At 48.0% G+C, this 69,742-nt stretch overlaps 7 protein-coding genes and 1 non-coding gene across 8 annotated transcripts in view; 3 read left to right on the forward strand and 5 right to left on the reverse strand.

Annotated features, from left to right (window-relative positions):
* Positions 1-4,960: 4,960 nt before the first annotated feature.
* Positions 4,961-9,027, forward strand: LOC135805855 (ciliary microtubule inner protein 2B-like). The gene is made up of 6 exons (XM_065319974.1): positions 4,961-5,179; positions 5,614-5,882; positions 6,737-6,921; positions 7,301-7,426; positions 7,711-7,906; positions 8,511-9,027. Exons 1-6 carry the CDS (start codon positions 5,130-5,132, stop codon positions 8,591-8,593), a joined length of 909 nt encoding a protein of 302 aa, XP_065176046.1. The 5' UTR covers positions 4,961-5,129; the 3' UTR covers positions 8,594-9,027.
* A 691-nt stretch (positions 9,028-9,718) lies between these two features.
* On the forward strand, positions 9,719-16,519 carry LOC135805856 (nucleolar GTP-binding protein 2-like). Its single transcript, XM_065319975.1, has 5 exons — positions 9,719-10,354; positions 11,163-11,586; positions 13,049-13,312; positions 14,225-14,296; positions 15,665-16,519. The coding sequence occupies exons 1-5, from the start codon at positions 10,137-10,139 to the stop codon at positions 16,223-16,225; spliced, it is 1,539 nt and encodes a 512-aa protein (XP_065176047.1). The 5' UTR covers positions 9,719-10,136; the 3' UTR covers positions 16,226-16,519.
* A 504-nt stretch (positions 16,520-17,023) lies between these two features.
* On the reverse strand, positions 17,024-17,665 carry LOC135808149 (MICOS complex subunit MIC27-like). Its single transcript, XM_065321296.1, has one exon. The coding sequence runs from the start codon at positions 17,663-17,665 to the stop codon at positions 17,024-17,026; it is 642 nt and encodes a 213-aa protein (XP_065177368.1).
* A 486-nt stretch (positions 17,666-18,151) lies between these two features.
* Positions 18,152-32,919, forward strand: LOC135805857 (sialidase-like). The gene is made up of 9 exons (XM_065319976.1): positions 18,152-18,431; positions 25,394-27,102; positions 27,355-27,483; positions 27,680-27,864; positions 28,305-28,443; positions 28,902-28,959; positions 29,398-29,489; positions 31,135-31,287; positions 32,302-32,919. Exons 1-9 carry the CDS (start codon positions 18,364-18,366, stop codon positions 32,487-32,489), a joined length of 2,721 nt encoding a protein of 906 aa, XP_065176048.1. The 5' UTR covers positions 18,152-18,363; the 3' UTR covers positions 32,490-32,919.
* Positions 32,920-36,152: 3,233 nt separating this feature from the next.
* On the reverse strand, positions 36,153-36,224 carry Trnag-ccc (transfer RNA glycine (anticodon CCC)). Its single transcript has one exon. It is a non-coding gene; the product is annotated as a tRNA-Gly (tRNA).
* A 346-nt stretch (positions 36,225-36,570) lies between these two features.
* LOC135805858 (uncharacterized) lies at positions 36,571-42,516 on the reverse strand. The gene is made up of 3 exons (XM_065319977.1): positions 41,813-42,516; positions 39,140-40,108; positions 36,571-37,311 (listed from the first exon to the last, which is right to left on the reverse strand). Exons 1-3 carry the CDS (start codon positions 42,191-42,193, stop codon positions 37,090-37,092), a joined length of 1,572 nt encoding a protein of 523 aa, XP_065176049.1. The 5' UTR covers positions 42,194-42,516; the 3' UTR covers positions 36,571-37,089.
* A 4,169-nt stretch (positions 42,517-46,685) lies between these two features.
* On the reverse strand, positions 46,686-48,521 carry LOC135808157 (uncharacterized). Its single transcript, XM_065321309.1, has 2 exons — positions 48,229-48,521; positions 46,686-48,141 (listed from the first exon to the last, which is right to left on the reverse strand). The coding sequence occupies exons 1-2, from the start codon at positions 48,519-48,521 to the stop codon at positions 46,686-46,688; spliced, it is 1,749 nt and encodes a 582-aa protein (XP_065177381.1).
* A 6,481-nt stretch (positions 48,522-55,002) lies between these two features.
* The window catches only part of LOC135807138 (tetraspanin-33-like), a 20,942-nt gene continuing 6,202 nt past the window's right edge, over positions 55,003-69,742 (reverse strand). The window contains exons 5-9 of the mRNA XM_065321174.1: positions 64,927-65,055; positions 63,176-63,259; positions 62,659-62,772; positions 59,379-59,468; positions 55,003-55,675 (exon numbers count right to left, since the gene is read on the reverse strand). Of these exons, the coding sequence (XP_065177246.1) occupies positions 59,400-59,468; positions 62,659-62,772; positions 63,176-63,259; positions 64,927-65,055 (396 nt within the window). The 3' untranslated portion in view covers positions 55,003-55,675; positions 59,379-59,399. The remainder of the gene's footprint in view (positions 55,676-59,378; positions 59,469-62,658; positions 62,773-63,175; positions 63,260-64,926; positions 65,056-69,742) is intronic.

The following is a 69,742-nucleotide window of genomic DNA, read 5'->3' on the forward strand; positions in this document are numbered from 1 at the left end:
TGAGAAGAGAGGCTACTCAATGTACAGTAACAGTGTCCGCAACAGCTGGGGCTCGGCTAATGTTCAAAAAGTCATCCGATTCCAAGACTGTCCAACCATCAGGCTAAGAAACTGGCCGCCAGTTTTAAAAACTCCATTACAGCCATTTGCACACAACTCCATTACAGCCATTTGCACACAACTCCATTACAGCCATTTGCACACAACTCCATTACAGCCATTTGCACACAACTCCATTACAGCCATTTGCACACAACTCCATTACAGCCATTTGCACACAACTCCATTACAGCCATTTGCACACAACTCCATAACAGCCATTTGCACACAACTTCATTTCATCCCGTGATTACAAGGATTCCCAAACTCCATTGCAGCCATTTGCAAGGATTCGCAACTGTTCATTCCAGCCATCTGCATCTGCAAGGATTCCCAAAACTCCATTCCAACCATTTACAAGGATTCACAAACTCCTTTGCAGCCATTGTGAATTAGTGATTATAGTTTAGTCCAATACATGTAATGTTACGGTAACAGTTACAGAGGGTTAAAAAGCAACGGTGGTGCAGTACGATGATGACATTACAACAGGCATGCATGAGTGTATTCTGAAGAGAACTGATATACCTCAATTCTTCGTATTCCCGGCAATTGGGATTGGGAGTGTTCCGTTTAGCTAAGAGCCCAGTGCATGTTGCAGAAGTAAAGTCTCTTCCACAGGTTGAGATTTCTCTTCTACAGCCCGTGCATTGCGCAAATCGTAACAAACCACGTATGGAAGCATACATGTAAGTGCACCAACATGTAATTCAAGTGCTTGTAAATCAAGTGGCAACACAAAAAGAAAACATTCATGTAGAAGAGGCAACAGAAATATAGCGTGGTATTGGCAACGCATGGCAGCTGGTCACAAACCTCCGATTCCGGCGTTTGTAGGATGCTGGTGACTCTCTGCACCAGTGAAGCAAAATACAGTAATATAAAGGAGGATGCTTCACAGCTGACCAGTAACTACGAAGTATGGCTTTAAAAACATTTCCCGATATTAAATCATGGATTTTCAATATAGCTCTTCTGAGACGAAAAAATGCAGAATATATATTGCGTATTACAAGTAGCATTTAGCAGTTCAAAGTATACAGTCATGTATGTTTAATGGTGTAGCATATGATCACAGGTGCTCTACAGCTCAAGCTCAAACTCTGGGAAATGTTTATCCTCCCACAAACCATGCAAACATGGTGTCGGCAAGTAGAATAAAGGAAATTATAGGTAATCTGTGGTAGAGGCTAGACTGAGAATTGTATGTTTATCACGAACTCCAATAGGCTGTTGCGATAGCTAGATTTTCTTCTGACACCATGACCTGATGACAGCCGATATGGTACTGCAGTAGCTAGCTAGCTCTACATGTAGTCAGATGCCGGTCATACCATACCAGGTACGGGTCCGTCCTTGTCAGCGTCGGGGTCATTTGGATCAAAGGTCACGACTGTGGTACTCGAGGGCTCTGTGGCATCCACAACATCTCCCCCTCCTGCTCCACCTCCACCACCACCACCACCACCACCAGAATCTGGTTCGTTGCCGCCATTGGTCATTGTTGTGGGTGCTGGAGGGACCATAGCTGTTACGATGTTAGGAGGACCAGAATCGCTCTCCGAGTCTGAATCCTGGGATTCGTCCTCGTCGGAGCTACTGCTGCTTGATGACAGACTTTCCTCGCTGCTATCCGACGTTGAATCGTCGTCTTCACTACTTCTGGCCAGGCGTGATCCAACAGCGCTTGGGTCTTTCTCAAAGACTTGCGACTCATGGCGAAGAGGTTCGATACTGCGGGATGATACTCGGATGGTCAGTGCGCAAACAACTCCCAAAAGCACTGCAAGCACTGTAACACGAGAATTCGCCATCGCTGAAAACAATCTGAATAAAATCAGTGGTGTTGTTCAAACAAGGTGTGAACCAGAGGAGCAATAATTCCTCGTGCTGCTCGTAACGCAAGCAGGGTTAGCAATGGGCGAGCACGAAATCAACCAACACCTTTTTGTATGGCAAGTGTTCGAACATTAGGTCGTGTTCCTCTTCCATTCTTATGTCAACGAGCTGTGTTTAGATGCCAACCCCAAACCCGAATCAATCATCACCGCCTAGCAGTAGCCGCCCATGACCTTTTCAAGACTGTACAATGCAGGACTGTAGTCGTAGAATTGCATCCGCGCTAAGCTCTACTGGGTAGCAGTTAGTTAGTTGGAATGCTAGTAAAGCCTCTTGTATGGGCAAAATGGGTAGTAGTACTAGTAGTACAATGTACACGTAGTAGGTTTGCAGTGCTATTCAAGAAGGCGCAATGCGGTAGTGAAGTGAACACCTGGCCAGTAAAACTGAAAGCAAATTGCGAAAGACGTGTTGACAGGCGCGAGCAAAACAAACAGTTGTTTACACATCGGAGCGCGCACAAGTCCTGCATGGCAGCCTAGCCTAGCCTTTAGTGGAGCTCCTGTAAGTCCTCAAAGTCAAAGCAAATCTACACAATCACACATCACTTATTCATCACCAGGTCTACGCAGCGATTCGCACCCTGATCGAGGCCTGAATAGCCTGCGTCCAAACTGACGGCCGCCTCTTGACGTAATTAACAGGTTTCCGCGGCAGAGTGGCAGTGAAGCATGGCCAACCCAGCCACGACGGACATTGTCCTGTCATGATGAAAGAACGACGTTGCTTCAACCGATAATCGATGCTACCGGGCCAGTCCAATGGTGGACTTCCGGTTCCTGCCTCGACAACAAGGAATGGGTTCTGACTCGTTCAGATCATGGCATCCCTGTGATCGTGTTCGACAGTAGCATATGGTCCCCAAGGCAATGGCTAGACTAGAGGCTGAGTTGTGAGAGTCTATGCCGCTCCCCAAACTTACTTACCATTGCCTGCCGTACTTGTTTAAAGTGTGGGGTGTGCTAGGAGATATACCACTCGAGTATGTCAACAGCAGAGATTCGTGAAAAGCCGGTATCATCTTTACAACTCCCTCGTCAACAACATGGTCTCGTCCAGGGAGCCCTACACATACGGTATGTGTGGAGCTCCCTGGTCTCGTCTTCACCGAGGTCGCATGAATTGTCTCAGGGGGCGATCCTACCGCAGACGGCTTCGAAGATCTCGCTCGGGCACAACCACTACACACAGTCATATAGAATCCACGCCACCCACTTGCAAGTGGCCATCAGGGTATTTATAGTACCAAATCTTTATAAACACTTTCCAAATGCAAGAAGACCTTATTAGGGCACGACTCATCGACTGACCTAAAGAAACACAGTGAATATGCAGCAACAACTATAACTGAGACACGCATACGCAGTGGAATGCGCATCGCCATCTGGTCATGGTATCCACAATTCACATGTGGGCAGTGGTTTCGACGTATTGCGATCACACATCACACACTAGGAAGTTTTGGTGATGAGGCAAAGGTGACATGTACTGTGTCTGTGGGTCTTAGCTGACAAGGAGACGCATGTACAGAAGACAGGTTTTATTCAGAAACATCACAGTTTCATGTACTTTGTTTATGCATTGCGGTTCATGTCATGATGCCTATGAAGTCGTTGACTACGATAGTGTGGTGTGCATCATTGGCGGTATTGCATGTGGAAGCAGAGATTTAGACAATTATTGAGAGCCTAGCTCAGGCAACGCTGAGGGAAGGGTAGATCAAACAAGAGGAGCTAGGTCCATGACTGTCTGTATGCATTGCATGCATGTACATGTACATGTACTTGCAATCTGTGATCGTTTGTGTACATGACAGCGTAATGATTGTGTCAGAAGTCTCCTTCTGAAGTTCTGTACTTACCACATAGTGATTAGTATTGCTATCATGTAGTATGGCTAACCTGTTGCTAGCCTGTACGACTGTTGGCAGTAGTGAATATTGCAAGCTACATGTAGTGGAGCTGACTACTAGTACTAGTACTAGTACCGCCATGTTCACACGCCAGTGCTCAAATAAGCCTCTTAGTCTCACTGTCTTAGCCAGTCAAAGAACATACATGCCTGTGGAAATTATATGACTCTCGCCTGCCCGCCGTATCCATCTCGGGCGCCAGTCCCTCTGTTTCTCGTGCAGACTGACATTGGAGCTGCCAGTAATCACCTGATCACTGCCCCTACTGCCTGTACTGGCCTTGTACGTATATTGTTAGATTGACAGCATGAAACAAGGTGGAGGACACTGTGTTCGGAAACAGTGACCTTACTACAACCTTCCGCGGTTGGCAGAGCCCCGGTCCCTGCGGACCATTTGAACCATATGGGTGCCGCACCCGGTTCTGACCCTCATTATGCTAGGGCGGTAGGAGACTACTACTGACGTCCGTCGTGTATTCTTTGATCGCTCCTGGATGTCGTCCTGGTAGTCATGTAGCTACTTCAACCTCAACTTCTTTTCTTCCAGCTACTAGTAAGTAACTTCTGCCCATGGCGTCCTTCTCTCAGCTCGTCAGCTAGCTGTCAGCAGGTACTGCCACCACCATGACACTGTCGCGAGCCTTACTACTAGGAGATTCTACTTGTCTTTGTAGCTAGGTTAGCCTTGTCGCTGTATCAGCTGTACCAACTGCTTCAAGTGCTTGGTACGTAGATCTACCGCATACCGGTCCATGCCCATGCCCATGGACATGATCACACTCGGGACTTCCCTTCGCCTTCGGCCAGCGCATGTCGCTAGGTGGGGTTGCCATGGACGTGACGTGACGCTGCGCGACGCGACACATGAACGCGATATGAGTGGAAACAGCCCCTTTCTGCTGCTCACGCGCTATCTCGGTGTATGGTGCACCGGTACCGGTGGAGTACTCTCCATACAAAAATGTGCAAGGAGGATGTAGATTTACACTTGACACGAAGTCAGTACACAACCCAAACATTCTGCTATAAAAATGCAATCACTCTGAAAGATAAACACCGCCTATCACTAGTATCAGTATTTGCAGCGAGACATTCACTGGCTTGCGTTCCCATTAGATCTGGCAGTAGGGAGATAGTGCAAAGCCTGTGGTGGATAGTTGGTCCCCAGTACTTTCTCCGCAGCACCTAAATCTACCTCGAAGTATCGTGCAAGAAGGATGAGCATCAAAAACCAACTAACGACCGATGAGCCCCACCATATCCCGGGGTAAGTACACACCAAGCCGGTCCACCAGTAATAGTTCTGCCCAATAGAACGGCCTACCTGTAAGGCTGTATGGCACGGTACTCTTGTGACTTCGGAGCTGTGCTTACGACTGTAGCCTCCCGTCGTACTTCAACGTACAACAGCACTTCTTCTGGCAGTGGTGTGGGTGCAATGGGAATATAATGGGATGATTGCTATCCCCTTGGTGGCCAGCAATAAATATTAATATCCCTAAAGTGCTACAGCAGTGGCACTAGTCGCTGAGTGTTCCTACAATGCTCCTCAGAACAAACATGCACGGTTTGAATCCAGGCGGATCCCGCAAGCACCTAAATCTTTTGCCAGAATAGCACAATACACAAACAATTTCCAAACTTCCTCTAACAGCTAACTTACATGATACATACATGTATGTGCGTTCAATGCCGGTTTAGATATAATGGGTATTGCCCTCAACGGAAGTACCGGTATTCCGATACGTACGGCACCACAACTCACAAACTGCTAGCCAATCCCGACGAGAGCACGGCCCACTCGGAACAGCCCATTTTGCGTGACATCTTTCCACCTAGCCAGCTGACCGAACAGGGAATACCTGATCTGGAAGCGTTCGAAGAAGCCGAGGCCAGTGCAACGATCGAGCGCCGATGGCAATCACATGGAGATCAGAAACTGCTAGACCCAGTCGTACCTGGATACCAAGGTATGAACGTATGTGTACTTGAAAAGAAGTATGAAATTGGTGAAGTTTGAGAGGTGAGAATATGTGCTCTTGCAGACTATGTCGAGTTAATTGGCATACTGTTTAACAATACACACTACAAACGAAGTTCACGACTTAACATGGCGTCATACACGACTACTTGAGATACTATCTGTTATAGAGTTACACATAGGTTTGGACTTCTAATCTGCTCACTTGTAGGTGGCACACACCGCATTTTGGGTTGGTTGGTTCTAACTTAATATTTCAGTTCATTGCCACAACAGTACAAATATCAAGAGGGACGAACGAAAAGAGAAAGTTGTTGGTGAAGAGAGGACCGAAATCGTCATTATGCATGAGAAAATTCAGACTTATCATAATTATGTCAACATGTTACATCTAAGTACATGAAGTAGATACATGTACCGTATTTTTCCGGTTGTAAGTCGACCTTTTGCGACTTAAAATAGAAGGAGAAAGGGTGGGGGTCGACTTACAACCGGGATTCGACTTATAACCAGGAACTATCAGTATCTTACAAAAAATGACCAGCACTGCATGCACGAGTGCACCATGTTTATACATTTTTGCCAGTTTATTGGCCTTTTTCAAGGATTGGGACGTTATATCCTCCAATAAGGAATGTTTACATGATTTGTTGATGTGTTCGTAGCAGGAGGTGGTTAGTAGTGCTTCTTTGGGTGAAAACTTTGAAACGCAGAATTGACACCTCCAGATAGGGGGTCGACTTATAACCGGGGTGGACTTACAACCGGTAAAATACGGTACTAGTATCATTCTTATCTTCGTTGGTCACGTATGGGTTCTATATTCCTTCTCTCTCCTGATAGGCTTCATACCCAAACGTCAAAACCATCATTTTGGACGAACCAATGCCAAGGTGTGCCGTGCATCGATTGCACACTTTCAGAACAGACAGAACGAGACACTGGGCTACCAGAGCAGCCTCTTGAACGACACATTGAAGCAGCCCCGTCACCGCCGCCATCACACCGCTCCACCGTTTATCTCCAAGGTATGGATCAAGGTCACATACAAATCAATGTGAAATGCTCTCTTTGTAAAATTACATGGGGCTTTCACTGCGAATGTGAGCTCTGTAGAGTGGGACGACACTTCAAAAATGATGGTTCTAGAGCATCCAGTCATTGAAAAGAATTTGTATTCGACGCCTGTTCAAACTGATTGTTCACATCACAAAACTATTAAAATTCAGTTTCTATTATAAGATCATTGGACAACATGTTGTCTGATGGACGTTGATGGATGCACACATCTTGAAACTCAGTGTCCAGAGTTGTACACTATCTCTCAACTACAGCTGTATCATCCTGGTGGCAATCAAATCTACCAACTGTTACCGGGTTCATAACTATTTTATCATTGTTGTCCAGGATGCTCCTCTGCCCACGATGACCACCTTCACAATGCCAAAAGGTGCGGACCTAAGGTATTTCAAGGCGGGGTATGATGGCTTTGTTCCTCGCTGGAGAAATCATCAATATGCGAACACTTTCCAGGTGGGTGTGTTGGGATGGTGAGATAATCATATTGTTGGTATCTTCTGTGCCAATTGCATGCCGAAGCAAAACCAGAATAGGTTGCAATACTTACCCCCGACGTGTAGGACATGATTATGCACGTCTTCCAAAACCATGTTGTCCAGAACGCTGCATGCCAGTCACCACACACGCACAAAATGGCTTTGCAGAAGTGTCCTTTTAGTTATTGCTGGACCGATTCTACGGTGTTGCTATGCGACTGAAAGAGTCAATGTCTTCATTTCCCTGGATATTCGTCACAGGTTGGATCAAGAACAGCCATCGATGAGTTTGAACACGAAAACAACATGCGTGACACACGCCGTGACATGCCCGTACGTCCCATGAGCGTCAAGGAACCAACACCAAGGATGCCGGTTGTTCCTCGAACCGACTACAGTGCGCCACTGTACGCCCGGGACAACGGGATCGTGCCAAAATACACCGGACATGTTCCTGGTGAGTGTGCTTTTTGCGGGGGGGGGGGGGGGGGGGGGGTCTGTATGATGATGCTCCCTTCTTTTCCTGACTAGCTGCTTTTAAGTTAACAAACAGTGGAAGCTTTCAGTGTCGACATCTCACTGAATTGTTTATTGTAGTCAATGCTTATTAGCAAAGAAAGTGTCGCGCTTCCTGCCCATGTCGCAACATCTTAGCTCCTGATGATTGTTAGCTTTTAGCAAACGAAGCTTCATAGTTTGACTGACAAAAAGAAGTGCCTTTATGGTCAAATTGAATCTGAGACTCTGAGGGTTGCAGGTGAAAAATGGTGCCACTCTGTTCAGTCTGTTGTGACTGAGGCCTTGGATGGTGTGAATTGGCTGTTTCTCCTTGTGTCTACCTCTCGTGAGCACCTTTTCAAGTTTCTGGATTATAGTGTTCAAAACTTGCTCTTAAATCTGACTCTAGTGACCACACCACTGTGAATATGAATCCTAGGTCTTAAAGATAACAAAATACGAATCATGTGAGCAAGCGTGCCACTGTGCAGTGGCTGGTGCTTGAAATCTAATACCGCTCCTACTTCTGGTCGTTGGCGCTTGTTTGTTTTTTTAATCCATAGGCTACCGATACAAGTACGGGCGAACATACGGTGCAACCACATCCACGACACTACCACCAATCGAAACTGATGTCTCTGTGTAAATGCGGTCTGCCTGAAAGAAACCTCGCATTGTGCCCATCACAGCTATATGGCTCCCGTGGCTTTAGTGAGGCTCATTGTCACTGTCTTCCCAATGTCGCATGATGTCTGCATCAATTCAAGGAGACCAGTCTAGTGCTCAAACAATAGTCAATTCGTCTAATATCAAGGTTTTGAATCCATACCGCGTGCTCTGAACTTGTGACAGAAGTCATTCCCAAGTCATTTTCGAACTGATAATCCCCTTCACGATTATTTGGTCTGCACTATTGCCAAGCCGTACTTCAGGTCTTGACTAGAACTGTGGCATGTAGTGCCAGACTTTTGTTTGCATTTGAGCATATCTTATATGCAGCGTTGTGTCCAGATGATCACGGTTTCTTGTGTGTGGCTATAGCCCAGACTGATTTACCATGTGAATCTCGACTAAGATCTATTCGTCAGCATAGCATGCCCCCGGGTCGCATGATTCAGTGCAAAGTCATTGATTGCCATGCCGCGCCAGTAGACTACGTTATTGTCACAATATTGTGTCTTGATCATGACCGCTTCAAATTCTGTAGCTTTCCATCAGAACGCATGAGACTGGTGTAGTCCTCAGTCTGGAATATCAGCCCTAGTAATCGGCGCATGTGCAATTTACATGTACAAGACCTGTACATTGTAACTTGGTAAGTCTAAGATGCTTTGTTCTACGACACGGCAGTGACTCAGAGTGAGACTGTAGTTCTCACCAAAATTGTCTTGGCTTCCGCTGTTCTGTGGCACACTCGGATGCTGGATCATGAGCAGGGAGCCCTACACATACCGGTATGTGTGGGGCTTCCTGATCATGGTACATCATGGTACTAGACTGTTTGCCATGACTGTCCAGGGGCGTCGGAAGGTATTTTAGTGTGGTACGGTCAGCCATCTGAAGTACAATTGACTCGTGGGGGAGTGGTGGCTGAGCCGAAAATTTTGGAATTTTAGATCCCAGATCAGTGTATTTTGTTGTCTCACGGGTATCTGGGGCAAAAAGTGGTACGGTCAATACCGTAATGACCGTACCGTGTGCGACGCCCCTGCTGTCAATGCTCGAGCTCCCCGTTGCCGGCCGGTAGCTGCATCTGACATTCCAGGGTTATGTCCCAATGGACAACCATTCTATAGTGCAACTTTTCCCAGGGAGTCATAGGTTAACCCTGTTTGGGCTCTTCTTGCCTCCCCACACCCAAACAACAAGACATGGCTGGCATGAATCCGGTCGGCTTTAGTTTAGAGCAGGGAGTAGTATTGTACTACTTTACTCCCTGGTCTAGAGAAATAGGGTGCGCTACTTGATTGTCGACGAAATTCGCTCGGCGAACTGTTATCAGAATAGTGACGTCATTCAATCACAAGAAAAACGTGGCGGTGCATGAGTTGCACGCATTTTTTCATGCGGAATCGATCTTCTCCTCGAATGAAGTCTGTTTTGTTTCTTTGACCGTGTGTTCCTTCCATTCTTCGTCAGAGTTCTCCCCGCTTTTACTTGTTTACGGCCGTGAGGCCTTGGCTACTGCGATGGGGAAGTCTACTAGAAACAGTAAGCCTGGTGTGATAAAGAAAAGAGATGGCGAGGCGCAGCCATTTGGTCGTAGCAAAGCAACGTCGAGGCGATTGCGTATGTACAGAGATGCTGGTAAACCTGTGAGAAATCGCAAGGGAAAGGTGGTGGAGGGAGCTGAATATCAGAAATGGACCGCTCCAGGAACTGTTGCCCGAGTGGAACCGAATCGAAGGTATGATTTTGAAGACTAGATCTGACAATCTTTTGGTAGAAAAACGAGACCCTGAAATAATTGATGGCTGATGTATGTCTCTGAACTCCGCTGAGCCTTGGAAACAAAGGAAACTTCTTCCCTTCTGACCTACTGAAGATGCAGACTTTCTAGCAATTCAGTGGCGTAGCTGGTCCACGTTTTAGGGAGTGCACGGTCGAAATATTCTTGAAGCAGTTCGAGCACACTGTAGTAGGCTTGTGAACTGAAGTGTGCAGATATACAGCTATACAGCTATACAGCTATACAGCTATACAGCTACTGCAAATTCAAACACACTGTCACTCGATTTTGGCATCACAGCAGGCACTGTGCTGCGATATCTAGGCCATTTGGCCCATACATGCTTGGTGAAGGTCGAAAGATTTTAGGGGATGCACATGCCCCCTGCGCCCTGCACGGGCTACGCGCCTGAGCATCATGCATGGAAAGGTCTATTTGCTGGTGTAGGTATGGAAAAGCCATAGGATGCCCCCGCTGCAATGGGTTAGCTCTCTTACCGGCAGTTAGCTTAGGCTGGTACATGTATACACAAGGGAAAGAAGGGTACGTCATTGAAACCAGTACAGTGTTGTAGTGGCTGTATCCCTGCCTGTGTGACCTGCCAGCTTCATGCAGTTGCACGCTCTGGTTTGCTGTTCAAACTCTTGTGCTGCTGTTGCTGCTGCTGCTGCGTATTCCCTGAAGCCGGTGTGTGTTAGGGCACCGATGCAGTAATGTTAAACTGCTTAGTGATTGAATGTGGCAATCTGATCTGCTTGATGTTTAGGTGGTTTGGCAATACACGCGTTGTCACTCAGCAGGCCCTGCAAACGTTTCAAGATGAGATGGGCAAAGTCAAGGCCGATCCGTACCGAGTTGTCATGAAGCGCAGCAAACTGCCAGTGTCTCTGCTGCAGGAGAAGGCGAAGCATGTCCGATCACATCTACTGGAGACTGAAAAATTTGATCACACATTCGGCAAGAACTCTCGTCGGAAACGACCCACTTTGAAAGTCGGTGACATGGAGGAGCTTGCAGCAAATGTTGCAGATCGTGAGGAGAAGTATGCTAGTGATGACGACCGGGACTTGGACAAAGGTGTTGCATCTGAAAGACCTGAAGCACAGGAGTTGATCTTCACCAAGGGCCAATCCAAGCGTATTTGGGGAGAGTTGTACAAGGTTGTGGATGCGTCCGATGTCGTTATACAGGTATGTAGTCGACATTGCTCCCAGTGTTGAAAACGATTCCTAGTGCTGTTGATGGGTTGTCGCTAGGGTGGAAATGTTGTTACATGTACTAGCATGTATGGTGCTCTTGGGGGGATTTGTGGTAATAGTGTTCTGATTCGATTTTTGTAAGCTATGTTCATGACGGGCGCATGTACGCGTTGCGTTTGCGGTTGGCACGTGCCTACATTCAGGCATTCGCAGAAAGCAGCGTATATTTAGGTCATGCAGCGCCTTCGAGTACTAGTTGTGACCCGCCAGTCAAAGCAACTGGTATGTACACCAGTGCGCAGCTGATGCATGCTGAAAAACGCTTGTTGGAATTTTCATTTCCGTTCGTTTCCACACCCATGTTGCCCCAAAAAAAGCCAGGAAAAGGACGCACAAACGCATGGTTTCATGTGTACACCCACCAGTTATGCACACAGCTTATAGGTATGCTCTGCTTTGCACTTACTTTGGAATGGGTGTATTGCAAGATTGTCTCTAGACAGGCATTCACGTTTCGGTTGCATGTGACAGTTATTGATGTTGCTTGATTATCCCTCAGCGTGAAACCCCGCGTTGCAACAAATTGTTCTGACTTTCGGTGTCAGAGAGCTCTACCCCTGGGTACTACCGTACTGGCAATATATGTTGCCGCGTAACGCGTAACGCAGGGGGGTGCGGCGTAACGCGCGACCAGGCTAGTGCGACAAATTTTCGTTGAGTTCGTAACGCGCGTCCGGCGGGGTGCGGCGATCTTTTCATTGCAGTTTGCACTGCAAAAAAGGCTGAAAACTGTGAAAGCACGTGTACCGCGTGGTGAAAAGTTCAAAACTGGACGCAGCAGGAAGTCCTGACACTCGAAGGCGCCTCATTCAGTGGATGGCGATCTCAATGGTTTCTTCTTTCCCGAGGTCGTTTTGCGAAGAAGAGCGTTAACTGTGTGAGTGACAGTAGTTTTTGGAGGAAGCGTTCTTCCCCTATGTCACTTTCCTTTTGATGATCTTTTTGTGAACAGATCACTCTGATAGTTAAAATATACAGTCTTCTATTGATATCGTTGTCGCCCTTTGCCGTCGGGTTTGTAACAGTTGGATAGCAACTGAATTTCTGTGCCTTCAATGTGGATGAAAAGAAAAAATGATGCGGCAAAAGCAAAAAAAGTGATGCGGCAATAGCAAAAAAGTGATGCGGCAATAGCAAAAAAGGACTGCGGCAATATAGAAACCTGTGTAACGGCTCCTGTGCGACTTTGCATGTAACGCCCTGCGTGCGGCAAACATGTGCCAATGTAACGCTTCACGGCCTCACTGCGGCAACATATATTGCCAGTACGGTAGTATTGACTATTGAGCACTGTTTAGGGCTGTGGCAGTCGCCTGCTGTGTATGTGTACGTGCATATACATTACTACGTCCTGTGCCTGTGTGTGTGTGTCCGCACTTGATGTACCTTGCAGGTGCTGGATGCGCGAGACCCGATGGGCACACGCTCAAAGCGCATTGAGAAATACTTGAAGACAGAGAAGGCCCACAAGCACTTGATATTTGTCCTGAACAAGTGTGACTTATGCCCTGCATGGGCCACGAGGCGCTGGGTTGCCACTCTTTCTGCGGAACATCCAACTCTTGCTTTCCATGCTAGTCTCACGAATGCATTCGGCAAGGGTGCCGTCATCTCACTGCTGAGGCAGTTCTCCAAACTTCACCCTGAAAAGAAGCAGGTGAGATGTGAACACTTTCAAGAAGAATGATAAAGTCATCTGATATTTGTACTGTATATAGGTTTGTCTGTCGTACTGTCTCTCTTGTCTGTCTCTCTCTCTCTGTGTCTGTCTGTCTCTCTCTCTCTCTCTTTTCTCTCTCTCTCTCTCTCTCTCTCTCTCTCTCTCTCTCTCTATCTATCTATCTCTCTATCTATCTATCTATCTCTTTTCTCTATCTCTTTCTCTCTCTCTCTCTCTCTCTCTCTCTCTCTCTCTCTCTCTCTCTCTCTCTCTCTCTCTCTCTCTCTCTCTCTCTCTCTCTCTCTCTCTCTCAATTCCTGATAGTTTCAACCCCATCTACCCTTATTGCTAGCAAAACAAAAGCCAACAAAATAGCAATTCACCCGATTGGAATCTTCAGCACTTATAATTTTAGTACCTTTGCTTTGTTTATGTATGAGCTGGTATGGAACATGGCCAGGGCCGCACCTGACCATCAATTGTGACTGGTATTTTTGTTCATGCGATATTTACATGCATAATCGAAATGAAAACTTTCTTATCGAAACACACAGTTGGTAATGTTGGGCAGCCCTAATACACAATGTCCCATGTAAAGTTCCTTGTATCTGCAGGCAGCATCTGTTTTGCACTCTTTTCTTTGGGTTCTTCGGCACAAGTCCCCAGCTATCTATTTCTGTGCAGAGTAATATAAGTATGCTGTTTTATATTCTTTAATCTAATGTGTACGCATGCATCACAGTTATCTCGCACAACCAGCCAATAAGACACAATTATTCGAATGGAACGTTCTCGTTCCCTTCTTGTCAGAATACTACAGGGAATGATTAAAATTACTCAGGAGACCATAACTATAAAGGTAATGAGTTGAGAAACTAGAACACTGTTTCTTTTTTTTCTGCGTTTCAGATCAGTGTTGGCTTCATTGGATATCCCAACGTTGGCAAGAGTTCGGTGATCAATGCGTTACGAGCGAAGAAGGTATGTTGATGTTTCTTTGTAGAGTGTGGTTTTGTCGTGCAAGCCAAGCATCCCACGTGCCCGGTTTGTGTCTCAACTTTGTCCATTTTATCAAGAGTACATAAACAAGAGTGTCCTTCACTTGGTTTGGCCCAAGGCAGAATAGTTTATTGATGTCCACGTTTCTGGAGATCATGGGGCATGTACTACGAGTCTGAAGGCGCGTGAACTTGGCCGGTTTTACGTCAGCTACATCATGAGTATGATAAAGGGCTGCAAGAGCGGGAGAAAAAGGTTAATTTTTCGTTTTGAAAGCAGCAAAAACACACAGACTCGCGATGAAGGTTGGTGCCCACCGCATGCTTTGCGTGTGCTTTGTATGACGTTGCGTTGTGAAAGATGACGTCACCAACAAATCCCCTGTCGCCCAGACCAGTTGTGGAGTTTCACACTCTTGTTTATGTAGTCTTTTTAGTATCCTAAGAGCTTCATCTGCACCTCGACTTTTTACGTCTCATCAGCAGAGCTGAGTGTACACTCAAACGTCTCTAAAGCGGGATTCACAGAAGCTTTTTTGCGATGCGACAGCCGCGAAACCGGGAAATCCCCAGATCGCAGCCATCTCGCACCCCACGCAACTGCCGCAACTGGGCCATCGCAGAAGTTGAGCTTGGCTCAACTCTTGCGATGGGACAAGCGATTTGGCGTACGATTTTGACCTTTTCTGCAGCAAAGTTGTACAAAGGTTCAAGAGTTGCCTGTAAATTTGTACAAGTTGCACCAAACCGCGCGAATACCATGGTGACATACTCTCCTGCATTGAAATTCGAGCCAAATCTGCAAATCGTCGTCGCATCGCTGACTTCTTCTGTGAATGGTATTTCGCGAGTTTGCATCGCACGCCTCCGTCGCGAATCACGTCGCATCGCATTAAAGCTTCTGTGAATCCCGCTTTATCCGGACGTCTCAGATACAGGCACGTCGATTTTGGTGTTTTGAGTTTTTACATATGCACTAGTGCTTATTTGTCACTGCCAACCTGTGTAATCCACACATTTTCATCGATGGATTCTTTTTCCTGAACATGTGCAATGCTTGCCAAATAAACTTCAACAAAAACGTGATACATGATAGATGAGCTGCCCTGAGCTACAGACAGATCTGAGATACGGGTAATGCCCGGTCTCAACGTGCCCAGAATGGGGGGGGGGGGGGTACTATGTACTTCCTTTCTGTTGAGAGAGCTGTAGTGGCAGAGGGGTGTTTGTGATACCACTTCACTCATGCTCTGCTATTTGTGTGTGTGTGTGTGTGTGTGTGTGTGTGTGTGTGTGTGTGTGTGTGTGTGTGTGTGTGTGTGTGTGTGTGTGTGTGTGTGTGTTTGCCTAGGTTTGCAATGTTGCACCTCTTGCCGGCGAGACGAAGGTGTGGCAGTACATCACTCTGATGCGCCGCATCTTTCTTATCGACTGCCCTGGCGTGGTCTACCCATCGGGAGATTCTGAGACTGATATGGTTCTCAAGGGCGTTGTACGTATTGAGAACATTCCGAACCCAGATGATCACATTCCGGCAGTGCTGAAGCGAATCAAGGCAGAGCATGTGCAGAAGATGTATGGCCTGCAGAAGTGGGGTGATGCCACTGACTTCCTGGAACGCCTTGCACAGAAGACGGGTCGGCTGCTGAAGGGCGGCGAGCCAGATGTGTGTCAAGTAGCCCGTATGGTTCTGAATGACTGGCAGAGAGGAAAGCTACCCTACTTCAGTGTACCACCAAAGGCAGAGGGTGATGAGGGTGACAAGGATGACAGCAGTGCCAAGGACGAAGAGCAGCAGCAGGATGATGTGAAAGAGGAGGACGAGGATGAAGGCATGGAAGACGAAGAAGAGGATGAAGATGACATGGAGGAGGAGGCGGATGGTGGTGATGACGATAATGATGAAGACTAAGAATATCCCAATGGGCTTTGTACCTAGGACATTGTGTCGGGCTGACGGCAAAGCCACACACTTTCTTCAAACTATATATAAAACCCTGTACATAACGAGTTTTTTTTTAGTGCAACAAAACCTTTACTGTGCATGTACATACTACGGTCACGAAATGTCATAAAACACACTCCTTGATCATATTCTCTCGCATAGGAACAGTGTAAATAAATTGAACCTTGTATAAGCTTGTGAAAAGCAAGCACTCTTTCAAACACGATGTGAATGATATGACCATGTGACGGACATATGTAAGACGTGAAGAACGTGTACACAACCAGGTCTACGAAGAAGCCTCTCCTAAATCGTGAGAGAGAAGAGTTTCATGAAAATCAACTACAATACGTACAGCATGCAGATGAGTAAAAAATAAGATGCAGCATCAAAGGATGCTAGGTGTCACAGCAGCTAGTAACATTGTACTTTTCACAGCAGCAGCGCAAGGCCTTGGCTTGGTAAAGTGTACCGGTAGAGCAACCAATGTACACGTATATTGTTGAACAGCACATGCCATGCGGCCTCAAGTTGCACATGCCGGCATATGCTAGCATAATTCCATGCATGACTCTCGACTTACTGGAATCCGTTTGACTTTGCAAGTTTTGATACAAGTAACGACGAGGTAGTCCATGGTAGCAACCAGGTACTTTCCAGATGCACACGCCTGGGCAGTTGAGTGCAACGTACTCATGATGTCAAATCCTGGCGACTTTTAAATCAAGCGCCTGTAGGACATACAGCGCAGCTAAGCCCTCCACATTAGGAGGCACTTCTGTTCGCATACATATCACTATCTTCCACCTTGGACTGCCCATGATCTACCACCTCTACGTTGTCCAAATCTTCCTGACTGTCAGCTTCTCGGGCCACCTCCTCAGACCCACTAGCAGCTTTGATCTCTGGCTGCTCCTGCCTTGCAGCATGATCTTTGGGAACAGACACAGCTTCAGGTACAGACTTCACTGGTGGTGGGCGAGCAAATTCCGACAGTTGGGTTCGTGCAATACATATGGTCTTTCGAGCTGTCTGCTTCGTTTCCTGGGGCCACAGAGCAGTAGTAGCGCAACCAGAGAATACTAGGCCGTAAACACTACGTTGAAATCGGCCAGCACGAGCACCAGCAAACAAAACTCCAGCAGCACCAGAGAGTGCGACTATTCCCAGCCTATGCTGCAGGTCTGGACTAGACTGTACGTGAGTGACTACGTTACTTGCACGACGGTAAACACTGCACACCCGATCGCTGCATCGCCAGATGATTTCCCTGGTCCGGCTGATGCCAATGTCCAATTTACTGGGCTCGGAGACAAGTGTGGGCCTTGCTTGCGCATGAGGAACATCATAGATACTGAGCTGAGAGATTTTTGTCCGAGAAGACTGCTTGTCTTTGTTGTCAGCCATTCTGCACAGATCAAGCACACAGAATTGTTTCGAAAGACTGATGCTTCAACCAGTAGAAGACGTAATTCTCTCCGAAAACTCAAACTAAAAGATATTCTTCTTCGTCGCTTGATCCGGGATATCCAGGTGTTGAGTTTGGTGGTAGAACGAACATAATTTTTCAAGTCTGGATTTTTGCGTCATGCAAGATCGGTGCATCTCCGTCGTTTCCAAGGATACGAGTACGTAATGATGTTACTTTCGCCATTTTTTGTGTTGTTTTGCGCATGCATGTGCAAGAATCGATCGAGAATTTTAATCTCATTTTTCCGCGGGAGATTCGGTTGATTTTTTCCCGATCCGCGACATGCAGAATGCATGCTCAACTCGAAAAAGATCGAGGACGTCAAATCATCATGATCATCGCACTTCACAGCTACAGGTTCATGCATGCATTCATGCATGGCCCAGTTTCAAGCAAAATTTTGAATCACTTCACACACAACACATGCACCTTTATTTTACAGACTCGAGACGGAGTTGAGTGTTTGTGGACATCGAAGCTAGCTTGGCATTGGCTTGTGGAAATATTTACTGCATTGGATAAAAACGCTTTGCAAATCCCCTTTATCCTGTGAAGAGAGTATCTACCCATGCACCACATATGTGTCGTGGGCAGCATCGCTCACATCGAGGCGTAAAAGTTTGAAGAAAGAGCAATGGCTTGTCTTATTCACTATTTGGCTGATATTTCCCAACCACCACTTGTGCTGGAGAACCCCTGCAGGTACGTTGCTTCTTTTTGGCTTTAAAATACAACAAAAGCTTTGGGAACTACTATCCCCAAGCCCAGTGGAAGGTTGTCACCCGGAAATTCAACTTAGGTTTCTAAATCAATTATTTCAGTTCAATTTATGAAGATGTACGTGCAATGTGGCCATCCACGTGTGACGATACGCACGCATACTAGTAGTTGATGTGTGCTGATACCAGGTATAAGTAATGTGATGTTCAGTAAGAAGTCTAGCGTAACTCCCCTGTAGCCTTGTCACAATCATAGTAAATCCCAGCGCACACAGCCACACTAACTCCTTGGCTACACAAATTGTCAGTCTTTCAGTCTGACTGAAAATTAATACTTTTGTGTAGCCAAGGACTTAGTGTGGCTGTGTGCGCTGAGACTTACTACCATATGTACGTACGTACAGGTTGGACCTTGTAGTGGAACTACTACTAGACTATGCAGCGAACTAGTCCTCACGCTCTGGCATGCGCAATCAACCACAACACCAGTTCTCGGTTAGAAAAGGTTTGTAAAAAGAGAGATAGAATGTATGATCTGAACACTTCCAAGCAGGCAGTAGACTGACTCCCCTATCTCAGAGATAAGACCGGAAAAACTAACAGGGAACTCCTCGCGTGACTCGGAGATCGTCAGCAAGCAGCGGGAGCGAGGATGAAAGCAAAGACAGCCAGGTAGGGATACAGAAGCCATGCAGCGTGGCAGGTGAACAATGGACACAGCAGTCCATGGTGAAACAAGACACCTAAAGGATAGAGTGAATTACGTGCACAGCATGAACGGGTCATGACTCATCTATGTCTGGAATGACAGCATAAGGCAACAACACTTCTGGGAGAGCCAGACAACAAGAATACTAACACCACTCATCAGAATAGAAGTACTAGCAGAAAGACTATAATAAGTATTGGCAGGACTATTGTTACTATAACAAGTCGGTTACAGTTCCTCTTCACCCCATCACCTGGTAACAATAGGGACTGTCGTCCAAACCGAGCTAGGTTGTGTAGCGACTCGGTGGTCGTATGCTGGTGCGGCTGCGCAGGCCATAACGGGGCACATCACTAGTACTATCACCTGCGTCAGCCTCGATCCACCAGACAGGTCCGCCGTCGTCACTATCGTTGTCATCATCGACGTCTGGGTGCAGCTCTGCGTCGGCGTCGGCGTCGGCTTCCTCAGGAACACCACTCTTCAACAGGTCAATGTTGACGGTCTTCTCCTTCATGCCTGTTGCACCGTGCTTATGAGAGATCACAACGGTGGAGGGCGACACAATCCGCTTCACGGTCCATCCTGTCTGGAACGGCGGAAGGCGCTTCTGACGGCGACTTGGATGTCGATACAGTACATGGTCGCCCACGCAGTAGGGGTTGGCACGGCATGGAGACTCCAAGAAGTCGGCGCTGGCTAGCTCAGACTCTACCAAGTCCCTTACAACGGCCGTGCGATCAGCCAGCTTCGTCACCCATTCGCTCAGGAGGCAATCATCATTAGCTGTCTCAACAACAAGATGCCGTGGCCGCCAGCCAATCATCGCTTCGGTGGGGGACAGTCGCGTGGCGTGGTGAGGCCGGTTTCGGTAGAAGAACAGGAGCACGTCAAGATCCTGCTGCCAGTCAGACGTCGTGCTTAGCACCTTGCGAATGAGGCCTAGCAGCGACCGGTTCATACGCTCGGCGGCGCCTTGAGACTCAGGATGTCGTACGGCTCCTGTTCGTACACGAACCCCCATAACTTTGAACAGCGACTCCACGATGGCGTTCCGGAATTCTGTTCCATTGTCCGTCCTGACGACATCGGGGGCTCCCCAGCGTACGCACATTGAGGTGAATGCTGCGGCAACGGAGGCGGCGTCGTGACGACGAAGTGGACAGATCTCGGCCCACTTCGTGAATGTGTCTATGCAGACCAAGACGCAATGGTACTGTCCGCTGCTGTTCTCGCCAAGCTCCAGCGTGTCTAGGACGAGCTCACTCCAGGGTCGGCCAGGAATATCAGGGCGTGTAGGTGACGCCTGTCCGCTTCCAGACGGGTTCGCGGCTCGGCACTGCTCACAATCGGCGATGTACTTGCGACACACACGGGCCATGTCCTTGAAGAAACAACGAGCTCGAATCATCTGGTAGGTCGCCTCCCAGGCAGCATGTCCGGAATTGTGATGGGCAATGGCTACAACTTCGCCGACCAGCACGTCGGGAACTACCGGCACTTCGACCTGTCCATCCAGGGTTAGCTTGACACTCCGGAAGAGTACTCGGTCTCGGACGACTAGCTCTCTTGCCACCTTGCTGTAGGATGAGGGCACGAGCAGCTGGTTCTCTAGGCAGTGGATCACCGACTGGATCTCCTCATCACTCGCCTGACCCTCGACTATCCTTGCGCGCAGCACTGGGCTAACAACGTGGGCCTCGCCAACAGCCGCACTCACGGAGACGCTACCCTTTCCCTCTTGCTCCTTGAAGTACTTGATCCAGGTACGCGGTACCCTTGTCAGCGCATCGGCGGGGTTTTGATCTGTCGGCACCCACTCGACAGACACACTCAGGCCGGCTGTTGCCACTATGTCAGCAGCGATCTGCAAACGGCGCTGCACCAGCACGTGGTTGAGACCCTTTGTTCTGATGCGCCGGATGTTACCCAAAGTATCGCGCAGCCAGCTGGCCACCGTCTTCGAGTCGGTTACAAGGCGGACGCGTCTCGCACCCCATGATACTGCTAACGAAAGGCCGTTGAGCGCTGCATCCAGTTCCGTGACGTTGATGTGACGCTTGTCATGTGATTTCCTCAGCCAAGCCTTGTCCTCGATGACGCCGCTGCCATCCTTGACCACTACGCCTAAGGCAACATCGGATGCATCGGTGTACACGACGAGCTCTGGATCACTGGTCGATGGTGTCACTGACCAGACACCTTTGGCTGGATCCCCATCACCTGCTAGCCGGGCCATCACCTCTTCGCCAAACTTAAGCACTTGCTCCGACACGAGGTGATCCCACGGCGTGTCACCTCCGACTAGACGCTTCAGGAAACTGGTAGCAGGTCGTAGCCACCCGCAGACAGGCACATGGCTGGTAAGGCGTCCACACCAGCTGAACAAATCCCGCTTTGTCGCTGGTCGCTGGAGATCAAGGCTGATGCCGTCGCGTCGAGTCCAGCGTGTGTCACCTCCTTCGCCCGTGCTGAGCTGCAGCCCAAGGACCCGAGCGGAAGCCAACGGCTCGGCGGGCTTTGTCGGCAGGCCGTACTCGAGCAGCCTAGCAGCAACCGCCGGGACGTTGTTGCGCGGAACTCGGATATCGTCGACATAGTTGTCGGCCATCGGGAAGCCCTGAAGTATCCACTGGATGACTATGTCCATGAATTTCGGTGCGATGTTGAGTCCGAAACCCATTCTAGTCATAACGTATCTTTTCCCTTGCCATAGCACAGTCTGATAGCGGACGAGCTCAGGTTCGACACGGATCTGCAAGTACGCTTTCCGAACATCCAGGAGGCAGAAGTCGCTTGCATCGCCGTCCTGCCGCCATTTTCGCAACGTGTCTTCACACACCGGGGCATCCTGGCCTGGTTGTGACGTGAGCTGGGCGTTCAGAAAGCGGTAGTCTAAGCAGGGACGCACCGGAGTTGTAGCCTTGTGCCCCTGCACCTGAGCGAGAAGAGGGAGCACCGCCGCTGGTTCGCCATGGACATCTGGATCGTGTCGTACCAGCCATCCTTCATCAATCCACTTCTTAACTTCAGCGCAAAACTGCTCTTCCTGTTTGGATGACAGCTTCTTCCTGGAGTACTCTCCAATGTTCGGACCAATGCGGTGGCAGGGCTCGACACCATCTTGCCAATACCACTTCAGGCTCCAGTGGCCTTGCTCCGCGTGCCACCTCACTTCGCCGTCATTCACCCGCAATATGACGTCCTTACCATCGCGGATCACGTTGACATGTGGAGATGGGTGCGAATCCTTACTTGGCTCCGTGGTACACGCGGCTGCTGGCGTCGTACCGAACGTCACGGCACTCAAGGAGTTGTCCTCCCCGTAGCGAAGCTGTACGCCACCATTACCGACCACGACGTCATTGCCCACCAGGATGTTAGCCGATACAGCAGTCAAATCTCGCACTACCACCGCTGTCACTACGGTTACTGGTAGCAGCACTGGGCCATCCAGTCTGCGCAGTTGAAGTTGCACTGTGCCGCATACGTCAAGCGACTTCCCATCCAGTGCAATCAGATTCTCAGAGTACGCACTGTCAGAATCGAAGTTTCCTATTCGCTCTGCAGTTTTCTTATCGATCAGCGTACGCGTTGAACCGGTGTCCAATACTGATCGCAGACGGTGCCACTCGTCAGAATGATGACTCACACTGTTCTTGCGTGCCTCCACGAAGACCCGCGGTAGGCCGCCGCGCTGCGCTGTCACCGTGCACAGACAGGGATCGCTGGGGTCCCACTCGCCTTTGGGAAGTCGGGGTTGCTGCTCCGTAACGCCAGCAGCAGGACGCTTCTTCGAGTCCAGCCACGCTTTCCTGTCAGGACAATCGGGTTTCGTGTGACCAGGCTTGTCACAAAAGTAGCATGTCACCTGATTCCCCTTGTAAGAGTTCAAGGGCGTCTTGGCTGACTTCGAGCTGCGCTTGGGGCAGTTGCGACGAATGTGGCCAGCCTCGTGGCAGTAGTAGCAGGTCACGGTCCCGCGATCAGTCGCACTTGATCTGGCAGGGCGATCACTTGGGCCAGCAGCGGCAGAAACGTCCTCGGAAACAGCACCACACGCTTCTGCAGCCGTTCGCAGTGCGCGTACCTGCTCAACGCACTCGCTGATTTTCAGCGTCTTGCCAGCCATGGACATCCGCACGGAGCGAGCGAACTCTGCACCCAGGCCAGCGATGAACTGCTCGATCACCACTGAGTCAGTGTCGCTACCGGCTGCGTGGCCAGACAGCGCGAGCAGCCGCTGGAGGTCTGCAACGTACGCATCTACGGACTCGTCGACCTTGAGCTTCCTGTTTACGAACTTGCCATACGCCTGCGAAGGCGTAACTGCAAAGGCGGACGATAGCTTGGCCTTTACTTCATCTACTTTCTTTTTGTCCGCATCCGCCATCCTCGAAAAGACCAGGAACGCATCTCCATCGAGAAACAATGGGATATACTTCGTCTTCTTGGCGTCATCATCCCATCCAGAGATATCGGCCAGTGCCAGAAACTTCAGCCACCACGTACCGAAATCTTCACCTCTTCCACGGAATGCGCGCAGATAGTTATCTGCCTTCAGCGACATCACGGACTGCGAATACGCTCACTAGTAGTACCGACTACCGACCGCACACAGGCACCAGTGCAGCCACAGCCCCCCAGTCCCGGGTTTCGGCACCACGCTGTAGTGGAACTACTACTAGACTATGCAGCGAACTAGTCCTCACGCTCTGGCATGCGCAATCAACCACAACACCAGTTCTCGGTTAGAAAAGGTTTGTAAAAAGAGAGATAGAATGTATGATCTGAACACTTCCAAGCAGGCAGTAGACTGACTCCCCTATCTCAGAGATAAGACCGGAAAAACTAACAGGGAACTCCTCGCGTGACTCGGAGATCGTCAGCAAGCAGCGGGAGCGAGGATGAAAGCAAAGACAGCCAGGTAGGGATACAGAAGCCATGCAGCGTGGCAGGTGAACAATGGACACAGCAGTCCATGGTGAAACAAGACACCTAAAGGATAGAGTGAATTACGTGCACAGCATGAACGGGTCATGACTCATCTATGTCTGGAATGACAGCATAAGGCAACAACACTTCTGGGAGAGCCAGACAACAAGAATACTAACACCACTCATCAGAATAGAAGTACTAGCAGAAAGACTATAATAAGTATTGGCAGGACTATTGTTACTATAACAAGTCGGTTACAGTTCCTCTTCAACCTCACTATAACGTAATCTCTGGGGAATGACGAGTTTTGTGTTATAGTGAATTAGTAGTAGTAGTAGTAGTATTTATTATTTTACTAGGGCAATCCCCACAGACTGTGAGTCTTTTTACAGGGTACCCTAGGAATTGGAATATGTATGTCAAAATGGCACTATTTGCTTACTCACTGATTACAACTGAGCCGGTACTGATCCCTCTGATCGATTTTAGGAAGTGTGTGTATGTTCTAGTGCGTCTACTGCATGTGTTGATTGCAGCAGCAATGGTATGCATCCCGATCAGTGATAAAATGGACACCGTCCGATGACCTAGTAAAGAAACATGAAGTTCCCATTGGCAATTCTGCTGAAGCATTAGACCCATTTTGTACCACTTTGTAGTAGATTGTTCTCCGCAGCTCTGCTCAAACAATATGCATGTGATCTCATTTGGCATTGGGGCTGATCGGGAGTGACACACCACCGGTGCCTCCAAGAGTATGCAACTACCGGTGGGTAGTTGTCCTGTCTCGTTTTAAGAATCACATCATTCTGCATGATGTAGCCAGCTTTGTGCAGACATTCGAGATTCGAGGTCGACTGCACGCAATTTGATTTTCTGTGCAGTCAAGTGGATAGCGAAAAATGGCATCGCTCTGGAAATGAGTGGTGACGATTTTTGCGGGGTTGCACACTCTGGAAAGTTATGTACTCTTGGTGCATGATGGGCTACCGTTCTTGTACCTGGTGGGCTCTGACCCTTACACTACCTTTTGATTTTGTATCTAACTGTGGGTTGAATGTTGATACGCGTTATGACAGGTTCAGCCACTGTATGTCACCAAGGTAGTGTGTCTTGTGTGGGCCAGCGCCACCAAAACCCGTCTGCTGCGCTGACCGTGGTATCGCACTATCCAGCTTGATCTTCACCAACTAGTATTGATGGTTTAACTCTGTGCCTGCTTGCTGCATGCTGATGGTCACTTCCCTCTAGTATTAACATGTATGTGTATGTGCTTTCTGTCTTCCTGTCTTCTTTAGGCAAAGTCCAACAAGTGCTCAGCTTTCTTGCTGGCCGGACCACCTTCTACTGTTTGTTGCGGGTGGATCTGTCCCTGAGGAGGGCATTTCTCTGTCTTTAGTCTGCGGGAGCACGTCACACCATGTTGGCACGCTGTCTGCAGATAACTTAGTTCTCCACTCAAGCTGTGGACCATCGCCTGATGATGTCACTGATTTGCGGCTGACAGCATCTGTTGTTTCACCTGATGGTGTGTGTGCTACTGGCGCTGACGGTTATGATTTGCATAGCGCTACGGGGAACGTTGACAATAGGAACAGCCCCTCTTCCCCCTGCACTGTATCCCATAGTGCTGCGGCGGACCTGAATCACCTGTTTGTACCCCGCAAAGATGCCAACAGCGCTAGTGTTGCCAGTAGTGGTTCCGCTTCTCCATCTACTGCTGCCTTGAGTAGTCGCCATGCATCGCCTGCTGCCTCACCACAACGTCAGGCTTTGGATAGTTTGAGGTGCAGTGCTGAAACGTCACCAAGTGCTGCCATTGTAAGAAGGGCGAGTGGAAGCAGTGACACTCCTTCCAACTGCAGCCCAGCCAGGCCTAGTGATGGTGAGGGATCGAACCATCATGCTTCAGAGCTACCCGGTCAGGATAAGAGCTCTCTGTCACCTAGCAACCATAGCGACAAGAGTGCCGATGGTGACAAGAGTGCCGATGGTGACAAGAGTGCCGATGGTGACAAGAGTGGCGATGGTGACAAGAGTAGGGACTGTGTTGCTACTTCTACTTCCAATTCACCTAGGATATCAGCATGCGACGATGCACAGAGTGCAAGTCCGCTCGGCACATTACAGCCGAGTAATGATGGCACGGGTGCTTGCACTGCAAGTCCCCTCGGTGCATTACAGCAGAGTACTGATGACACAGGCACTGGCATTGCGGATACTTGCATGGCTGACATGGCGTCCCGATCCACGGGAAGTCAAGATGCTGGCTACGGCACTGAGCGCTCACCATCTATAGTGCTGACGCCGTCCGTCCGTGCTATGCCACCTTCCCCACCTGTGTCTAGCACGCTTAGTGCACAGATAGCATTGCCTGCACCTGCAGTGGAAACACCTGGCTCATCCATTCTGCCACCTGTGTTCGATGACTACGACAGTGATGATAGCGAGTTGCCCTGGCCGAAATCCAGTCCTCTCGACCTGGAATCACTGACTGGTGAAGCAGCTGCAACTGCGCTACCCAGTTGCACTGATAGTAATGATCTCTTGCCGCCTGGACCGAGTGCTGCTGCTGTTGAGGAGGCTAGCTCTGCCCCTGTGAGCAAGAATGGTTCACCTGACACCTCTGCCAGCGTGTGCACGCTTCTACAGCCCCTCTCTAGCACAGACAAGCTTGATGCAACTCCCGTCAGGCGAACCAGCCTAACAGTAGAGTCAGCATTCAACGGGGCCGATGAACCAGCGCCTATAACACCTGTCGAGAAAAGTGCACATGTAGATGAGAATGGTGATCAGACGCAGTCCACTAGCAGCAAAACGAACAGCTTACTAACGACCCCGATCCCGGACGATTGGACTGAGAGTGCAAGTACAACGCCTGTCACGGCAACTTCTAGTGGACGTGGGCGAAAGCGTAGCAAAGGTGCCCGACGCTCGAATGCCAAGCGACCAAGAAAGCTTGGCAATGATTTGTCGCCAAGTAGAGCTGAGTCTGACAAGCCGACAGGTAGGAGTTCTTCCCATTTCCTACTGCCTGTACGTTCTAAATTCTAACCCTCTATTTGAGAAACGTCTAAACTCTCGAGATGGAGCTTTTGTACAGTATTGTGACCCTGGCAATTCAAGCGAATATTCCTGATGTTTGGATTGAAATGTTTACATGTTATGTTTCTGGGAATGGGTATTTCGTTATGTTTCTGATCGCATGTAGTGGTCATAATCAAATTGTGTCTTTCTTGTTGTTCATGTTTCCGCCTAGTCATGACGGGCCGCTGGGGTCATGCCGCGTGTCTACTTGACGACAGCAGTGTGTTGGTGCTGGGTGGAGAGGGCACGTACAAGCGTATGGCCAAGGACTCATTACTGCGCGTTACAGTAGGGGAAAGCAGTAAGTTGGCTATAGCATACTCGACAGTCTGAAGTCATATCAGTTGTAAAACATCTTCAGGGCAATCTATTAAAGATGAATATTTGATGGTGTGTGTATCATGTTTGTGTGTACTCTATGCTAGTTTTCTGGTTGGGAAATTGATTGTTTGGTCCCCTGACCTGCTTCATGCTTTGAAACTCCATGTGTCCGCCAGGCAATGCCAGCTACTCAGAGGTGGTCTGCGAAGACACATCATGTCCGGAACGGCGCACGGGTCACTCGGCTGTACTGGATCCAGACAACAAAATGCTCTACATGTACGGTGGCTCCAAGGGCAAGAAGTGGTTCAGTGATGTGCAGGCATTGGACCTGACTACTTGGCAATGGCAGAAGTTAGAGGTCAGTTCCTTGGCAGGTGCTGTCTACCAGTATTGCATGCTTTTTTTCTTACTCGGCACGCTTTCTTCTTACCCAGCGCGTTTTATTCTCACTGCAGTACTTCTTACTGCAGTGCTCGGCACGGTTTCTTTTTCACACTTTCTTTCCGCACGGACCTGAAATTGCAGCGCGGTTACCTCTGATTAAAGGAATCTGTGTTTAATACTGGGTTTGTGCAAAGTACCCGTGGCTGGTGAATCGCACGGCATGGGGTTGGGGAATCGAGAATTAGGCAATGTGCGGCTTACATTCAATACTAGTAGTGTCTGCGTGCATTCCCACTTCCTCTTCGTTTCGCGTATGTTTACATGTAACGGTTACCTTGTGCCTCTGGGTGTTGGATTCTGTTCTGGCTCATCTTGGTAAATATGGGTGGTTTGCTGCTCTCTTTCTGCTAACAGATGAAGGGCGTCGCGCCGCAGCGTGCGTACCACACATGCTCGTTCTTTCGGCAGGAGGGCCTCGTTTTTGGTGGCATTTTCCCGGAACCTGATCCCGAACCAGATGGCAGCTCCAACGACTTGTTCATTTTCAGCCTGAGTGAGTGTTGTACTACTGTGCAGTGTTATGTACTTGCTTTGGCCAGCAGCTGTATCTGCATCACGTTGTGGTGCTGTACTCTCATGTCGTGGTGCTTGCTTAGCTCACTGTCAAGTTCACATGGAGCGACACAGTGTATGCCTGGTCATGGGTGTTGTGTACCCGGTCCTTGGGGAACTGGAGCCCCCGCTCAACACGTTGATTCAGGCTTCGACTCCATGCGTGCAATAGTAATACTTCCCTTCAGCCTGTTGTGGCTGGTCCGCTATGCTGGGATGTAATTTCCAACATCATGCACTCTTCGTAACAAAAGCACGGCTGAGTCCCTTTTAGAAACAATTCATTTGTGAAAACATGAGTACGGGCAGGTGGCTTGGCTACTACATTCCAGCATGCTTTTTCTTGTTATTGTTGGTGGTGGTGGTGGTGGTGGTGGTGGTGTCGTGTTCCTTGTACAGGTGAGCAGAACTGGTACAAGCCTGTGGTGACTGGTGATTTACCTTGCCCTCGTTCCGGGTATGTTTTAAGTTAAATTCTCGCCATGAAGTTTAGGACCGTGGTTGGTCAGCAATTATCTTTGTATTGCCCTCATGTCACCAAGCTGCACTTCCCTGTGAAACCCTCCCAACCACTTGCTCTGTGGGTTTGAGGAGGTTGGGGGTGGGGGTGCAAAGCTTCTGGTATGGGGAAAAATAACATGATGATTGTGCAATGACCAGTGGTCTGTGATCAGTGGAAACTGTTTTGGCCCAACTTTTGGGTGAAACAGTTACTTGAGACTTCAGGCAAACAGTACAAGGTAATATCATGCTGCTTTCTTGCTAAAGCACCTGAACTGTGAGGACAAGACATGTTGAAACTTCCATGCATGGTGCATTGTGTTGATATTTCCATGCATGGTGCATATGTGTGTGTGTGCGTGCGCATGTGCACGTGTGTTTCTTCTGTACATAGGCACTCTGCAGCTCGCCTTGGTCATCATCTGTATATCCTGGGAGGCTGGGACTATCCGAGTTTCTTTGATGACTTATTCGTTCTTGACCTCGGTAAGCGTGTATGCCACAACAGAATAACAGGTTTTTATCAGAGAGGTTAAGCTGCACGTTATTTCTGACGTGACGCGCAATTTCACGTCAAGTTTGGCGTACAACTCCACATTTCTGCAGGTCACTTGCGTTGTTTTCCAACGCGCGAGCCAAATAACGCGAGCTGAACTTTCGCGTCACGTCAAAAATAACGTGCATGTTAACCTCTCTAATGTCAGAAGAGATCAGATCTCTATTTTGCAGACGAATAGTTTGGCGTACAACTCCACATTTCTGCAGGTCACTTGCGTTGTTTTCCAACGCGCGAGCCAAATAACGCGAGCTGAACATTCGCGTCACGTCAAAAATAACGTGCATGTTAACCTCTCTAATGTCAGAAGAGATCAGATCTCTATTTTGCAGACGAATGGTTTTCACTGATTTTCCAACCTCGAACTTCGCTCTCAGATATACTAAGTCTTGTACAGTAAAACCTGGTTTAAGCGACCACCCCACCTTGCAAGCAAAAGCGGTCGTTAAAGCCAGGTGGTCTTTAGAACCAGGCCCCACACATCCGTGGTATATCGGATTATGCATACATGTGCATGATTGCACTTCCATGTACTCATATTGACAGGTGTGGAGCGTAGAATACTCTCGTGCAGGCAAAGCACACCTCACTGGAGTGCATGCAGCGCATTCTGCACTGTCACTTGTCACTTCAGTTGACTGCATCCACTTGCTTCAGAGCACACTTCAACCCTGTTGCAGTCAACTCTGCGAGCCAAGATGGCACTTTTGGTTAGTTTTGGTCGCTGTGTGCAGGTCCAATATGGCACTTGGTACACAAAAAGTCGGCCACTGGTCGCGCAAGGCAGGTGGTCACTGTATCCGGTGCAGTTTCTGTATAGAACTGTCCGTTCATGGAAAACCGGTCGTACAGAGCAGGTGGTCGCTAAAGACAGAGGTGGCTTACACCAGGTTTTACTGTACTCTCAAGAGTAACAAGGATTGTATGTGATGGTGTAGCAAGGACCTTTGTATGATTATTTTGACACACGAAAATCCGGTGGAACAAAAAGGTGATTTAAAAATGTCTCTACTCACGAGTTTCATGCTGAAAAGCAATCATCAGGAGACTGGGGCTATAGTCGGGGTCTTATTCACTATAGGTGTATATATGATTATTTTGAAGTTGTCATGTCGTACCAGCACGTTTTGCATGGACTTGTCAGCTTCGTCTGGTTGCTTTCTGGGGCAGTTTAGCGATGTCAGGATAAAACGCTTGTTTGGTGCTGTACCCAAAGAAAAGGTTTGTGTGCTCCATGCTTACTCATATCCAGAGAATGTTTCCAGCATTGGAAGGACATTGGAAATCATTATGCCAAGCGCTCCTTTCCCAAATTATCTTTGGGGATCAGGGCCATAACTGTCGCTTGGCAGTTGGACACTGCCTGCCACATCTTTTTCCCAGATCAAGCTGGAACCAGATTCCCTAGTGTTACGACCTATAGAGGCGTACATGTGCAGGTGGTCATGGTTGGCTAACACCCACTCTCTTCACATTGGCACAGTGTTCCCACTGCGCTTAGAGATGTTGTCATAAATTAAATAAATAAATCATGCTAATTTTCTCGTTCTTTCTGCCTGTGCTACTGGTGTGCAGAACTGATGGATTTCAAGACGGCATCACCAGCTGGGTTAGGTCCTTGTGCACGCACATGGCATACAACGGTGGTGTTGCCTGACCATCGCCTTCTGGTCTACGGCGGTTACAGTGGCGACATAGCGCTGAGCGATGCGTTCATTCTCGACACAGGTGAGTGACACGGACATGCTGCTTGCTGTGTGCAAGTGCAATCAGTCGTGCTGGCTCTGGTCTCCCACCTTGTTGGCTCCCCTATTGTGTTCAGTTGATGTGACTAGAATTTTAGGGGGGGGGGGGGGGCACAAACATGCCGACAAATGCTTACAATGGTCTTAAGTTAACTCTTAACTCTGCGAACCATTTCTTTCTCTTTTTCAAGGGTTGTCTATCCCAGTAGAGTGGCAAACGACAAAGACTTCGTCATGGGTCTGATTTGATTTTGCTTATGTAGCTTTTTTCACAATCGATACCATGAAATGAGATCATTGTCAGGGTATGCGTACTCCACTACACCCAAATCCTTCATAATGTTTGGAATTCAATTTCAATGGATTGATAGTGCTTCACGTAGCTGTTACCGTATTTTCCGGGGTATAAGCCGCACTTTTTTTCGCTAAAAATCGGACCAAAATCGCCCCTGCGGCTTATACACCGAATATGCTTGCGCGAATGAATACTAGCATACATCAGTATGCATGCTGACGTCATGTGACATGTCATTCGACTCAGCTTCGCGCCTGTGTTGCTATCCCGGCACTTTTACTGCATCAGTGGCATCCAGACTGAAGATAGTGCAGATGACATGGAGTGATCTGTAGTCAACACAGCAATACACCAACACCTCTGCAGTAACCTGTGGTGCACTAACACTTCATAATCATTATTTCTGATCTAACATGGTATTTAGCTCCATAACCATAATAAATTTGTAGAAAGGCCATTTGTCAATGAGTGTGAAATATTTTGGTTTGTGGGTGCGGCTTATACTCCGAATACCAACTTTTAGTCAATATTTTGCTTCAAAAAGGGGGGGTGCGGCTTATACCCCGGTGCGGCTTATACCCCGGAAAATACGGTACTTCACATAACCAATCATCAACTTTGCAGTGTTGCACCTGTCTTTTACTAGTATCTTAGTGATGTGTTCATCTCCTTGCCTTGATTTTGTTCCTGCAAATATCACAGCAAGCATGCAGTGGAGTGCAGTAAAGTCTGAATCGCCCCTTCTCGCACTGCCAGCGAGGGTTGGTCACACAATGACGTCGACACCGGAGGCAGAAGACGGAACATCCAAGCTCCTGGTGTGTGGAGGAGGTGACAACGATGGGAAGTTCTTCTCAGATTTGGTTGTGCTGCGGAGCGACGGCATATAGCAGCCTCTGCACTAGCAAACAGTCAGGTATTTATAACTGTCTTTTTTAGCCTTGCTTGGCATTGTGCACAGATCTAGGGCAGCGCCAGCCTTGTTCTTCTGGTTTGATTTTGCTTGAAAAGAAGAAAATTGCCCAGTTACTAGCCAGTCCGCTGTGTACTACCATAGTTTTTACTGAATTTAGTGAGTTGTGTTTTATTGAGCTGGGGTCTTTTCTACTCCTACTACTGCCACTACTACTCCACTCCTTCACTCTCTTTTTTAACGAATCAACGCCTGCCATCATGTACAGTGACCACTTTGATGTCAACCTTTTGAAAAATAGTGCACTCTGTGTCAAGTTTATCAAATGCTTAGTGATGTCTATCTTTTCACTTCAGCAACATTATCTCAGCGCTTGTACCACGCCGTCAAGAGTTTGTAACCAAGAGTATGCGACTGTGATTATGGGCCAATGCGTGGTGCGCTGCCTTTACTACATAACTTGTCTACATCACACCCTGTACCCGTGCACTCAGACCCACAGTCTCTCGTTCCATTCAACCGTTTTTGCTTGATTCCTTGAAGTACCAAAGTGATCTCTGAACGTTGGGTCCGTGAACTTCAGTAAGGTTTACTTCAAACCACAGGGAAAGTGTGATATGTGACTTTTCCACAGTTCACGAAATTTAATGTAGCTGCATGGTGCAATGAAGGCAGCAAGTCGCCCATGTGGCCCAAAGAAAAGAGATCACAGTTGCCTACTCTTACTGGCCTGTCCCCACGGGATAACCCAATTCTGCAGACGCACAATTTTCCGCGTAACTAGCTTTCATCCGCATTTTTGAGAAAGTTTGCATAAAACCCGCGTTATCCATGGGAATGTGCAAGAAAATAGTACACGATGGTGAAAATGTGCTACGAAGTCGTGCGCACTCATGAGTGTGTACAACAAACTGGTATACTGTAAGGCAAGAAATATTCGGCGCGTATTTATTTTCGGCCTGGTCATGTTTGGCCGAAAATTTGTTGCGCCCGAATTTTTGTTTTGCAAGGTTCAGTGTGACAGTGTATACAGACGGCAGCAGTACAGGTGAGCATTTGATGTGGTCGAAATGGGTTTTAGCCCTGGGAGGCCGAAATTTGAATGGGCCGAAAAATTGTACTTGAGAAATGTGCTTGGATCCCTACAAAAACTGGAGCCATGTGGATCCAGTTTTTGAATTTTTGAAATTGTTGCTATGCTGTGACGTAGCACTTTCAAGCCCTATTCAATACTTCTTTATTTTTTTATTGGAGTGCAGTACACTCAGCAAGGTGATATAGCCCAGACTAGCCCTTGACGGATTATGCTGGCATAATTTCTGGCATAATCTTAGGATTTTGTCTAAAAATTATGCCCTAGCATAAAAGGACTTTTGAGACCAGACGGTCGGCATAACCTTACGATGCTGGCTGAAGATTTTAATTCTCCAGGCATATTTGGGTATGTTACAGGAAATAGCCTAGTGAATGTTACCCCTTATAAGCCGTGCAGTGAAGGTGCCAGAGTCGTTGTAACGTTGCAAAGTGCGACAAGAGTGCAATGTACAGTATAGCACCATCATTGGCATAATTCCAGCGTGATGTAGCATAATCACTGGCATAATGGAAAGCATAATTCAGCAATTTACCGAGCATAATCCGCCAAGGGCTGTTTGTACTGAGTTCCCCATACCATGTACCATTAGATTGGACTGCAACCGTATAGCACCCGATCATTGGCATAATTCCAGCATAAAGTAGCATACTGGTAATCACTGGCATAATTTGAGCATAATGGAAAGCATAATTCAGCAATTTACCGAGCATAATCCGCCATGGGCTAGCCCAGACAATCTATTCGGGATTGGTCAGTATTGCAGGCATGGACCATGGTCGTGTGGGGTGTCGAACAGTGCATCCCTGATCCCATGGCCCAGCATACTCACATGCATTACCTTCCATATTTGGCAATGCGCAATGGGCTTATTATAAGTGGCTTTGTACATACACACATACAATCCTGTGTAATTTACCGGTGTACCAGCCTCATCATGCCTACAGTCTACTTTGCGTATAACGACACTCGGCGGGGCATCAGAAAAGTGTCCATAATAAGCTATTCGCGAAGTGTCCTTGTCCTTATACCCGAAGTCTCATTGTATGGACAGTATTACAGTTAAATGGGACTTTGCTCTGGGCATGGACATTCTGTCGTTATTCGCGAAGTGTCGTTATATCCGCAGTCGTTATATCCGCAGTCGTTATCAGCGAAGTAAGTTGACTGTATAGGTTAGTGCATGGCAGGGAGGGCCTTATGGAGACTTGTTAGCGCCCGACAGGTTAGCCTGAGGGTGAGAGGGCCATAGCAAGCCATAAGGCCCTCCCTGCCATGCACTAACTATTTTGGAACGAGGTTACATGTATCATCTCACTTGGATTATGCTTCTGTACCCTTATATTGGGTAGTTCTGTGGTTTGTGTGTGTAGAGAGAATTGGTGTGGTATGATCACGAGAATTTTCAAAGTTTTCTGGTAACTCAGCACCACTGAGGACTACTAAAAGGAGACATGATAGAACTTGCAAATTGCAAAATGCTGGGCTCTTATTGCGAGCTTCATTCTTAATCCTAGCTTGGAGCTACATCAGTACAGTACTGTACATGTATTAGTGCTTCGAGAGCACCTTTTCGATACCTATTGAATTTGATCTTCCTGTTTTTATAGGGTTCCGCCAGCTGTTGACAAAGGAAACTCGTACAGATAAAAGCGTGTAGGAGGAAACACCGTACACACTTCTGAAAGGCGTATATTTTAGTAGTACACCGTATACGTTATGCAGAGTTCAGATCATTATCTGCACCGTACTACACCGTACTATAATGCGTGCCGGAAGTTGTGCGCACCACATTCAGCGGGCTGAGTAGTAAAATTACGATTGAGCGGGCTTTAACTCTGATACGGCCCTTGGCGGAAACGTCACTGATTGGTCGTCTCCTGGACAACGATACAGACCTCGTTCTAAAACTAACTTATTACCGGTATTAATAATTACATGTGTATAGTCATGCGTAGAAGAGGTTTTTAGTCATGCATAACTAAAAAAAATACATCAAGGGTGGACCTTGCATGCATGCACCATCCTCCTGGTTTTTGAAGGACTTGAGATGGTATGGTATGGTATGGTATGGTATTGTATGGTATGGTATTGATTTATTTGAATTCGGTATCTCAACAGTACATTGTACAACTTGGGAAGATCCGATAGATACATAAACATAAAAGTGGAGTAGGTGCTACAGCTGATCATTTTATCGCAGGTTGTGGGACTAAACTAATACCAGTATGCAAGTACACAAGAAATAAAAGCTGAATAAATACGACTGCATGACATTGGAGAAAAGCACCAATTAGAGCAAAACAAAGCGACACATCACTCATTGAAAACATTTTCAAAAAGGAGCTGTTTTAACCGGGTACATTTATAGATGCTCTTGCGAGTACATAATAATAATACACTGTAATAATAATAATAGCGTTGGGATGTAGGAGCCAATGCTTTTAAAAAAATTGTTTGCTTCATCATTCTAATCAATGCTGGTTTGAAAAAAAGATGTTTGTCAGGCTTGTGCCTGCATGCTCCAAACGAACATGAAAAAAGAATTGCACCACCCGGGAGTCGAACCCGGCTCTCTAGATTGGGAATCTGGAATGCTAACCGCTACACCAGTGGTGCTCACATTAGCAGCTAGCGAACTGGTCAGCTAGGAGCTGCACTAGCCGGATAGCCACTGCCTCTAGCACACTGCAAATTGTGCACAGTCAGTCATATTCAAACATCTCTGCCGGTGCTTTTACTTGAATCGCTCCATGTACCAATGTACATGTATCCTGAAATTACACGCTCGCACTACGCCGTGAAGTCACATCAACCTAGGATGTGCGATGCAAGTATACAGAGTCACAATGCTCTTGTGCAGCAGCCTGATAAGTACATGCACATTTTGTATCCAGGCGTCAGCAACCAACGCCAATGCCCTGGAGAGCATGCGACCCTGCATCATTGCACACTTTCCTGCTATACAATCATCTTTCCAAAAAATATATGAAAAACATACAGTAGTAAAGTAATGATGAGATGATGGGTATGCCATGGATCGCAATTTCAATTAGAATAGCGGAATGATACCATGATACCAAGCTTTCAGAATTAAAACGGTTAGGAGGAACGTTGGACATGACCAATAATAATACATACCGGAACAGTCTTGCAGACTGCAATGCAGATTCTCAAGCGAAAAAAAAGAGAAAAAGAAGAAGAAGCGCATGGCCATTGGTGACCTAAAACAGCAAGTACACCCTACCCTATGAAGCTCTGGAGGAGGGCGGTGATCATGGTGATAGCACGATGCAGAAAAGAGGAGTGCATATAAAGTACTACCAAACATAAACTCACCAAAGAATGGCGAACGCCATATAAAGTACAATCGAATCGATGATACGAAAATGCGAATTCTAAAACAAGACAGCACCGGCGGAAGCATATCGTACCAGCCAAAAAAATACTGAAAGCCAGCAGCCAGAGTGATTTCGAGCACTTACTACGCCATGGAATTTAAGTCCAGCGACAGTTTTAAAATTTGCAGGCATTCCATAAGTTCCCGTTTAGCATTTGTGTCATCCAGGTACTTAATCCTCTGCAAGATCTTGTCACCCCACCGCGTTGTGAAAGAACACCGCACGGCATTCTCCTTGAATATATTGCAAGTAGTGAGGTCCCAGTTGCGCTGTATAAAGATCTCCGCAAGCTGGGAGAACTTGACCTACATGCAGAAGACAAAACACAGTTGGGGAACAAGGATGAGGAAGGTGAATGAGAGATGAAGTAAAATCCATACCCGATCATTTCCAATGTTGTTGTTTTTTTGGGCCGATGGCCAAAGTTGCACGCAAAGTCTATGGTGCATCAAACTACAGTGCTGCCCAATCAAATCCATTCGTGTGAGTCAAGTACGCGCGGGGCCGGTGCAGCCATAGCCCTGGGAACACTGGGCTGTGAAGTGGTGCAGGGCGCAAACTTGACTCATGTGATCGGATTTCATTGAGCAGCACTGTATGCACGTGCAAACACCTTTCCCATAAGGTTCTGATTGTACACGTTTCCCATAATTGTTATTGAAAGAAATTGCATAACACAGCATATATACCCACCAGTGAGTCGTAGCACCTAGGAGAACTGTAACGCTGAACGATGTGGATTTCATTCGCGGGCTGTTCGTTCCAGTACCCCTGGCCAACGTATACAGACTAGCATAATATGTCACCGTCTGTCCAGGCCAAGCTTGGGGTAAGCAGGTCAATTCCGCGATCGCAAGTGCGCATCGACCACAGACTACATACAAGTCCCAAATTCGGGGTCAGAACGCACATTGTTTCCAGTGCTATGATCTCGTGCCGTCCCAAATTCGGGGTCAGAACGCACATTGTTTACGGTACTAGAATCTCGTGCCGTCCCAAATTCGGGGTCAAAACGCACATTGTTTCCGGTACAATGATCTCGTGCCGTCCCAAATTCGGGGTCAGAACGCATATTGTTTACGGTACAATGATCTCGTGCCGTCCCAAATTCAGGGTCAGAACGCACATTGTTTCCGGTGCTATGATCTCGTGCCGTCCCAAATTCGGGGTCAGAACGCACATTGTTTCCGGTACTATGATCTCGTGCCGTCCCAAATTCGGGGTCAGAACGCAACATTGTTTCCGGTACTATGATCTCGTGCAGTCCCAAATTCGGGGTCAGAACGCACATTGTTTCCGGTACTATGATCTCATGCAGTCCCAAATTCGGGGTCAGAACGCACATTGTTTCCGGTGCTATGATCTCGTGCCGTCCCAAATTCGGGGTCAGAACGCACATTGTTTCCGGTACTATGATCTCGTGCCGTCTCCCTAGAGGCCACGACTTCATGGCACTGCACACTTAGCACAACGTGTGCATGTAAACAGTAGAGCAGATCTTTTTCTTCTTCTTCTTCTTCTTTTTACGTCCATTGTGCATACGTCCAGTGGAGATGAATTGCACTACAATGGTACATGTAGTCATCAACAAGGAAATAAGATCCTCCAAATGCAGGTTCAACCTGGCCATTTACTTATCGGATCGATCGCGGTGGAACTCAACATGATATGTTTATTTCAATGTACAGGCAAAGCGTCACTCTAATTCAAAGATATACATGTATGCCCTTTAGCGTTAGTACAATAGCATGGCATTTAGCAGTAGCACTTACCATGTTCGGGGAGGCAAAATGCCCCCCCCCCCCCCCCTAAAACGTAGACCACTGAAGGCAGGCAAATGACCATGCTAGACGATGGGGCAATCCAAGTACATTTGGACTGAAAATGTACTATTCTGAAATGGAATGAGTTTGCCATCACCGTTCTCTGTTGCTCATGACCCATTTGTTTGTTGTTCTATTGTACATATTTGTTTGCGCCCCAACAGCCCTGTGACCATAGCACAAGAAGCACCTTTGATACAATACAGGTGCCAACTGTAGAAGAACATACAGATAGGATCTTAAAGTATTCAATATCACGGCAAACATGGCACCTGACAATATCACTTTGTTGTGTGCACCCAATTCTTACCTTGGTTGCAAAGATTCCCAGCTTGATACTGGTTGCGTCGAGAAAGGGCAAAACCTCCTCCTGGAAGCGTTCATTGTTTTCTCCGATGATCGTTAGGGTCTCTTCAGATTCAGACAGCTCCAGTGTGATATCATCCACGTGGAAAAGAGTACGGGCTGCAGGTTTAGGTGAGGCTTCTGTAAATGCTGCATCCACGGCACTTATTTCACTCAGCGGAATAACTGGCATTGATGCGGTCTTGGTCTCTAGAGGTTTCACGGTTCTCTTCTTCAATGACTGCTGTCGACTCAAGGGCTGAGGAAGGCTCGGGTCCATGTGAGATCTTCTGCGGCCCTGTGTCCTAGTAAGAGGTAGAGGAGGAGCCACGTCACTTTCGCCCTTTTCAGATTGCCTTCGATTTGATGGTGGCAGCGGAGGGGGTTCACTGACAGGCTCAAGCTGCTCAGATTGCCTTCGGCTTGCAGGAAGAGGAGGGGGCGCATCATCCCCTGGTGCCGGTACGCCATTCCCGTCGGAAGAGTAATCCTTTGGGATTGGGGCTGGCGGCTTTGTTTCTTTCTTTTTTGTTGGTATTGCAGGTCTGGGAACACCAGCTGAATTGGTCAGGTTGACAGATTTATCCAGAGGGCCAGATGGGTGTGTTGGTGTAGGCAGGTCTTGCGAAGACGGCGGTAGCTTTGGTGCCCTTTCCAGGGAAGCCGGCCTTGCAGATTTTTCCACTGAAGACGATTTTGTTGAAGATGTTTTTTCTATTGAAGATGGTTTTGTTGGTTTTTCTACTGAAGATGGTTTTGTTGAAGGTGTTTTTTCTACTGAAGGTGCTTTTGTCGAAGATGGTTTCGGTGGAGCTGTTGCATTGTCTGGTAAAGTGAATTGCTTCAGCGGAGCAGTTGGTCTATCAATTGCTGCTGCTCGTTGTAACATAGGTGGCCTATCTTGTGAAAATGTCTGCTTGAAGACGCTGCCAAGCTGGAGAACATAAGAAACCGGACAAGCAAGAGATAGATATACATGTATAAGGTGGGGGGGGGGGGGGGAGGAAAGAGGAGCAAGAGAGACAAACAAAGTAGAAGTCCATGTCATGAAGAGCAGGTGACAGTGCTAGTGCACTCTATGGCTAGTTGAAAAGAGCAGGACATTGCCTGTGGTACACAGCATTGACACTTCAGATGTGGGCTTGACATAATCATCATCATAATTATGTCACAATCCTGGTATTAAGTGGATAAATTACGAGTTTCTGGTTCTACGTGGATCACTTTTATTCCCAATCGAACGCTGTCCCGTACTGATGCGTACACCAGTCACCTAGTACCTGGTCACTGTGCCAGTGTAGTGCACGGTGCAGGCGACAACCCACAGTACCTGTGACTCGAGTGCAATGACACTGCATCCTATAAAGAGTCCACAACCCCCTGAATGGACTCATGGTCCGCAAAGACTTCACCATGCACTGCATACACATCTTTGAGTCTGAAGGGTCCATTCAGGGACAGGGGTTATGGTCCATGTACAGAGCATGTACCATGCACTGCCACAGTGACCACGTGACTGGTGAACGCATCAGTATGGGACTGCGTATGTAACCACACTCGATTGGGGGTAGAGGCCAAACACTATATCACAGCCTCCTCGGACCAAGACGATTCGACTCAGCGGGTTTCACGTGACGTTCATCCGTGCTTCCACAAGGACAAAGTGGCACATTCCAGTGGCATTTTCCATTCAAATCCCTATCTAGTAGGGTGGAATCTCCCAGTTTCGGGGGAAGTGCACGAGTTTCATTGGGAATGTAGGACCGCAGTAGCGTCTCAGCTTCCTCGGACCAAGACCATCCGACTCAGAACCCCGGACACTACAAGTAGCGACATTTTGATTGCTGTGCTTCCAGGTATAGGTCATCCCTCGTTAATACATAATCTCTGGGACTTGACAAATGTTATGTATTAACGGGGTTTATGTACTAAACGAAAGTGTACATAACTTGCTTGCGTACCAGAATTTTTCACTTTTTCACTTTTCTGAGTGTTTCTTGCTACCTTGACCAGGGAGGGAGATATTCTTGATTCCCTCGATATAACAAAAATTATGTTCTAACAGTCACAGTCAGCGAAGATTCTACAGTTTACATGATACATGCCCAGCCGCTAGCTGTGCCAGTACAGTCACTCGGGAAAAAACAGAGCTTTGTCGGTTTGTCATGTGCGCTCTGATTTCTGAGCTGATTGCCTCCACAAGTAGAAACTAGAACACGATGTGCCTCCACTGGGAGGCCAAAAGACCAACAAATTATGTACTATTGAGGTAGGTGGCATGCGGGTACGGAGAGATGTTATGTACTAACAGGGTTTATGTACTAACGAATTATATACGAACCGACAAAATTTGTATGGAAGTGATCACGTTTCGTCCGGGACTTGAGATTTCTTATGTACTAACGGGGTTTATGTACTAACCGGACTCATATTAACGGGGGACGACCTGTACTAGTGCATAGGATCACGCATGAATGCCGACAAGGAGCTTGGCTTGTTATCAATATGTTCAAAAATCTGCATTGGGATAACCAACTTCCAGCTGCACTATCTACCAGATCCCCACCAGAACTACCAGCGTATGAGTATGTTAGGACTGTCTAAAAAGTAATGGGCATTGCAAGATATAAGCACTAACCATTTTTGATCTATCCTTGGCATCTAGTATTCCTGTCTTCAAGCCTACAATGGGGAGAGGCAGACACGTGCCAACTTTCTGCAGCAGCTCTCTATCCCTGAAGGAGAATCCGAATAGTCGACCTCGCCGTGTCTCAAATGTCAGCACGTGTGGATGATCAGGAAACTCCTTGATTTTCACCTCCTTTACATCCAATGTCAATATCATGCCTGCCAGGACAGACATCGTTCCATCCTTGAAGTAGGCAATCTCGAATCCACCCACTTGACTTTTGCGCAACACGAAGAATCTCGGTTGCCAAGTTGTGAGGTCGTCTGACCACATGCACTCGTCGCGAACGACGAGGTCTTTGGTTACCTCACCAGCAAGGATGGCTGCCATTGCTGGGACCGCGTATCCACCACAATCCGGAAAGAGACCGAGTCGCTCTGATTATAAACTGCAGGGCTGTACTGTATTCTATGTTCAAATCCAATTTCCGATGACATCCATGCCTTTCGCCTCAGAGGATATCTAAGACATCCAAGCGAACGTCTACCGCGCCGTCACAGTATGCTTACCACAAACGTCGAAGGAAACAATCATGAAACCAGAATGCTTTCTTGTAAGGAAGAATGAAATCTCCTCAGCTCAACAACCCTGCATAGGCGTCCTTCAGTCAAAGGAAAAGGATGATGATGACTGCTGAGTGAAGACTGAAAAATTGTAGATCTCCAGTAGACACATAAACTGTACATGACTCTCTGTGCATGTCAGGCCAGCTGGCCAGACAGAGATCGCAGTACAAAAAAACCTCGACGAGTATCGTACGATCCCGTATCCGTTCCACGCAGCTTCTACTGTCTACCGTATTTGTTGGGTCCTTTCCTTTCTTGGCCTTGCAGACTTGTGGGTCGATCTGTGGTCGGAGTCTCGACCATATGCGCGCGCGCGCGCACCCTAAAAAGTACCTACTGCTGCATGCTGGCACGCGAGCAAAGCGTGCTATAGCGCTAGAACTAACTTTGGTAAGCGCGACTTGATCGCGTGCAAACGTAACATTTTTTTTTAATTCGGCCATGCCAGTCGGCTACTATCATTTTCGTCTTGGGGGTTAGACAAGGGGAAGTACTCAAGTAGCCATGTAGCCCGCAGCTTTCGGCACCGGGAGTTGCAGCTCGCTCGACTTGACTCTACTAGTACTCGTACTACCAAGAGTAGATAAACTGTTTATCTACTCTTGGTACTACTGAGTGCAGAGGACCCACATGTGCACACCTTGATCTGGTGAGCTGCGTCGTGGGGATTTTGCAGTCAGATGTGCGACTGCGGGGCTCGAACCCGCGACCTCTTGGCCCACTTGGGACTTGGGTCGCAGGCGCAAGTGCAGTACCCAATGGCAATGTACTACCGGGGAGCCCGTAACATTTGTACTTTTTTTTTTTCAATCTGCTATATAGTTTTTTTATACAGTTGGCACCTAGTACCTATGACATCAGGGGATGGCCCACGCCTGGTAAAAAATAAATAAATAAAAACAAAAACAATGAGGAGCATTAAAGACAGTCAGTGCAGTGCGCACATGTTCACCGGTTTGAGTGCTACGCACATGCCACAGTTCAGAAATGCAAATTGCACTCAGCCGCCACCAGTTCGGTCGATGATGGTTGAGCTACTGCAACTCTGCTCCGGGACCGGTGTCCTCGGAGGGCCATAATGGCCGAGCGAAGAAGGGCGAACCCCAACCTGCATCTGATCCATGCCATTGTGATGGAGTAAGGCTCATTCTTCTTGTCGCTGATGATCAGTCCGAGCCGCTTGTAAAGGGCAGTTGCCGCCTTGCCTTGGCCTCCGGTGGCACTGAATACGAGGGGAACGAAGGTGGCATGCTCCACCTCACGAACACGCTCCTCATAATGCCGACGCTTCTCACGCTCATGCTTTGCGTATGCGGCGGGGATGGAGTGGACCGAGTTCGAACGAGCATGAGGGTTGAACACCCGAATATCAAAGAAAGCTCGCTCAAACCGGCCACCCCATACCCCGCTGGCAGCAACATCCAGCCTGGCACCATCCTCACGGATAGCCGTCCGGTGATGAAAATTCTCACCAGATAACGGCTGAAGGCGTGGCTCAATGCTGATATCATGAGCTGCTGATGTGAGCATGGTAGCGGTCAAGTCCCGCAGCTCGTTGTGCCGCAGAGACGGATAGCCACCTACTGGGCAAGACAAGGCGTGCGGGACAGTGAAGGCAGCTCCACAGGCACAGCTCTGGGGGAGATGGGGCGGGGTCCACCCGTAGCGGAGGCAGACAGCATCTCGAAACGCGCCCTTGTGTAGCGAGAACCCATGCTGCTTGAGTGGTCGACAGGTGAGCCAGTTCGACGCACCCTTTTCGGCCGCAAGATCCATGGACCTCTGCAGGTCTCCATCCACGCCATCGTACACCTCCTTGGCATGACGCTGCTCCTTCTTTCTGGCGTCTGCCCTGGCTTTAGCTTTGGCTGCCCTGGTGTTGTCCGCCTCCTCCTGTGGCGGTGTATCCTGGTTCAAAATGCGCTGAACTAAGCTCTCGGTGATCGTAAGTGAGGAAGGAAACTGGTTCACAAGAGATACTGGGGAGACAATCCCCATGCCTCCGTAGCGGCTTGGGAGCGCGAGAACTTGGCGTTCCGTCTCTCCGGGCTGGGGACGACCAAGAAGAGCGGGAATAAACGACTCGGAGATGGTGGACTCCAGCTGTTCGAGGTGCGGGGCAACTCCTGGCATTGTGCGGGCGATGAATGACCACTTGTGCCGGAGAACGTTGGTGTACACTGCGTAAGCTGCTTGTGGCTGAGTGGAGGCCACGGTGGATAACTCCCGGATCTCCTCTTGCCATGCCTTCACCTTCGCCAAAGCAAAGGAGGCCCTATACTCGGGTGATCCAAGGGCGGCTCCAAGGTGTCGGTTGCCGTCCGTCTTGATGACGATATCGGTGTCGGCGAAGATTGCCCGTGCAGCTTCAGCGCATTCGGGCTTAACAAGAAGAACCGACTTGGCTGCGTTAAGGTGATAGCCAAACTCTGGACCTCTCCGCTCGATGATGTCCCACCAGGCTCGGAGGCGGGGGATCTTCCCTGCTGCGTTGGCATCATCAGCATACCAGCTTTGCAGGGCGTCACTCTTGGCAGCGACTCGGATCAGCGGAATGGTGCCCAACGCGTACATTGCCATGGCCAATGGGTCGCCCTGGGTGGTACCTTCAACTGACATGATGGCCTCGCCATTCACGTAGAGAGCCGCCGGTGAGCGATACGTGTTGATGAGAGCCGGCGCGATTTCCGGACAGAGATGACGGATATTCTGGAGGCATACCTGTCTGTTGAGCGAGTTAAACGCGTTGAATGCGTCTGCAAACAGGACTCCCTCCACATCGTTCTGGTCGTAGGCGGTTCGCATGGCGTGGATGGCAGCCTCTATGCCTGACTCTTGCCCTCCACACAACTGGGATACTTCAAGAACGGGTCTCGAAGAATCGGGAATTCCGCAAGTACTCTATGGAGTATGCAGTGGAATTCAGATTGTATAAGGAGGTGAAGGCAAGAATGTGACATTGTGTTAGGCCTAAACTCGCTCGATTTTCATGTCAATTCCTAGCGTTTCAAAGTGATTTTTTTCCGTTTCTCTTCGTTGCCATAAAAGTCCCCTCTCTGCCATCTTCCTTTGGCCTTTATGAGGCGAGACTGGAAAGCCCCTTACATCGTCAGCAAGAATGGACAGTGTAGGGTCAACGGGATACATGCCAGGGCGGGAACACACTGTCACATTCTTGCCTTCACCTCCTTATACAACCTGAATTCCACTGCATACTCCATAGAGTACTTGCGGAATTCCCGATTGTATTTCGGAGGCTCCGGCTTCGAATGTGACAGTGTGATGTTCAAAGTGATGGTCAACATAGTGACACATTGTAGTATAGACAGTAGTATTAATATCAGCAACAGCACTGTAGCACAATAGCAAATAAGAGCCAAAAGTAATCAATGGATGAGTCCAAGCATGTCGTTATCACAAAGCAACCATACGGACACTAGCGGTACAAGTCACTCATGTAGAAAACCTTGCGCAAATCGGGTAGAAGCCGACTGCGGCCGATAATAATGGGAAATAAATGTATCCTGGGACTGCCAACCAGCCGTGGACAAGACATCCGCCATTGACACACCACGTTGGCGAGCAGCAGTGGTGGACGCACCACGGGTGGAGTCACGGAGCCCGAAAGTGCTCAATGCCACTATCGGTGAGAAGCGTAGTCAGCCACCGGGCAATGGTGGAGGAGGAAACCGGTTGATGCGGGGGGCGAGTCGACAAGAACAAATGAGACTGTTCCAGTGATGTACGATACTGCATGGTAGCGGCAAGGTACGCCATCAATGCCTTGACAGGGCATACGAGACCATCCTCGGCGTGACTAGGGAGGAAGAAACGGGATGGAGCAGTACCGGCACGTTGAGTCTTGGATGGGTTTGCGAGCATAAATTCCACTCCATCCGGGCACTGTTTCATGAACGCGGTATCCAGACCTTGCATTTCGGACACACGAGGTGCCTTAGCTAGCGCGACCAGCATGACTGTCTTCTGGCTCAGGGTCAAAAGCTGGAGACAGTCAGGGGCACCCAGGGTGCGGAGTCGGGTCAGAACGGCGCTGACAGGCCAAGTCTGGGGCTAGCGTGGCTTCGGTGGTCGCAGGTTTGCGGCCCCTTGCATGACCCGCTTCACAGCCGATGTCTGGCCAAGCGGGGTGCCATCGCCAGTCGTCGGTAGTGTTGAGGACAAGGCTGATCGGTATACATTCAGGGTCCGGTACTCTTTCCCCGTGGTGAACTCCTGAGCCAAGAAGTTCGCCACGCTCACCGCATCGACCGCCAAGGGATCGGTGTGCCTGCTACTACACCAGCCCAGCCATCGCTTCCATGCTGACTGGTACGACGCTGAGGTGCTGGTTCGCCACGACCCCACCCACAACGTGGCAGCTTGCGGCGAAAGTCCTTGCTGTGCTGCTGATTGCCGGAGATAGTCCAGGCGGCTAGCTGGAGGCGATCCCACAGTGGGTGGTGGCATGATTGGGGATCCAGGAGGAGATCTTCCATGACCGGAAGCTGAGTTGGAGGCAGAACAATCATCTCCAGCAAGAGAGGGTAGTACGGCTGAGATGGCCATGCCGGTGCTACGAGGACAGCGTTGCGGACTTGATGTTGGAGAACATACTGCAGGCATCGGCCCACTAACGCAATCGGAGGGAGCAGGTAACAGTTCTCCCACAGATAGGGCAGAACGGACAATGCATCCACTGCTTCCGCCTCCGGGTCCGGATGCCAACTGACGTACAGAGGGAGCTGGCTGTTGTGCCATGCGGCGAACAGGTCCCTCGTGAATGGTCCCAGCTGGTGATGTAGAGATTGGAAGACAGATCTCTTCAACATCCAGTCGCTGCTGTCGTCCACGATTGTCCTGGAGAGATAGTCTGCTGTGACATTCTCCACCCCGGGGACATGCACGGCCAGCAGGTGTATCTTACGGTCGGCTGCCCATTGCCAGATCTCGAGGGCCAGCTGACACAAACGATACGAGTGGGTGCCGCCCTGGTGGTTGACGTACGCCACTGCTGTTGTGTTGTCCATCTCCAGCCGGATCGTGCAGTCGTGACTGGAGGAAAAGAACATCTGCAGACCCAAGTGCGCTGCTTTCAGCTCCTTCCAGTTGATGTGGTAATCCATCTCTTCCATCCGCCAAGGCCCGCCGTCCATCTGGTGGTCGCTGGTAGCACCCCAGCCTGTATCGCAAGCATCTGTTGTCAGGCTTCTCGACGGTGGAGGGGTTACTATGGCCTTGCAGCACTGGGCAGGGCACAGTTCGACCCACCATTGTAGATCTGCTTGGGCCTCGGGCGGAAGCATGCGTCGCTGTCCCTCTGGTGCTCCCATAAGGCTGTTCAACATCCATTGAAGGCCGCGGCTGTGAGCCCTGGCCAGTGGAATAGCTTTGGTGCAGTCCTGGATCTTTCCCACAAGGCAACGTAGTTCCGGGAGAGAGGCTGTCGCCTTGTTGGCAATTCGCCGACACTCGTGCTGGAGGTGATTGAGCTTCCTGTTGGGGTAAGTGAAGATCATGCGCACTGAGTTGACCTCGATTCCGAGGAATTCTATCTCTTGACTGGGGCTCAGTTGTGACTTGGCATCGTTGATTGCAAATCCTAGATGTTCCAGGAGAAACACAGCTGCTTCTATGCCCTGGCGGACTGCTGCTGCTGTGGGTCCCAGAATGAGCCAATCGTCCAGGTACACGATCAGGCGCACGCCCAGAGACCTGAGCAATGCTGCCACGGGTTAGAGGATCTTGGTAAAGATTCTCGGTGAGTCCGAGAGACCGAATGGGAGGCAGGTGTACTCCCACAGGCTGCCCTTCCACTCCAAGCGAAGCCAACGGCGACTTGACGGGTGTACTGGAATTGAATGGAATGCATCCTTCAGATCCAGCTTTGCCATGAACCCGGCGGGTGGTAGAAGTTCTCGCACATTGTGGAGTGACTCCATCTTGAAATGAGCTGTGGTGACGAATTCGTTCAGGCGCTTCAAATTGAACAGTGGACGCCATCGGCCGTCCGATTTCGGCGTCACAAAATGGGTACTGATGAACTGCTGCCCCGTGTCCAGAGGCGTCATCTCGATGGACACTGAAGCTGCCATTTTCTCCAACTGCTCGCTCAGGCCCTGCTGTTCCTGCGCGGAGAGATGCGGAGGAGCTGGTATGGCATACTGTGTCGGAGTGGAGTGGAGTGGCACTCAGTATCCCACAACGCTGTCGAGCACAAAGGGGTCGGTGGTGACCTGATGCCAGTTGTGGATGGCAGTTTGGATGCGACCGGATGGACGACCATTGTTTACTATAGGCTGTAAATGCATGTGTGCGTGCTGAAATATAATAGGCATGGTTGGCTGGACCGATATTGGCACAGCGGAGACTGAGCTGGGACTGGCCACTGGCTCTATTGGCCGGAATGGCTCGGTTTCTCGGCTGGTGGGGCTCGGTTGGCTGAATGCCGATTGAACGGTCGGCGTTGTTGTTCGTACGGGCTGAAGCGCGGCCGGCTGAAGCCTCGACCCAGGGTGTCGGAATGGGTTGAGCGGCCAAATCCGCGGCTGAACCCATGGCGCTGCGGGAAATGCTGCCGGCTGCCACTGTGCACGGCCCCGCGACCACGAAAAGGCTGCCTGCCCATTGACCCAGAGGGCTGGTGCAATGCCTTGGATGCTTCTTGCAGTGCCGTACTCTCCTTGGCCCGTTTCGACAGCTCATCCGTGAATGCATCGCCAAATAGGCGCTTGCCAGACTGAGGCAGATCGTCTTTCACCAGCTTTGCCACGTCTGGATCGCCAGCCTCCAGCACTATGCTCCGGCGTGTCTGGGTAAGCATTGCGTTGGCATGTCCCAAGAGCACTAACGTCCGCTGGAATACGTCCAACATCTCATCCATGGGGACGAGCTTGCCTTCCAAGCGCTGCTCTATCGCACCACTCCAGGCACAGGTCAGCGGTCCCACAGCCACGTGCAGTGCAGTTTGCACTTGTGATAGTTTCTGATCAAGTGATTTTGGGTGCTTGCGCCCTGACCAGTTCGAAACTGACTCGTCCTCCCTTATTATTATTATTATTATTAAATTTTGAATAGGGCAGTCCCACAGGCCTAGGGCCTTTTTACAGGGTACCCTATGAAATGTTGAATAGATGAACGGAAGTTTCTGAGCAAGGAGATTGTGCGAATATCAGCAGGAAGCGCATTCCAACGATCAGAACCAAGAAAGCTAAGCGAGTATAAACCATAGCGGCGAGAAACTAAAGGAAGACTAAGTGACAACGTGGATTGAGAGCGTGTACGGGCTGAGGTTTGTGAAGTGGCAGTGCGAGGGAGGAAGCAGGTCGAGAGTAGTGGACTGCACAACTTATGGAGGGCTCGAAACACCAGTACAAACAGGCGAAATTGATATCTAAGGGAGATAGCAGCGAGATAGTTCCTAGCTAGAACAAGAGAAGCATCGTAGTACTTCGGGTAGCCAAAGACAATCCGAACAGCACGGTTGGAGATACACGTACGAGTAATGCAGTCCATTTTTTTTTTTTTTTTTTACTAAGTACACAACCTACTCGTCAGATTGCGAGACTTGGAGGCTGTGCGCAAATGCATTAGAGCCGTATTCAAGTTGGGCCTGAATGAAGGAACAGTAGAACACTCGTTTGGCAGCAGGTGTTAGATTGTGTTTGATTTTCCTGAACACAGCGAGTTTAGCGCCTATCTTGCGTTCCAGGAGCGTGATGTGATCTCGGTACGTAAGATGCTCATCGAACAGGAGGCCAAGGTATTTGATCGTGGCTGAAGGCGGTATGCTAGTGCTGTCAATTGACAATTGGAGATTAGCTGGGACCGCCTTGGACTTTGGGCGGAATATGATGAACTGTGTCTTTTACGCGTTAAGTTTAAGGCCGTGGTCCCGGAGGAAGTTGCGGATTGACAGAACGTCTCTGGCCAAGTCTGCAGTGAGCTTCTGTGGATCCCTTCCGGATTTGTAGACAGAAACGTCGTCAGCAAACTGACGGACCTTGGTACTAGCAACACCCTCTGGCAGTTTGCGGACAGCAAGATTGAACAAGACAGGTCCAAGGATAGATCCTTGAGGTACACCTCTGGAGGCAGAATAACAGGCACCTCTGCTAGACTTGGTGACAACTCTCTGCTGCCGGTCAGTAAGGTATGATGCGAACCAACGCAGTGCAACCCCTCCCACACCAATCTCGAACAGTTCTTGGAGGAGCAAACTGTGGTTGACAGTGTCGAAGGCTTTGGACATGTCGAGGAAAGCCGCAGCCACATACTCGTTCTGGTCTAGACTTTGACTCCAATCATTTGCCACCAGAGCGAGAAGATCGTCGCAGGAGTGGTTTTTGCGGTACGCAAACTGAACTGCAGGGAGGGATTCCATGTGACTGGCGCTATCCATGTATTGCGTAAGTTGCTCTAGCGCACACCTCTCGAGAAGTTTGGACATGAGAGGAAGGAGGGAGATGGGTCTGTAGTTGCGAGGGTCGGAAGCGTCCCCACGTTTGTGGACCCTTGGTGTGGAGAGCACGTCTGTGTTCGGCCGAGGATGCACGGATTGCATTTCCCGGCGTTCGTCGTCAGGCAATACACGACGGAAGTGTGTCTCTAAATAGTCATTCACTTCAGGTGGGGCATTGTATGTATATCGTTGACCCTGGGCCCCCCTGGGGTCGAACGGGTTTGCCATGCTCAAGTTTATTTGGCATGGTCACTTGGTCACCCGGACCCGTGAGCAAACCACTGGATGAATCATCCGTGGGGCCCACACCTTCATCCCGGCAGGTTCCTCGGAACTGCCTCAAGGGTCTGATGTCGGAAGGCGATGCCGCACGATCACGGTCATGCACTGGTTCCCGTGCTCGTGGTGGCATTGCTGAGGATGATTAATTCAGTGTCTCAGGTCGGGCGATGCCGACACTGGACTCATTGTGCTCTGCCGCCGATCCGGCAGGCGCATCATCCCGATGACTACCGATGACTATCATCAGCCATAAGCACAGTCTCCAATAATAGAACACCTTGGGGCGGCATTCAAAAAATAAAGTGCTCAGTCTCCATTATAAGCACACTGTGTACATTCATTATCTGTACCGGCGAAAAAAACCCTGAAATGTGTGTGTCTGACATGAATTTGGCATGGCAGCATGCCTCTGAAATGAGGTTGAAATAATAATGGAACAGTCTCCAATAAAGGAACGTCTCCATTTATAGCACGGGGCGGAGGTACATTGAAAAAAATAAAGGACCGTACGTGCTTATATAATAGAGATAATACGGTAGTTCGCATGCGCTGATCCCAAACCGCGGGAATCTCCAAGTTTCAACCACCTCTGAAGCTTGGAGAGCTTGGAGAGCTTTGGAGAGCCTCCTAAAATTCGGAGAGGATATAAGAACAGCTCTCGAACTTTTCGGAGAGTCTCCAACTTTTCCGAGAGGATTTAAGAACGCACCCTTGGTTCTAGCACTGGGCTAGCTGCCAGTAATGCCGCTGCTGCGATAGTGTTCGAAGCTGGTGTTCCAAGGAGAGAGTTGCACGTCGCGTTCAGTCTTTCGTGAGAAATAACACGACAAAATAAGAATAAGTCGAGCCTGTTGTGGAATCTGAGATTGGCGAGTCTTGAAGAACCAGAGCGCGACTCTGGGCAGAATGAGGCTGAAGGATGCAAGGGGAAAGTCGTGCTTATGCCCGAGGATGTCATGGTAGGACGAAGGTATGTGTCACACATTTTTTATTTGCTGATTTCCGCCTGGCATGGTCACCTCGACGTTCGTGATAGATGCTCACCCACCACTGATCGTCGAGGTGTCCTTGTCAGCCACGTAAACTATTCCTTCTTGGACATCGATGATTGAATTCCCTGGGTGTGTTCGGATCGTGGAGTTGAGAGTACTAGATGAAAGGTTGTATCGTGTCATTGCCTTCATGTGTTCATTATCCATCTACCGTATTTTCCGGGGTATAAGCCGCACCGGGGTATAAGCCGCACCCCCCTTTTTGAGGCAAAATATTGACTAAAAGTTGGTATTCGGAGTATAAGCCGCACCCACAAACCAAGATTTTTCACACTCATTGACAAATGGCCTTTCTACAAATTTATTATGGTTATGGAGCTAAATATGAAGTGTTAGTGCATCACAGGTTGCTGCAGAGATGTTGGTGTATTGCTGTGTTGACTACAGATCACCCCATGTCATCTGCACTATTATTATTATTATTATTATTTAAAAATTCGACGAGGAGACAATAATTTTAATATGGCAATAAGTAGGACGAGCTGAAGCGACATGTGGACTACTATATTAACAATGTAAGCGATGGAGACGATGCAAGAAACAACCTAAAGGGTAAGGAATAATACATGTAAGAAGAAAAAGGGCAATGGAAAAAAAAGATGATTCGAACAAGTTTTCGTACAACACTCTTCAGGAATCACCGTTGTACTAAAGAACAAAAATGAGAACAAAGGAAATAATTATAGCAATCAAGGTAGGGTGACACGATACAATGACAGCACTGGAATATCGAGGTGCGATTTCTCACAAAAGTGTGCAGAAAACAAGGGTATACAAGTAAGAACTAAGCGTGACAAGTGTGTATCAGCAACAAAAACAAAAAAGTGAGAACGAATGATAATAATAACAATAATAAACAAGAAGGTGACAAAACACATTTAGGCACAAGTGGCAACAACGTTGCCACACTACAAAACAGAACATTATTTGAACAATTTTAGGGTAATAACACTATCTTTCTGGACACACAAATTCGGCTTATGAATGCGCTGACAAACAGCTTCCAAAACTTGTAACTGCAAAAGATAACCGTGACGAGCACGGCACATAACAGAAAAACAGGAATCAGAATAAGTACGACAACAGTCAGTACTAGAAACCAAATGATTGTATACTGAAGACTTGTTATTACGAGACGGACGCACACAATCTCGACTCACGCGCACACCCTCACACTCACTCTCACCCCCGCTCAGCTCACCTTCTCCCTCACTGTCCGAATCAGAACCTGCTCCGTCATCCACCGCGGCTTGACTCTCCTCCTCACTTGCATCGTCCTGCGTCTCACCTTCACCACCCACGCCAACCGTGAATGCCGTTGCCTTCACGTCAGTCGTCGTCCTTTCCGATTGTTTCCTTTGTATTTTTACCGTGAATTCATAGGTCCGGTTGTAATCTGCTGTAGATCTCCGTGGTCTGTCATTTGCTGCTTTGTTTTGTGGATTAGTTGTTGTTGTTGTTGGATGTGAACCTGGTGTTGTTGTTGGATGCGAAGCTGGTGTTGTTGTTGCAGCCATGGTTGTTGGTCTTTCTGTTGAATCCAGCTCTGGTTCCGGTGGGACAAATCGACCGCCGCGGGTGCTCTCCACCAACACAGACCTCGAAGGAGGAGGGTCAGGGGGAGGCAGAGGTGCTGTCACCACTCGAGGCACAGCTCCATGCAAAGCACCCAGAGGCACAGACTTAGGCACACCCGAGGGCTGCACCAATGGCGGTTCCGCACGCACCTCCAAAGAGCTGCCAAGCTCAAGCCCGTCCAACACAGATGTCAGAGGGGGAGCGGCAGACAGCGGCAGGGAACTATCCTGCCGTCTAGGTGATGGGTTTTTCCTAGGCCTCCCGCGTTTGGGCCTCTCAGATTGCGCACTGGGTGGAAGGATGATAGTAATAATTATAATTATCGCTTATTGTGATACTGAAAATGCTCAAAATCAAACACCAGCGCATAGCCATAGGCGATACTGACTGTACTACCGGTATTCCAAAAGGTAGATCTACCCGACTCCCTCGCCTGCCATTTACAGTGCACTAGTGGTCACCCCACCCGGGGATTTTGGATCATTGTCTACTGATGAGGTTTATCTTGTAACCAATGCCGTACTAACGAGGGTAGTAGACCTGTTGTACTCTCAAAAATTGATTTAGTGCAATTATGGTTACTTCATCCACAAGAAATCATGACCGCATGATACTTATACTGCACTATAAATTGAATTGGTTATTGCATGTGCATGACTGTTCAGTTACTGCACCACTTTCGACAAGAGTACATACAACAAATGTAGTAATGCATATCCTGGTTATGTAACTGTTGCTTTAGCTTGCATTCATTTGGTATTACTATCTGATGACCCCTGATCAGCACTATGGTATACATGATGACATAGTGTTAGGAGAAAAGGAAGGACTTAGACCAGGGGTACAGCAAAACAAACTTGTGACGCTTTGCAGGCAGCCATGAAATATGACCATTTGTATGAAAGAAAAGAAGGTGCAGTTGACGGCCATTTCATCTCTCCGCACTACATTGTATTTTCTAAAAGAGTCTAGCTACTCTTGCAGGAAGGGGCCAGGACCATTGTTATGGCCAACATTGTGTCAAGTTATTCAATGATAGCTGTACATGTACCACCGCTGTAGACTTCTATGCGTGGTCTAGAATAGTGAAGGGACATCCCAATCAGGGAGTCATCAGATCTGACAGCTCCCTCACCCCCTGATTCCAATCAGGCCTTGTGCAATCATACCTTGCACAGCCATGTTTCGCACACAAAGTTAGACTGCAAGAGCCACATCTACAGATACTGTTCACATCACGTGATATGTTGTGATAGAGGCAGTGCATGTAAGAGAGCAATGCAGCAGGACACAAACAAGACACAGGAATTTAATTGACTGTAAAGTAATGCAATAAAGTCAACAATCACCGTAAATAACATGAAACACAAAACTAGTCGTGAGCAACGTCTACTGCACTCGATATGTACATTTTACTATTTACCTACTTGGAACGTTACAATGTAAAGAAGAAAACGCTCTGGTCAAATAGGAGCAATGAAGGGGCATGGGAAGGTAACATGGTGCGAGAAAACGGGGGTTGAGCATGCAGTGAGCAGTGGCGCAGCAGGTGAAAAAAATGTAGTTCACCTCACCTATTTCCAACATGCTCGCAGCACACAACTAAGGGAAAAGTGTTTCATAAATTTTAAAATAAATAAATAATTATCACTGGCGGGCCGTTACACCCAGTTCAGAATGCACTGTCATAGTTCTTTATATTATGTTTGCCTAGTCAAGCATCATATCAGATACCTGTATTGTAGGTATCAACACAGCTGTGTTGTGTCTGTGCCCTGTCTCACCAGTGTGCCTCCAGTATGCCATAGATGGCAAAAGTAGATGGCTAGAGACATCATTAGGAATTCCTGAGTAAACCTGTCAAAAGATACACAGCCTGAGATAAATGTGTAGAGCCAGAGAGAAAGTACAAGAACAAGATAGACACAGCTGTTAACAAGTGCAGAGGCTCCTAAACACCACTACAGTCGACCTACCCTTATAACGATAATCTCTATAACGATATTACCCTTCTAACGATATTTTTCTGCCAAACCAAATCACTCCATTGACTTGTGTATCTCTTAATTTGCTAAATCCTATATATAGGATTTTGGTCATATTTTTCAACTGGGTGTGGCATGAGAATAGCAAAAAGTATGTGACCAATTCTTCCTTGCTAGGTCTTAGTAGATATCGAGAGTTGAATGAGATAATTTTTCAAACACTAACATCTCAGGCTCATCTCCTTGCTCAATATTACTAAGGCCTGTGCCCTATTTTTCGAATCCTATATATAGGATTTGAGATTTTATTGGACCTTGTTTTATTGGACCTGGTAGTTTCATGACGGCATGTGCGATATGTCATCATGGAACCACCCCGTGCCACACCTGCAATGTTCTTCTGCACATTCACTGCTTCAGTCCTTTCCATGAAAGCAGCTGAACAATTATGCTCAAATTTCCAATTATTGCTGAAAATGGGTATTCATCAGAAATATTATCACCCTATGAATCTAAAATGTAAACATTCATGCCTCAAACATATTTACAACTTCCATGAAAACCATTATGCCGTTATTATTGGTCGTGATGACCAATAACAACGGCATAAAAGGCACACATTTTCAAATCCTATATATAGGATTTTTGGCCAGCAAATTAAGAGATACAATGCCCTACCTCTATAACAATATTGCTATAACGATATTACCCCTATGACGATATAAAATGGGCTGACCAATCAACATTTTCCATTTTATAACAATATCTAGCAGGGAATATGTAGAGCCCACTATCCAGGTAGGGCAAGCTTCACTTGATAAGTCGCTGGGACATGACGAAATGCAATGGGTGCACCAGTGCCGGCAGTGGGCACCTTGCTGTGTACATGTTCGTCAGTTTTTATGCTATGAAGAGTGTAAAAAATGAACAAAATCCATGAATTATGACTAGGGCTGAAACGATTATACCGAATAATCGAGTACTCGTTTGATAACTTTAACGATCGAGCAATCGTTTAGATTACCGATTACGATTATTTTGTGTTTTTTTAAATTTTTAATTTCTTATACGCGCAGTGCATGCAGCGCAGAGTATATACCCCCGTTAGTACACAGTACTACACACTGCACGCGTGACTCGCCTTGTAACATGCTGTCAAAATCGAAAAACAGTCCTATAAGTAGAAAGGAAAAGGAAATATAGATACGAGTTGAGAGTAACTCTCCATCACTGTAACCAGATACTACATACAGTCAGAAAGTGCAACAACTAGGCACAAAACTGACAGAGTACTGAGACATTCGACGTCCTGACACTGTCCATCACTATGTCATGCATGAGGAGTACTGTAGGAGTTTGGCTTTCGGCTTGTACAATTCGTTTTCGCAAAGCTTCCCCTTGTTTACTTATCTTTGATATTTATGACCCACCCAAGTTGGGTGGTGTGCTGCTTTGCTGCTTCGAATTGTAGTTAGACCGCTTTGTCAAACATCCTACTGGTCTCGTCATAGTCCAGTAACAATCGACATTCTTTGTTCCGTTGGGACTGTAGCTTGTGCTCATTTTCGTTGCGCTTGCCTTCCCCTCTTTGGTCTTTCCATAACCTTGAACCTTCCAAGTTGGAAGGCTGTCGGTTAGCGCTACGGAGACGTGTTGAAGCTAGGTGTCAGGACGTCGAATGTCTCAGTACTCTGTCAGTTTTGTGCCTAGTTGTTGCACTTTCTGACTGTATATATAGTATCTGGTTACAGTGATGGAGAGTTACTCTCAACTCGTATCTATATTTCCTTTTCCTTTCTACATTTATTATTGGCTCAACATCCGAGTTTCAAAGTCCTACAAGTGTAGTACAATCATCATCATGTACATGTATGTCATGTACAACGAAGCTGGAGCATGAAGCTCGAAGGTCAAGGTCGCGTCCGGTCTACATACTAGTACATAACACTTTTTTTGTGCAAAATTTTGTACATATTTCCACTTTTGGCCATTCCACGTACATATTCCAGGTACGGCCTCTTAAAGATTATAATCGAATAATCGATCGGGCTAAATGGATGATCGTTTCAGCCCTAATTATGACGTATGTGTATGAAATGAGCCAGTTACCCCTATAACAATATTAGGCCATCATTTTTTATATGTATGTTTCGCGTCAGTTCAACTTCCAGAATCATATGCGAGAGGTGGAAAAAAATAAAAAGTTGCAAAATAATAAAAAAGGCTCATCAGAGGTGTATAGAACTGTACACAGCACAATAGCTCGTGCGTGGTGTACATCTGAAAGAAAAATCGAACATCGAAGCACAAAATCTGCATCACTTTGTACAGAGGAGGTGCCCTTGCTTCTCTGGATTATTGTACTCAGCCTTCAGCAGCGGCGCAAAGAGCTCCGGAACGATGCATCCTCTCAGCTTGAGGCGATCGATGCGGTCTGTTGTAATATTAATGTTGTAAGCTCATAGAATACTGCTCGCAGATGCCGAACAAACGATTTAACAACGCTGGCCGGCCTCGAGGCCATTTCTGAATCCCAGCTTCGCCGTATGCAACCAGTCCACACTGATGACTCGCACGATCGTACACTAACTGTGCATGGTTGATTTTTTTATTTTTTCCGAAAAAAATCAAAACGTTTGCGTGCGGACGACGCGAAACATAGATATAAAAAATGATGGCCTTACCCGTATAACAATATTTCTTGGTGTGACGCTAATATCGTTATAAGGGTAGGTCGACTGTACCAGCCACCGCAGTCTCAGGTGCTGCATTTTTCAAACGACTTGTGCCCAACTTTACAATTTTACCCTTGGGTCTCACCAGATAAAGAAAGAAAGAAAGCAAGAAAGCGAGAGAGAGAGAGAGAGAGAGAGAGAGAGAGAGAGAGAGAGAGAGAGAGAGAGAGAGAGAGAGAGAGAGAGAGAGAGAGAGAGAGAGAGAGAGAGAGGCAGGCAGGGGTTATCATTATAGAGCAAGAATGGGGAATGGAGCCAAACAGCATTGACTGAACATGCTAGTAAAGCAGCAGCAGGAGCAGCAAACGGAAGCTGACAATCTCATGTACATGACATTGTATCAAATATTTGAAGTACAGGTGGAACCCTGATAATTCGAACAATGGTGCTTGACCGATTTCTATCAATACGATATCCACATAACAATTTCTGATAATTCGAACTTCGAACTGGGTATGTCCGGTTAAAGTTAGCAAAGTATAATTAGAAGTTCACTTTATTTCCTGCAAATCAGTTTGGTTTGCATGCACAGGGAGTTCAGTGTCCACTAAATCTGTGTCTAAGGTGTGTAGTGCAACTCTGCATGTCAATACTAGCATTTTGACGTACATTATGCGTTGTGGGTGTATGTTTGGATAATTAGAATGTCAGGATAATTAGAAGTTTTCCCCCGGCATTTTGGGGTTTGAATTATCAGGATTCCACCAACAAGGGCAGTACGGTAATAGAGACAGAATACCAGGCTACTCAAAACACAGAACGTATGCTGTCTGGGTGCTATCTTGCTGCTTTTGCAAGGAATTACACTTCGCAACAGGTCCCCTGCCACGAAGGTGTCAAGGAGAGCAATTCAACCTACCTTGAAGGGATAGTCGGATGTTTATTGCATCTGTGTCTGCAGATACCAGATCTGATCCATAAGTCGACGGGAAAACTCAATACCAATCAACTGCAGGATAGGAAGACATAGATGCACACGGACATAAGAGAATAGAGAATATTTCACATTCAAAGGACAACAGCAGCTCCGTTTCCAAACCCACCAAACCGCACAACATGAAAGCAAGCAGATTGGACATTGCAGTGATGAACGGACAGCGCACGCCACCACTGCAAACATGCCCGCGTCTGGCAAAGACAATGAATGCACTGTATAAATATGACTGAGGCGGTGATCATTTCATCGGATCTGGATCGAGATTCCAGATCCTCTGAATCCTTCAGAATCAATTGATCGCTCTAGCTGCTTTCAGGTCAGGCTCAGCGCGTTTCCTCTCTCGTATGGCCACGCTCTGCTCTGGACAGACGTGAATACTAGTATCTTCTAAAGACCGGTACCTGCTCGGTTTTCTCCCGTTCGTCGCCCTTGAGCTTATCCGTCGATCCTGACTCATGACTGAAGGTGAAGAACGACGAAGAGAAATCCGGATCGAATTGGATCACTATGTTACACTCTGGTACTGAATCTCACTGTTGAGAACAAACTGGTAATGTGAAGAACAGACTGGTAATGTGAAGAACGAGGAATATCTGTGAACTACGAAAACTCTGAAAACGCAAGCAAAACTCTGAGCTGTGAGAACAACAATTACAAGCCGCGTGAACAAACTCCAGCCTGACTCTAACTCTCGTAGGTCTAACTCTAACAAACGAAGAACGGAATATGTGAATATAAAAGAGCTGCTTGCAAAGCAGTGCCAGCCAAAGTGCAGCGACACAAAGAGACACGAGACCAGGAAAGCCCTCCGAAGGAGACGCAAAGGAAACACGAGTGCTCGCAACAGCTCCGGGTCGCGGGGGAAGTGCAGTGCAGTGACAAGCGCGGGAATAACAAAAAATAGTAATAATAATAATAACACATTTCGCGTAGTAGAACACTAAACAATAGTGTTGAAACGAATAATCGAATAATCGAATAATTTAGAATATTCGTGGGGTGAACGAATAATCGAATAGTCGTAGGAATTGTCAGAAATGGAAAAAAAAAGAAAAAAAAAACGATCTTTGCTCAATGCTGACCCTGCTGATATTTGCATTGCGTAGATCTGCTCGTAGTATTTCTTCTCAATCTCCTCTCCTCCAAGTTTTAATCTCCTACCGGTATCTAGTATTACTTCTCTTCTTTCCATACGAGGGAAACATGGATGTAGTGAATGTGATTTTCGGTCTTTGACCACTTTGTGGTGGGTCTGATCTACTCACCTCCCACCGCTTTAGGAGCTGCATCTGCGCCTTGATCCAAGAGGGTGGTGGCTTTCCTGCGGATGCGGAAAACTCGGCTTCTAGCCGAGTCTCACACGAACCGTGAACGATTTTTGAACTTTTTTCTCCATACTGTGCTCTTCTGTCATGTCTGCACCCTGTACTTGCCAGTGCACATACTGGTAGATCTACATGTACATGATTGTACATGTACGTGTACATGTACGTGCATGTGCTGTACCGGTTAACCGGTTATGCACCTCCACAATACAAAATCCGATATTATTATAAATCAGCGAAAAATTTCAAAAAAACTACTTAAAAAGTACTGAAAAAGTGTTGAAAAATTCCATCATGCGTATGATAGAATATAGAATATTCGTTCGATGGAGGGCGAAATTATTCGATAGATTATTCGTTCGAAGAATCCGTGTTCGGTTTAAACACTACTAAACAATATAGAAAATAAAGTAGAAAGGAAAAGGACATATGGAAACGAGTTAAGAGTAACTCTCCACCACTGTAACTAGATACTATATACAGTCAGAAAGTGCAACAACTAGGCACAAAACTGACAGAGTACTGAGACATTCAGTGGTGGAGAGTTACTCTTAACTCGTTTCCATATGTCCTTTTCCTTTCTACTTTTATTATTGGCTCAATACCCGAGTTTCAAAATATAGAAATTCAGTGTTTTTTCCACTTCTGTCTTGTGAACATCACCAGCAAGGTGTAGCTGCTGATACTGATTTCTCCTCGGTTGTCGAGCTGCACAGTTTCTTCCAGTCTGTCTTGTCCGCTGTTTGTTGTCGGCACCTGGAAAGGTCTTCCATGGTCTTCATGGGCACACCCAGCTTATTCATCTCAGCGACCAGACTTGTGGCCAGTGTCAACTTTGGCCGCCCACGAGGTGCTTTGTTGCCCGTATCAAAATAGCCGCTCATGGCTACTTGCGGTGGCGTGTCCGTGTCCATCCGTTGCACATGACCGGTCATTCTTAGTCGCCCACATGCACCTGTATCTAATACAGGGTTGCTCTTGGTTCTGCCGTATAGGTCGTCGTTCGAGATTGTGTCAGGGTATCGGATTCCAAGTAATAGTGAGGTTCTGCCACAGGGTAAAACGTACCAAAGCACGTATGGAAACCTCGCCGCGGTACAGGATCAAGTTTCATACGTATTTTTCATACCGTTTTCCGTGTGAAACACGCTTCACACGGACTGGTCTCCGTGTGAAAACTGAACGGACAGAGTACATGTGGCGGGGAGTTCGAGTATACTAGAGCATGCTACGCACAGCAGAACCGGCGCAACGTACGAAAAATCCGTGGAGCAGAACCTCTCCAATGATCGCATTCGACGCCGGTGGAATGCGTCTGCCTTGGCCATTGCTGTTGCCCATAACCCCCAAGTCTCGCAATTGTACAGCAATGTTGGCAGTACATTAGCGTCGTACAGGCGTAAGCGTGTCTTCTCTGCTACTTTATCTCTAGCAGCCATAGGGCGTACAGCTGGCCAAACACACGGGAGGCAAGTTCCATCCTGCGACGAACATCCTCTTCCTCCCCCATCAAGGAGCCAAGCTGCCTGATGCCCGCTAGCTCACGGATTCAGGTGACACACGGATCCACTCTGTTTTATCCGGATTTACTTTTAGTGACCAATCGTGCAGTGTGTCTGCTAATACAGGCAGAGCATTCTCAAGCAATAACAAAAAGAGTGCCCAGAAATCATAAACGGTAGCCGTGACAATTGCATTGATTGGGGAATGACTGAAAACTGACCCACCGTACTGGGGCCAGCAGAAAAGGGTATCAATGCACACTGGATTTAGTCATGCGGTCATGCGTGGCCTATTACACACTGTATAAGGCTACAGATTCATGCAAGTAGAAACGCATTATTGCAGAGATGGAGTATTCCAGCACAGCAGCATACCTGAATGATGATGACAACACCGCAGAGGATGCCGAGAACAAGCCAATTGCTCTTGATCCATTCAAAGACGGCCTCGACACACCCTGTTGTCCAGATGATCTCGTTCCGGCGGCTCTGTGAAGGGAGGCAGTTGAGAGGGAGAGAAACAAATCATTCCTCTGTGAAGGGAGGCAGTCGAGAGGGAGAGAAACAAATCATTACTCTGTGAAGGGAGGCAGTCGAGAGGGAGAGAAACAAATCATTACTCTGTGAAGCAAGGCAGTCGAGAGGGAGAGAAACAAATCATTACTCTGTGAAGGGAGGCAGTCGAGAGGGAGAGAAACAAATGATTACTTTGTGAAGGGAGGCAGTCGAGAGGGAGAGAAACAAATGATTACTCTGTGAAGCAAGGGAGAGCTACAACTTATTACTCCCACTCTGAAACAGGTGGATGTAGTGACGGCATGCAAGAGAGAGAGAGAAGCTGCTGGAGTGCACCGGAGCAGGAGCATGCCTAGTGCAGTGCAGAGTGACTTACAATTCTGGGGTACATGTTTTGCTTGGCCAACGACATGTTGGCATACGGGAAGACCTTGAAACCACACTGAGCATTGGTCGCGGCCTGGGTGCACAAGATGAGATAGAACCAATACAAGAAACACAAACACTGGATGAGCATGACAAGGCAGTTCAATGGGTCATTGTGTTAATGTTTATGAAGCCAAGAACGTTTTGGTTCACTGTGTCGCTTGACCACTTGAAGTTGCAGTACCTGTATTACACAAGTCTGTGCAGAAACTTGCAAAACTTTCTTCATGTGTGCTCATGATCCATGTGTGTACCTTCTGTGTTCCCTAAGGGCCGGGTTCGACTGCGGCTCCGATGCTCCGCTGCACGTCATCCGTGGCATCAAGAGTACATAACCTCCCAAGAGTGTGCAACTCGACTATGGGTACTGTCCCGACAGAATTTCAAGTTGACGTCATTTTTATGATGCAATGCGCACTGTACATGTATTATCAGACGTATCCTGAACCTGTGGTGGATAAAGCCCCGTTTGATCCGGTACAACTTAGTGCAAAGAAAAGCGTGGGATGTGTTGACACCCCGGTACAAATGTCGTAAATCACTGGTGCAAAGAGTGTTGCATCATAAAAATGACGTCAATTTGAAATTCTGTCGGGACAGCAGGGTATGTGGGAAAACTCTCATGGACTCATTGTTCTTCAAAGTCCACTGTTCCTGATTTCAGTTCTTGCTGTGTCTGCATATTCAGTGGATTTCTTGCTCACCCTGCTATTCCCCAAACTGGTTGCTCATTGTATGAGTGCGGCATGCAGATGCTTGTGCTAACTCAAATTTTAATTCGTTGCGCAGGCCAGAACACGAGGATTTTTGCGATGTCGCGCGCCAGGTAGGTAAAACGTCATAAAAAACGCCGAGCATGATCGCGGTACTGCGAATGGCAAGTGTCAATGGAACCGCACTGCATGCAGCCAAGTGCTGCGGAGCAGCGGATCCGAAGTGGAACCCGGCCCTTACAGGAACTCCTGAAATGCACACTTGTACTCTTTCATAACCTTTTAGACTTTCCAGAATATTTTCTACATTCCTGCCTATGGCATATGCGTATTCTCTCTTCTCCTCCCTAGAACAGTACGCAATATCCCTAGAACAGCACGCAATATCCCTAGAACATCACGCAATGTCCCTAGAACAATACACAACATCCCTAGAGCATTACGCAATATCCCTTTCTCCCTATACATGTACAAGCTGCTCATCTCCGTCTTGTTCTTCACTCCAATTCCAGTTAACTTCAGTCTACTCCAGCCAGGTGAGCTCAATCAGCCTAACTTGGAATAGTTTCTCAGCTCAATTATCCTTTCCTGCAAGCCTTCTGAAGATAACATTGCCATTTGTGCACGTGATTGCTGCAACATGGTGTCGGCACTCACAAGACACGACCTCGTCACACTTTTACAAATGAAACTCGCAGCGTGGTTCTCAAGTGAGCGGCAGGATTTCACTGGCCAGTACTGTGGCAATGATCTGCATCGCTACATGGGCTAGAGAAACACAATCCTCTGATATGATCTGACAGATCGATTCTCCCCCTCCCCCCTCACCACCCACACTGTCTTCCTCAGCATCTGAGCACCCCTGCAGCCGTAGCAAAGAAGAACTATTCATGTGCAACTCCTGGACCCCAAAGCTCTTTGGTCAAAGGAAGCCAACCAGAAAACAAAAAAATGCAAAATAAGGAGCGGTACCAGCAGAAGCACTTACCTCCTTTTTGCAACACGAAGATGGTACACCACACGAGCTGATAATCTCTGTGAATACTTCCTCTGTGCATTGAAAGTACTTGCTATGAACGCGCCAGTCGCTGGGATGAATTGCACCGCAGCACTGGAACTGGTGAGACAGCACAAAAGAATGTATACGACATGCAGGAGTGAGTGAGCAGTGAATGAAGCAGAGGCTGGTGTACATGCTTAGAAGTCTAGTACTCTTGGTGCAAAAAGCATGATGGAAGATTTCTTGTTCTTCCGCATAAACACGCACGAAGAAGATGAGAGTACACACTGCTAGCTGTGCATGCTCTGCGCTAGGCATTGAGATATCTGTGTAGCACACACAGTAAAGTACACTCAGGGAGAGTTGCAGCAGCTTGAGAGAGAGAGAGAGAGAGAGAGAGAGAGAAAGAGAGGAGAGAGAGAGAGAGAGAGTGCTCGATACAGCTAGGCGCAGAGCCTTATGCACATAAAACGAGGGAAACAAAGTGTTTCTGCTGTGACTCTGAGTTTCACGGTCTTAGCAATCAACAGTAGAGTATAGAGCATGGAACACAACCTACCATTCACAGGTTGATCATGTGTAGAGACTAGAGAGTAGTGGTCAAACGAATGCTGAGAAGCTTCGAACGTTCGTTCTCGAGTCGACATTCGAATGTCAAGTTGACTGCCCAAACGAATATCGTAACTCACAAAACTGTGAACTCTGCACTCATAGCAGCTATTTTCATGCATGCAAGCACGTACACACGTCTACTTTTGAAGTCGTGCCGCGCACGGGTGTTTCAGCAGCACCACTTAAAAATATGGCGTCATTTCGCGCGGTTTGGCAGGATTATGTTAGATTCGGCGCGAGTTATGAATTTATCAGAGTGTACCTAATCGATTTTCTTATTCACTTAGGTTTATCAGCGATATTTCGGTTTAGCAAAAGAGACAAACTATTTTTCAAATTCTACGAGTGAACAAGAATTATTTGGACAAGAAGCACAATCATGTTGACAGGTTCTCTGCTGGCGAACAGACAGTTATACACTAGTTTGCTCACTTACCGAGGACTTCTTCTGTCAGTTTGGCTGCCCAGCTCGTGCCGACCTACTGTTCCTGCGACTTTCTCTTCCGTGGCGCAGGACGCAGTGCTATCGCCTCGTTCGTCGTCGTCAGGAGGTGCTGTGCTGCAACAGTTTGGAGGCGCAGCAGTTCTCGAGGAATAGACTTGTACTTGAAGTTCAGAGAATTCAGTGAAGAGTGGAGACTCTCTGCACCTTGTTCTGCGAGGAGGCCCAATCCTACGCGGACTCGTTTCATCAGGGGAACTGTGTGTTCTTCTAATAGGTGCAACTTCGGCGTGATGTGGCCGAATTTCCTGGACACTACTTCCTTCCTGCAGAGGGCCAGGAATTTCTCGATGTCTTGTTGGAGTTGACCCAAGTCAGCGTCATCGACTGGTTTGCAGTGGCTGAACTTGGCTCGACACGTTGCGTAGCTGTTCATGAGAGCTACGTATCTATCCGCAATTTTAGTGGCCTCAGGACACAAGTCAGGACACCTTGTTTGGACTGACGAAAGATGTGCGGAGGTGATGGCAGTGACCACGGTGGGTTTCAAGGCTTCGTGGATGTGGTTACCAACGAAAGCACCACCGTGGTATACCTGACGCTCAATGCCATGAAGCTGTAGGACTGGCTCCAGTGCCGCGACGCATGGGCCACAGAATTGCTTACAGCCGCTCAGTTTGTCTACTTGCTGCTGAAGTTGTGCTGACCGCTGCTGGTGATGGTCACGCTGCTGTATTGCTGTTTGGTACACTTCTTGCAAGTTGGCGACAACACCAAGCTCGTCCATGCCGCCTTGCTGCTGTACGTGCAGTGCAACAAATTCAAGCTGTTCCTGAGTCGTAGTTAGCTGCTGGTTGAAATTCTGGACGAGCTGCTGTTCAGCAGTCAGTTCGCTATGTACATCGCACAGCTTCTTGTACGCAGCACCATCCGTGTCTAGTGCCTGGCTTCTTGCCACCAGTGCCAAGTCCAGTATTCGGAGCTCGCTCCGCATAGCTTCGAACAGCCAGGGGTAGATCCCGAGATCCAAGTGTAAGACTGGAATGATGACGTTCGGGATTGACACAGGCAGAACAATTGGTCGAATCACATTGTTATATTTCTTTGCCTGCGCCAGCTTTGAGCCTGCTGCTACATATTGGCTGTGGTCGCTTGCTAGAGATGCTAGTGTGCGTGGTTCTCTCTCGGCCTCCTCTCTCGCATCACTCTCAAGCTCCATGCTCTTCTTCGTGCATAAACAATGGAGACATGGCCGGAGTCCAGATGAGCCAGACAATCCAAAGTTGACAGTCTGAAACTCATAGTCCCCGAATAAATAAATCTTCATTGTCTTGCCTTTCCAGGAAGTCTGCTGAAGCTGCTGAAGCTGGGGTCGGTATTGTCCCAATGCCGTCTCCAAGTTTGCAGGCGTGTCTTTGCCGTTGAAGATGCAGAACGGTATTATGTTTGTGAGTGAATTCGGATGCTCGGTGTTGACGATCTGAAAGCTTAGCTTGAACGATCCACCTCCGTGATCTCCGCCAATCTTAATCCAAATCTCTGACTCAGGAATAGCTCCACCATGCCATGTTAGTCGGCTACTGTCCTGCAGCTGGTCCAGAAAGAATATGACAATATCCACCAAGTTAGGGAAGAGCACAGTTGCTATCATCGTAACTCCGCCATCCTTGTCTGTCATAGGGAGCTCTTTGGCGGTGTATGAAGGCAGCTTCGAAGCTATAAATGTGCGGACTGTCTTCTCGGATTCCATTTCAACGCCAAATTCGTGTAGCCAGCGACGTAGCTTCCGCAACTGACTCCACGGGAGGCTGAGGTCTGCCTTTATAGCCAGTGCACTGCCGGGTGACGGCTTCTTGGCCTTGATGCCAGCATCTAACAGAAGCTGCTCCTGTTCAGCAGCAGACAATCTCTGCAAGCCAGCCACCTCTTGTGCTCTGGCTCCAGCCACACCACCGCACACTGTCTCAGCATGTCTCGTCAATTCTGAGGATCTGCGGCGCAAAGTTGTGTCAGCAGCTCGGTCAGACGGCACATTACTCACAACAGCCCGTTGATAGACCTGTGGCTTGCCATGTGATGCTGTCCTTACCTCCAACCGCCCGTCATGCACCCTTGCTGCCACCAGGTGACCTGTTAGACGGTCAGCTACGTTGCCGCACAACTTGGACGGTGATGCGGACAGCACGTCCTCGACAGTCGAGCTTTGTCTAACGGTGCGGATTGGAGCTGTCGTCGTGGCTGGATTGAACTGGCATGCTGCAACATGCTTTCGCAGATCTCTCAGCGGAGTAACCACCGGGCAGCCTTGCAGAGATGGCTTGTGGAAGTCACACCGGAGTGTCCAACCATCCATCATCCTGCGTGGAACCTTTCCTGGCGTCTTTAGCTCAGATGCCTTCAAACAGTTGGCACATGCAGGACATTGCTTGTGCGTTGCTAACCATTCACACATGCAGTCTGCACAAAAGTACTCTTCGCAGCATGGTACTTCTATTACGTTGTCCACGATGTTACTGCATATGTTGCACTGCTGTACTGTGTGTGCGTTAATGAACCGCTCTTTGTTCAGTGGAATCGTTGCAGTATGTTGGCTGCTGCCTGTTGGATATACTGTCTCTCTTGGCACATCCAAACCACATTCCAGTTGTGTTGCTGATGTTTGTGAGGCGGGTTGTTGTGTTGGGGTGGCGGTTGCGGTGCTCACGCGTTCGTCCTGAGTGCGTGTTGTTTGCGGAGCGGCCGCGCGCCAGTGTGTGAGTTGCTTTGCATGCCGTTTTCCCGTGGCCTTTGCTGTATGATCAGTACAGAATGAACAGGCTGAGCGTTGATGTGGTGTCCATTTCACAGGAGGGCCACAGCCACCGCCGCAGTGCATGGCTTTTTCGCTGGCTCTCTTCATGGCCCTCTGGCACAATACACATACGTATGGGGGGTGTACTTGTGCATCATCTTCATCAATTTTTATCCCATGCACGCCTTCAAGCTGGGATTTATAAGATGCAACGGGATAACGGGTCTTCTGTGTGCATGTGGCGAATTTTCTGCCACCAACGCGACATACCTCGCCAAGATAAGATACGTGTGCGTCCATATCTTGTCGTAGCTGAAGGAAAACAACAGAATTTTGATGTTCACGTCTTTAGAAACGAATTCGCGTCTTGACAAAAAAATGTCGCAGATCGCTTCGTCAAGAACATACCTATGGCGAATCAAATCAACTAAGTCGATGCCGAAGTGATAACTACTTGATAATGGCCAAGAAAGCTTGTGCTAGTATCTGCGCAATTTCAGGTCGAGCGTGGAACACAACTTCGTTCTCTGCGAGGCAATTTGAATTTCGATCGTGGTGCGCGAGGTATGAAAGTGAAGCTAGGAAGGAGTCAAAGAAAAAGAACACAATTTCACCGTACAGAACCCAGTTTGGGCTGGGTAGTGACCTGCTTTAGAGCAGTATATCGATAAGTATTTCAGTAATCCACCACGGCCAGAGATTCAAATTTTCAAATTTCGGCAAAAAAAGGACGCCATTTTTAGTGGGCGGAAATCGTGCAAAAAAACATCCGTGCGCGCTGTCTTCAAGAGATGACTGTGTCATGTACATATTATTATATATATGTATGCATGCCATGTCATGTAACTAGTACTAGTAGCTGGCGCGAGGTGTGAAAGTAAGTTACGTTAGTTGTACAATCATGTAGATCTACTAAGGCCGGATGTTTGTGGTCCGATCACGAACTGGCCCAGACTCGA

Source organism: Sycon ciliatum, chromosome 1, assembly GCF_964019385.1.
Source record: "Sycon ciliatum chromosome 1, ocSycCili1.1, whole genome shotgun sequence".
Taxonomy (NCBI): domain Eukaryota; kingdom Metazoa; phylum Porifera; class Calcarea; order Leucosolenida; family Sycettidae; genus Sycon; species Sycon ciliatum.

Coding starts and splice junctions, on each gene's coding strand:
- LOC135808157 (XM_065321309.1), bottom strand. CDS start 48,521: ATGGCAGCTTCAGTGTCCATCGAGATGACGCCTCTGGACACGGGGCAG. Junction 48,142..48,228: donor TTGGAGTGGAAGGGCAGCCT/GTGGGAGTACAC, acceptor AGCATTGCTCAG/GTCTCTGGGCGTGCGCCTGA.
- LOC135805857 (XM_065319976.1), top strand. CDS start 18,364: ATGGCTTGTCTTATTCACTATTTGGCTGATATTTCCCAACCACCACTT. Junction 28,444..28,901: donor CTTGTTCATTTTCAGCCTGA/GTGAGTGTTGTA, acceptor TTCCTTGTACAG/GTGAGCAGAACTGGTACAAG. Junction 31,288..32,301: donor TGCGTTCATTCTCGACACAG/GTGAGTGACACG, acceptor CAAATATCACAG/CAAGCATGCAGTGGAGTGCA.
- LOC135808149 (XM_065321296.1), bottom strand. CDS start 17,665: ATGGCTGACAACAAAGACAAGCAGTCTTCTCGGACAAAAATCTCTCAG.
- LOC135805856 (XM_065319975.1), top strand. CDS start 10,137: ATGGGGAAGTCTACTAGAAACAGTAAGCCTGGTGTGATAAAGAAAAGA. Junction 10,355..11,162: donor CGAGTGGAACCGAATCGAAG/GTATGATTTTGA, acceptor CTTGATGTTTAG/GTGGTTTGGCAATACACGCG. Junction 11,587..13,048: donor CGTCCGATGTCGTTATACAG/GTATGTAGTCGA, acceptor TGTACCTTGCAG/GTGCTGGATGCGCGAGACCC.
- LOC135805855 (XM_065319974.1), top strand. CDS start 5,130: ATGAGCATCAAAAACCAACTAACGACCGATGAGCCCCACCATATCCCG. Junction 5,180..5,613: donor GAGCCCCACCATATCCCGGG/GTAAGTACACAC, acceptor ATGCCGGTTTAG/ATATAATGGGTATTGCCCTC. Junction 6,922..7,300: donor CTCCACCGTTTATCTCCAAG/GTATGGATCAAG, acceptor ATTGTTGTCCAG/GATGCTCCTCTGCCCACGAT.
- LOC135805858 (XM_065319977.1), bottom strand. CDS start 42,193: ATGGCAGCCATCCTTGCTGGTGAGGTAACCAAAGACCTCGTCGTTCGC. Junction 40,109..41,812: donor CCAAGGATAGATCAAAAATG/GTTAGTGCTTAT, acceptor TATGTTCTCCAG/CTTGGCAGCGTCTTCAAGCA. Junction 37,312..39,139: donor TGGGAATCTTTGCAACCAAG/GTAAGAATTGGG, acceptor TTCTGCATGTAG/GTCAAGTTCTCCCAGCTTGC.